Source organism: Rosa rugosa, chromosome 7 (genome assembly GCF_958449725.1).
Source record: "Rosa rugosa chromosome 7, drRosRugo1.1, whole genome shotgun sequence".
In the NCBI taxonomy this organism is placed as follows: domain Eukaryota; kingdom Viridiplantae; phylum Streptophyta; class Magnoliopsida; order Rosales; family Rosaceae; genus Rosa; species Rosa rugosa.
Window position 1 is genome coordinate 34,693,187 of NC_084826.1, and position 72,089 is coordinate 34,765,275.

Genomic DNA, 72,089 nt, shown 5'->3' on the forward strand with positions numbered 1-72,089 from the left:
TTGCCTATTTATAGGAGAGCATTGGTTGGCTTTTGTCGATCATACCCTTCATCATTGGACGGATGGGATTGCATCATAATTCCTTTAATTTTCCAACTGAAAACGTCTCCTTTATGGCCTTAACTTCTCTCATAATGGGGTCTTTTAACAGCTGAAACGTCTTTCTCCTTTATTTATTTTCCAGTTGAAACATCTTTCTCCTTTATTCCGCAAATGAAAACGTCTCTCCTTTATTCCCCAACTGAAAACGTCTTTCTCCTTTATTTCCCTTCTTCATTGCTTGGTCAAACGTCTTTAAATGCTTTATTTTCTGATTCCATCGTTGCTGTTTCCAAGAGTTCCACCAGCCAAGGTTTCCTACAACAAGCAGGAGAATATCAGAATTTTCTAGAGAAAATAAAGGGAATTAAAATGTAAAGACTGCAAAAACAGTCGACAGTGAGGAATCCTGATCCAGCTAGGATTTTTCATGAATTTATCTTTTTCCGCTTATTTCACGCCAAACACTCTACAATACTCTTAAAATGACTCGATGACTCAAAACACGAAACTTAAGGGAGAAACAAAGCTAAAATGGGGCATATACTCAATAATATCGTCGCACTTTATGCTCCTATCAAATTCCCATGTTGTCACCTTGTTTTTCTCCTTAAGTATTACACGGCAAATTTAATCCCCAAGGAAAATATATTTTCCTTTTTAAAAACTCTTCCTTGATTTCCTCTTGCTTTGGACGGCAAAACTCTTAAGTCTCCACATTTTTCTCTTGACGTCACAAAACCCTAGTTTACATGGGCTTTATCCACTTTTGCCGAAAGTCCATCTTGCTTGATAATTCTTGGGCCTTCTTGCGTCCTCTTCAAGCCTTGATGTCTCCAACGTCATGTCCATCATAATTTCGATCACACATCTCAATGGGCTTCAGAGTTTTGCTTCACACAGTTTCCTCTTTCGAACAGGATTTCCTGGTTGGACCAGGAAAGCTTCATTTCTTCATTTCTGCTCAATTGTGTGGTCCTTTGCATCTCATTTTTGCTCCCCTTGGTGTTCGCAAGCTCCTATTTCCATTTGTGAGTTCATTTCCACTTTTTAGCTCCGAGGTCCTGAAAATAGAAACTATCAATAAAAATAGAAACTTTCCTAAAATGAAAAATGGTAACTTTCCTAAATTGAAAATGGGAAACTTTCTAAAAATGAAAAATAGAAACTACCGAAAATGGAAACTTTCTACAAATAGGAACTTTCCCAATCGAAGAATGGAAACTTTCCTAAACAGAGTTTTATTAAGGGAATAACGCAAGAAATGTAAGGAAATGCAGTTAAAACGTCGCATTAAAATGCTCCTATCACACCCAAGAACTCTCACCGTTATTCTAGCCTGCAAACTTATTAACCTAACTTTGAAAATTACCTAAACACGTAAAAGGGCACAATATTTTGAAACATGCATCATAAAAGAATTCTCGAAATCAACTCAATAATAAACTGAAAATCTCAAAAATATTAATAAAAATATTCTGAAAATTTCATGTCTCCAATTACACAACTCACAAATCCAAACACACAAAACCGAAACAAAAATTATAAGTAGAGTCATAGTGACACTTTGAAGCTTTCCTCAGCGGCTTAGCAACAAGGTGATAAACTAGTCTCTGCTATGGTGGTGGAGCGTCCTTGACTCAGCTCCTAAGAGCTTTGTAGATTGATGGAAGGATGGTGGTCTCGGTCTTGTAGGTGATGGAGGTTTGAGGAGTGAATTGGGCAGAATCTCAAAATAGTTTTTGGCTAGGAAGTGATAGGCAAGGAAGTGATCATAATTCTGGTCTGGACGTTGCCTATTTATAGGGGAGCATTGGTTGGCTTTTGTCGATCATACCCTTCATCATTTGGACGGATGGGATTGCATCATAATTCATTTAATTTCCCAACTGAAACGTCTCCTTTATGGCCTTAATTCCTCTCATAATGGGTCTTTTAACAAGCTGAAACATCTGTCTCTTATTTATTTTCCAGTTGAAACATCTTTCTCCTTTATTCCCCAACTGAAAACGTCTTTCTCCTTTATTTCCCTTCATTGCTTGGTCAAACGTCTTAAATGCTTTATTTTCTGATTCCATCATTGCTGTTTTCAAGAGTTCCACCAAGCAACGTATCCTACAAAATGATAATGTTTTAGAGAAAATAAAGGGAATTAAAATGTAAAGACCGCAAGAATGTTGACAGTGAGTAATCATGATCCAGCTAGGATTTTTCATGAATTTTGCATTTTCTGCCTATTTCACGCCAAACACTCAACAATACTCTCAAAATGATTTAATGACTCAAAACACGAAACTAAGGGAGAAACAAGGCTAAAATAGGGCACATACTCAATAATATCGTCGCACTTTGTGCTCCTATCATTGAGACTTTTATCAATACATGTCCCTGATTCTGGAAAGGATAAAGGCACCCTAGGAATTATCACCATTGCCAAATAAGCATGTGTCCCAAATTGTGTGCACAAGATGTACAACCCCCTAGATAAACCCCTTTGAGCGTACAATTGTAAGCCTTTTCTTTCATCACCCTAAATATCCTTAACCCCAAACCCTTAGTATAGTTACAATCCTACCATTTGTTCTAACAACTTAGTGGAGCTATCTTTTGAGACTTACTACATGGATTTGGCGTTAGAGATGAACATTTAGAAGAGGTGAAAGTTCGAGTGTGGGGGTAGACTTGTCTATGAAAAAAAAAATTATGTGAAAGCTGTGAAAAAGAAAATGAAAAAGAAAAGAAAAGAAAAAAATGTGTACGGCTAGAAAAGAAAAAGAAAGAAAAAAAATTTATGGATTTTAGTCCCCCATACTTTGTGGATTTGGAGTTTGTTTTGAATTGAAGGCCCACTATCGAAAAAATTTGGTTTTTGTCCAGTTCACGAGATTTCAAGGGAAGTTTAGAATGAAGATTAGGCCCAACATAAAGACACTAGGCCTTTTATTTTACCTCTATGGGTGTGGCGTTTTGCTTTGGTGGATTTATAGAAGTCTCTACATCTACATGAGCTCTGCTAGGTTTTTAGGACACTTTGTTAAATTCCTTACCCTTGATAGGAGCATTTTAATGCGACGTTTTAACTGCATTTCCCTACATTTTCTGCGTTATTTCCTTAATAAAACTCTGTTTAGGAAAGTTTCCATTCTTTGATTGGGAAAGTTCCTATTTGTAGAAAGTTTCTATTTTTGTAGTTTCTATTTATCATTTTTAGTAAGTTTCCATTTTCGGTAGTTTCTATTTTTCATTTTTAGAAAGTTTCCCATTTTCAGTTTAGGAAAGTTGCCATTTTTCATTTTAGGAAAGTTTCTATTTTTCTTACTAGTTTCTATTTTCAGGACCTCCGAGCTAAAAAGTGGAAATGAACTCATAAATGGAAAGAGGAGCTTGCGAACGTCAAGGGGAGCAAAAATGAGGAACAATGGACCACAGAAATGAGCAGAAATTTTCCTGCTTCAACCAGGAAACCCTGCGAAAGGGAGGAAAGCTTACCAATGAAGTTTCCAACGTTACCATGAAAAAGAAATGGAAGAATGAAGTGTTATGGCGTTGGAATGTATAAAGGCTTGAAGTTGAAGCAACAAGGCCCAAAAACTCTCAAGACTTATTGGATTTTCGGCAAAATGGATCAAGGCCCATCAAGGCCCAAGCAATTAGGGTTTGTGACGCATGGAAGAAACCCTAGAAAGGTTTGCCGTCCAAAGCAAGAGAGAAAGAAGGAGTCTTGCCTTGAAAATCAGAAAATAATAAGAAGATTTCGTGGAGATTTTATTGGGAGACTTTTAAGGGAAGAGAATATGTGTTGAACACAAAGAGCTCTCAAAGGAAGTCTAGATACATTCCTATATTCTCTAAAGGAGTTGTTGCCGAATTTCAAGAGATAAAATCAGAATATTATCATGGTATTTCGGCAAGAAAATCAAGGGAAATATTCTAGAAAATTATGTGATTGGTTGATACATGTCATAGGGCTTACTTGGCAAGATTCTATTGGAGGAAATTATGTGGAGTTAGACATTGTTGCCGTGAGTTTCTCTAGGGTTTTGCACGGCCTTGGAGACCAAGTTGCCGTTCCCTATATAGTCTCCCCTCTTCTCAACGTCAAGGGTTCCCCTCTCCATACAATTTACAACTCAGAAAAATCAGAAAATCCCTCTAGCATAGCCGTGAGTTTCTCCATCCTCTAGGGCAACCACGAAGTTCAAGCAAGGCCAAGGAAGAAGAGGACAAGCCGTGCACATCATCCATCACCATCCTTGAAGATTGCTTTCGAAATTCAAGAGACCATTCATCCCATCTCCATCTCTTGGTGTAATCCGATTCTCCTTGTAACCTTTGCTTTGTAATTTTCGTTGGTTATGCCCTAGTTGACACATGTGTTTGAACAAGTTTCGAATTCTGAAATTCTATGATTAATTGTTAATTTTCAGATTCATGTTTTGCGATTTATGGTTGCTTATGTGTGAGTGTTTGATTAAATTTGCATGATAGATAACTTTTGTATTTTAATCTTATGTGGTTGCAAACACCTAGGGTTTTTATATAATTGGTGCTACGAATTTAAGAACATGAATCAACTTTTTGGTTTTGTGTTCTTGAATCAATAAGTAGTAAAGGTTTTGTACAAAAACCGAATTTAATCAAAGAAGATTGCAATTAGGTGGACTTTTTCATACTAAGTTGCACATTTGAATTGATAGCCTTTCTAGATGCTTAATGCGTTAGACATGTATGATTGACTAGCTTTCTAGGGCTTGAATGCATGTTTGATAGGATTAGTCTATGTGCTTTCACTTAGATTAATTAGCGTTGAAAGTAAAATATGGGAAATTGTTTGCTTTGAACGTTTCACATGATCAATTCCTCTTGCATGACTATGATGAACAATGATGAACTTGAATCAACTTTAATCATATGTTTCGATTTTGATCTTTGTTCTTGCATTCCATTTATAATTTTATGTTTTTGCATTTTAATTGTTTTATTAACTTAGTTTTATTTTCAGAAAAACCAAAATCAAAAACCCCCTTTTAATTCGTAAATAATGTGCATATGTGTGAATATTATACTTTGTTTTGATTTTAATTGTTTAATTGTTTAACAATGACAGGTGTACCCTCAATCCCCGGAATAGAACGATCCCTATTTGCTTATACTACTAACGATATTTCAGGGTTAAATTATGCGCTTGCTTTGAGCGCATCAACCCTTTGTTTCTTAAAACTGATACGCGCAAAAGCATCGCCAATTTAAACCCTGAAAATGTCGAGCGTTAGTATAGAGTAAGCAGGGATCGTTCTAAACCGGGGATTGAGGGTGCTAACATGTGAGAACAAAATCAAAGAAAAGAATATACAATTTACGAAAATTAAAGAACAAACATACAAGTTTACGAAAAACACTTTACAAATTTACAAGAAAGAACAACAAGAGTTAGAGAGAACACATACATATATCACACGAAATTAGATAGAAAAGAATTATGAGAGAAACAAATATACAAGTCTACATATATATAGGATCCGAAAATTAGAGAGAAAACTAAGTTAGAAAAGGTTTTGGAAATCCTACTCCTAGTTAAATACATTTTACAAATCCATATCACATAGGGAATCCATATACAACAAGGATACATATTATTATTTAATTAGAATTACTTAATCTACAAGAAAACAAATTATTGACCAAGTCAAACAAGAAATCCTAAGTCAAAACTAACTCTAACTACTTTTCCTAAAAAACACCAAAGAATCCCTAAAATATAGGAACACCTAAAAAACACAAAACAAAATCCTAAAAACCACCAAATTAATTCCTAGAAAACACTAACACATATTTACTATTCACGAATTTATAAAACATTTTTTTTATTTTTTTATTTACATGAACATGCTACCTAAAAACTCTAAGTTAATTTTATTTATTTACAAATATACAAAAACACATAACATAAAAGATAGGGGGGTTTTTGAAGATTGAAAAACAGAAATTTTCTAAAACATTAAAAGATTAAAAACGTTTTATTTACATAGGTGGGAAAAGAAGGATTTTTGGAAAACAATTTATCAAGAACCTTTCAAGAACAACATATTCATGCATCCCTTAATCTTGTTAATTACCATGGAAAGATATCGACCAAGAAACAAAGTTACAAGCGCCCAATGTCCCTTATATGACTTCCCTTTACACAATTGACTAGAACAAGCGCCTAACCAATATACTTCAAATGCAGGTATGACACAATCAAAGCGACTCATAATCTCATGCATTCAAATCATTAAGAGCAAGTGAAAGTTTAGTCAATAAACATGCAAATTCAAGTACTCAAAGCAAGTCTTTTCATTACATGCATAATCTGATCTCGACCTTTGTACAAAGCCTTTACTACCGTATTGAATTAGGATCAACAAGCGTTCACCTAATTACTAGCTCCAATTACATGCAATCATCCTAAGCGTGCACTCAAAGAACAAGAACATGCAAAAGTTATCTATAAAACAAAACCAGATTATCATTCCATATTTCGGCAATCAACAAGCATCAAGAACACACAAACACATCAAACATAGAAAAGCATATCAAAATCGCATCCAAAAATCAGAAAGTTAACTCATGGTTTCGGTTTTACACAAAGAAAAACAAAAACAGCAATTATATCTAACAAGTTACAAAACCGAGAGGAAAACATGATGAAGATGGTATGAACAACCCTTGACTACGTCCCAAGGTCCAAAGCAGATCCAAGGCAGCAACACAAGGTGAAGATCACGGCAAAGGATGGAGGATGGCACGGCTAGGAACTTGTAGAAGCAAAAACCTGAAACTCAAGAGCAAACCGGTGAGAAACGAAATTGTGGAGACGTCAAATACACTAGGTATATATATGAGAACGTATCAAGGCACTCCCAATTCGTTTCTACTTGGTTTCTCCAAAGTTGTGTTGATCTAGGACTTGTTTGGCACAAAGCAGATTTCCGGCAGACTTGACCTCAGTGCACTAAAACGGCCATAACTTCTTCTAGAAAATATATATCGCTGAGCTGTAAAACTTTCTGGAAACTAGACATCTGTAGCTTTCCAACCATATAAAGATCATAATTTTCTGAGCTCTGAGAGATTAATGGCACTCCGTTGAAGTTGACTGATCTGCACAGGCAGTAATCCGAATCTGTAATGGATTTGACTTTTAAAGCAGAACTTAAGTCCAACTCCGTTTTCCTTCACATCACATGCCTCTCACATGTCTTCCACGCCTTATTGAAGAATGAAACGTCAAGAACTCCCTAGAACCTTCAAGAATCTCACGACAATTCCAATCCTTTTCCACTTCGAATTCCAACTCCATATTTCTCTCAAAACCGAATCCAAAGTGGATTGCTCTTCCATGTGCACGGCATATGATCTTCTTGAGACTTCTAGATACTTCATGAACGTTCCAAGGCTCTCCTAGTATAAGTAGAACTCCATATGCAAGTAGGTTTCCTAGTTGAATACTGCTTTCTTTTCCGAGATGCTTCTACACTCTTCCGGAACCTTCTTGAGTAATCCTTATCCAACAGGGACTCCTTGTCACACTAGTATTCCTTATCTGAGTAGAATTGGGTTTCCTTGTCCAAGCAGAACTCCTAGTCCAAGTCAGCTTCAGACTCCTACTTCAACTGGGATTCCTTTTCCTAGTCAAACTGGGAAAACTTCCATTTCTTCATTTTTCTTCATTTCTGCGCCACTTGTGCCTTCCTTAGCCATTTTTGGACTTTGAGACTCCATTTACACCTGTAAAACACTAACTAAGTTAAATTGATCAAGATAAAGGAAATAACTTAGCAAAATATAGGGTTTAAACATTATAAACGTCGCATTTTATGCTCCTATCAAATTCCCCCACACTTAGCTTTTGCTAGTCCCTTAGCAAAATCAACATAACAAACCAAAAAGACTAAGAAACAAAACAAAGAACTAACGAAAATACTAAGTATGGAAAACGAAAACCAAAGACTCAAGACTCAAAAACGTAAAACACAAAGAAGACTCCAACGAAAATCAAAACTAAAAACAAAGACACAAACGTTGACATACACAATGACTTCTAAGCCCTTTAACATATTGTCTCAGCAATCTCATACTTTCAAGTCACCAAGATTAGCACTTAACCAAGCATCACATCTTCAAGATATTCGAGAGCTAATTACAAAACATAATCCACATATAAGCATGTAAGACTTGGGAGTAAACAATGGTGATGGGTGAGCTCAACATATTTCGAACAAGTCATGATTCAAACCTCACATAGGTATATCACTCTTTCTTCTCTCAGATTCAAGGCTCATGCTTAAAAGCTCATCACTCAAGTATATGTGAAAGAATAACAAGTGTATCACATATGTATAAGAAACGAAAGCACATATATATTTTTCTTTCTTTAAAAGATCTCATGAAAGATATCAACTACATGCACGAATGAACCCAAGCCATAAGTTCAACAGTTATAACTCATCTCCACAGATCAAAGGCTGTCCCATCTTAAGGATCAAAGAGGTCTTACAATTAAAGGTTGTAATGGGGCCAAGGCTTAAGGTTTAAAGAAACGAAGGGATAGGAAATCATAAAGTATCCTGAAAACCTAGCAGAGCACTTGCTGATGTAGAGAGACTACTTTTTCGAAATCCACCATATGCATAGCAAAACGTCATGTGTCCTCAAAGGCTTTATAAAAGGGCCAAGTGTCATCATGTTGGGCCCAATCTTCATTCTAACCTTCTTTTGAACAAGTGTGAATCGGACAAAGACCAAATTCTTCAACAATGGGCCTTCAATTTAAAGCAAACTCCAAATCCACAAAGTATAGGGGACTAAAATCCATAGAACTTAACCAATAACACATTTTTTCTCTTTAATTGCCGAAAACATTCTTTTTCTTTTCTTTTTTTTTTTTCGATTTCAATTTTTTTTTTTCTTTCTTTCTTTCGGCAATTACATACAATTTTTCTTATGGACAAGTATACCCCCACACTTGAACTTCTTCATGTCTTCAAAATTCATCCTTGACGACAAAACTCCAAGCAAAGTCTCAAAGTATGCTCCACTAAGTCTTTAGAACAAAGGGTAAGGATTTAACTATACTAGGGTTAAAGGTTAAGGAATTTTGAGGGTGATGAAAGAAAAGGTTCAATGTAGGCTCAAAATGGTTAACTAGGGGGGTCCCACGACGGGCACAAATAGGGACACAGGCTTTATTTGGCAATGGTGGTGAAAATCCTAAGTAAGTACCTTTATCCTTTCCAGAATCAGGGCCATGTATTGATATTAAACGTCTCAACAAGCATAACAGTGAATTCTAGCATTCTCTAGTCCATTAAACTTAATCTATGGCATGTAATCAATCAAGATAAAAGAATAATGAGATCAACAAAATCATCGCCAAGAAAATAAGAGTATAATTCATTTTTTTCATTAATCATTCACAAAGAAAGGGCACATGGCTCAAATTCTCACTTAGGGTTATTATGAATCATAACTTATCTTCCACATGTTCATATTCTGTACCAAAGTTACGCATGCACCATATCTACTACACATTCATATGCTTTTCATAAGTCATAATTAACCAAAGAATATCATCAAACATTATCTCAATCTTGTGATCCTCTTTTAGCCTTAATTTCAGAGATATAAGCACATCCTAGACAGTTAAAAGGGCATCCTAAGACTCGATCACAAAACAAAACAACAACAACACATAAATGACGCAACAAACATGACAAAAACGTTTTGGACTTAGGGATTCTTCTCTTCTCCTTTTGGTAACTCCTTTGGAACATGACCAGGTGAAGAGAGGAACGATTTTGGCGGAGCTCAGCTCACTTGATTGACAGGGGACGAGACCCTTTGTCAGCACTTCTCATATCCAAACTAGACCTTAGACATCACATGCCATTGGATGCGCCTACGATGAAGAAGATATTTACCCAAAATTCATTTTGACTCTAACAATAATAACTAAACAAACAAACAAACAAAGAACATAAAGTTAACGCAAATTTTTTTTTTTTTTTTTTTTTTCTGTATTTTCCGATTTTTTATTTTGTTTTCTTTGTATAACCACAAAAACTAGCTAAGTGAAACGTTAAACCCTTCCCCCACACTTAAATCATGCATTGTCCTCAATGTAGAAACAAGTATAAAGCATACAAAGCATCAAGCAAGCATAGAAGAAAAGTTAACGCAACAAATCCTAAAATAAAAACAAAGTTGACGAAAATAAAAGAGAAGGGAAGAGTTCAAGAGAGCAAATCTGCATTGATGGCTCCTCCACAGCTACGGATGAAATGGGTTGCCTCCCATGCAGCGCTTAATGTTTAAAGTCTTTCAGCCTAGACTTGCACCTTCATTTATTCCTCAGTTGGTGGCGTCTCTTGGAGGGGTACATCCTCCACATTATGCTCCACAAACGACTCATAGTAAGGCTTAAGACGATGGCCATTCACCTTGAACTCAGCTCCAGTAGTGTTACTTCTTATCTGTATAGCACCATGAGGAAAAACATTAGTAACAATAAAAGGACCAACCCATCTAGAGCGCAACTTACCAGGAAAAAGTCTTAATCTAGAATGAAATAAAAGAACTTTTTGACCAACTACAAAGGTCTTTCCACGAATCATCTTGTCATGAAAAGCCTTTGTCTTTTCCTTGTAAATCCGTGCACTATCATAGGCATCATTTCGAATTTCCTCAAGCTCATTGAGTTGCAACTTCCTATGAAGTCCAGCTTCGTCCACGTCCATGTTGAATCTCCTCACGGCCCACCAAGCCTTGTGCTCCAACTCCACAGGTAAGTGGCACGCCTTCCCATACACCAACCGAAATGGTGACATCCCTATTGGCGTTTTGAAGGCTGTCCTATACGCCCACAATGCATCCTCCAAACGCTGACTCCAATCCTTCCTTGAAGGGCCCACGGTTTTCTCAAGGATCCTCTTGATCTCCCTATTTGAAACTTCTGCTTGGCCACTCGTTTGAGGATGATAAGGTGTTGAAACCTTATGTGTCACGTGATATTTCCTAAGCAAAGCTTCAATGGTCTTGTTGCAAAAGTGAGAGCCTCCATCACTAATGATTGCTCTAGGCATGCCAAACCTACTAAAAATGTTAGACTTTATAAACTCTGCAACAACTTTAGAATCATTAGTCCTGGTGGCTTTCGCTTCCACCCACTTAGAAACATAATCAACCGCTAAGAGAATATAAAGAAAACCATGAGATGAAGGAAAAGGTCCCATAAAATCAATACCCCAAACATCAAAAATTTCGACAACTATTATAGGAGTTAAAGGCATTTGATCTTTAGGTCCTAAATTCCCAGTTCTTTGGCATCTATCACATGTCATACAAAACTCATATGCATCTTTAAATATAGTAGGCCAATAAAAACCACATTCCAACACCTTCCTAGCAGTTCTATCAGAGCCAAAGTGACCACCACATTGCTTAGCATGATTAAACTCAAGTATAGCTTTTTGTTCATTATTATGCACACATCTCCTTACCAATTTATTTGAACAATATTTCCACAAGTAAGGATCATCCCAAACATATTGTCTAGCTAAAAACTTAAGCCTATCACGTTGAGTACGTGTCATGTTATTAGGGAACGTTTTAGATACCAAATAATTAACAATATCTGCATACCAAGGCTCACTTACCTGGATTCCGAAGAGTTGTTCATCCGGAAACATCTCCACTATAGGTATGGCGTCCTCCTCACTCACAAGTCTGCTTAAGTGGTCAGCTACAACGTTGTCAGAGCCCTTCTTATCCTTGATCTCCACATCAAACTCTTGAAGCAAGAGTATCCAACGAATTAGCCTAGGTTTGGCCTCCTTCTTTGACATAATTAGGTACCTTAAAGCTGCATGATCAGAATAAATAATAACTTTAGTACCCAACAAATAAGATCGAAATTTTTCTACGGCAAAAACAACAGCTAAAAGTTCTTTTTCAGTTGTAGAGTAATTGAGTTGAGCATCATTGAGTGTCCTCGACGCATAGTAGATGGCATAGGGCTTCTTGTCCTTCCTTTGGCCTAGCACGGCCCCAATGGCATAGTCAGAGGCGTCACACATGATCTCAAAGGGAAGAGACCAATCTGGGGGAAGCATAATTGGTGCAGACGTTAGAAGCTCCTTCAAAGTGTTGAACGCCTTCTTGCAATCCTCATCAAACTCAAATGGCACTTCCTTTTGAAGGAGACGACATAAGGGCCTAGAAATCCTGGAAAAGTCCTTGATAAAGCGCCTGTAGAAACCTGCATGTCCAAGAAAAGAACGGACCTCCCTCACACTTGTGGGGTTTGGTAAGTATCTAACAAGATCTACTTTAGCTTTATCTACTTCAATTCCACGTTTAGAAACAATATGCCCTAAAACTATTCATTGTTTAACCATAAAATGACATTTTTCCCAATTTAAAACAAGGTTAGTTTCTTCACAACGTTCAAGTATCAATTCTAAGTTACTTAAGCAATTTTCGAAGTCTTTGCCAAAAACAGAAAAGTCATCCATAAAAACTTCAATAATTTTCTCAATAAAATCAGAAAAGATACTTACCATGCACCTTTGAAACGTACCTGGGGCGTTGCATAGTCCGAATGGCATTCTTCTGTAGGCAAACGTTCCAAAAGGACAAGTGAAGGTCGTTTTCTCTTGGTCCTCATTAGCAATGGCGATTTGGTTGTAACCAAAATACCCATCCAAGAAGCAATAGAACTCATGGCCAGCTAACCTCTCAAGCATCTGATCAATAAATGGCAAAGGGAAGTGATCCTTCCTAGTAGTGGCGTTGAGCTTCCTATAGTCTACGCAAACTCGATGTCCAGTTACAGTTCGTTGAGGCACTAACTCATTCTCTGCATTCTTCACAACAGTTATCCCAGACTTCTTAGGCACTACTTGAACTGGTGAAACCCACTTAGAATCCGAGATAGGGTAGATGACGCCACAATCAAGGAGTTTGATGACCTCCTTCTTTACAACTTCCATCATAGGTGGATTGAGACGTCTCTGAGCTTCCCTAGTTTGCTTGGCTCCTTCCTCAAGCAAAATCCGATGCACACAAGTGGTAGGGCTAATTCCCTTAATATCCGCTAAAGTCCAACCAATTGCAGTCTTGTGCTTCTTAAGCACCTCCACTAGTTCATCCTCTTGAGTAGATGTCAATGATGAAGATATGATCACAGGTAACGTTTCTTTATCTCCCAAGTAAAAATACTTCAAATGATTTGGCAATGGCTTCAATTCTAAGGAAGGTGCCTGAATCACTGAAGGTAGAGGCTTATTAGCAGAGATGGGAAGTGAAAAAGAAGGACTTGACTTACCTACATAGGACGTTGCCTCTAGAGAAGCAACGTTTTCTATGTGGATGGATTCATAAGATTCCGTGTGATAGGAGCATTTTTATGCGACGTTTTAATAATTATTTCCTCATATTTTTCATAGTTATTTCCTTTACTTCATCATTTTTAATCTATTTTCTATTTTCTAGGTACATCGAATAAATGGAGAAGAAATAAGCTTAAAGGCAGAAGGGATGCAGAAATGAAGAAATGGAGTTTTCCTGGTCCAACTAGGAATCCTAGTCAACGCAAGAATCCTGATGAGGCTAGGAAACCTGAAGGCATTAGGAGACTACATGGCTTGAAGATATTATGGGAGATTAAATCTGATTTTTGCATGTTAAATGATGGAGATAATGTGGAAATCAAGGAGATTACGTTGAGAAAATCAAGGGAGAGTTTCAAGGGATTGTGCAACAAGAAAAGGCTCAAAACAAGTCCAGATTCGTTCCTTAATTCCCTCAAGATATGTTGGCTGAAATTAGAGAATAAAATCTGCAATTTTAATGTGGAAATCAAGAGAAAATCAAGGGGAGGACATTAAGGATAAAGCCATGGAGAGATTTAAGAGAGAAAAGGTCCAAGACAAGTCTAGATTCATTCCTAATTTCACTCAAGAGTATTTTGGCCGAAAATTAAGAGAAAAATCAGAAATAATCTTGGGAAAATCAGCAACAATATATTAGGGATTGATTTTGGAGCTTTTTGATTGGTTGGATGACAAAGCAGAGCTGACGTGGCATTATTTGATTGGCTGAAGCTGTGTGGATCAATCTTGAAGACTAAGTTGCCATCCTCCTATAAATAGGAGCATTCTCTACACAATTCAAGACACCATCAAACAACAACAACACCACAACACACTTTTCATTCAGAAAATCCTCCATAACGTCATAAGCTCTCTCTCTCTCTCCATTCTCTAGTTGCAAAGTTCTGCGTTTTCAAGCAAGGAGAGGAAGAAGAAGAAGGAGCCGTGAAGATCATATCCTCCATCATCCACCTTGAAGGCTTGCTTCCCAGATTCAAGATCCAACCATCTAGCTCTCCATCTCCATCTCCACTCACGGTGTAATTCGTTCCTTTTCCTTGTAACCTTTTTGGTTTCCTTGTTTGATTTCGTATGAACTTGTTTCTAGTTAACCTAACGTTTAGGGCAAAGTTTAAGCCCAATTTCTATGTTTAAATAAAGTTTTCAGATTCTATAATTGTGATTCGAGAGTTGCTTATGTGAGTTTGTTTAATTAAATTTGCTTTATAGATAACTTTTGTATTTTAATCTTATGTGGTTGCAAACACTTAGGGTTTCGATATAATTGGTGCTAGGTTTAAGAACATGAAATCGACTTTTCGTTTTGTGTAAACTTGAATCAAAGTAGTAAAGGTTTTGAGCAAAGATCGAATTTAATTAAAGAGGATTGCAATTAGGTGGACTTTTCCATACTAAGTTGTACACTTGAGTTGATAGCCTTTCTTTATGTGTAATGCATTAAACATGACATGATTGACTAGCTTTCTAGGGTTTGATTGCATGTTTGATAGGATTAATCTAGGTGCTTTCGCTTAGATTAATTAGCATTGAAAAGTAAAAAATGGGAATTCATTTGCTTTCGAATGTTTCACATGATCAACTCCTTTCTCATGACTTAGATGAACAATTATAGGGTTTGAATCGAATTTGATTACATGGAATTGGTTTTGATCTTTGTTCCTTGCGTTCCACCCTTGTATATATGTTTTTACGTTTTCTTTATTTGATTTAACTTTTGATTTTATAATTCTTAAACTCCCCTTTTATTTCGTTATTTGTATATATTCTTTTTGTAAATAATACTTTTTACTTTTACTAATTAATTAATTGTTTTTGCAATTACAGGTGTACCCTCAATCCCCAGTTAGAACGATCCCTACTTATTCTATACTAACAACTACATGCAGGGCTAAATTGCGCGCTTACTTTTAGCGTATCACCGTGAGCTCTTCCCTAGGTATGGTGGCGCCATTCTCAAGAATACCAAATCCACTTGCAATGGTTGAACCCATGGCATCATCCTCCATAATGTCCATGAATTTCTGCGCAAGTTCATCAAGGATATCAATAGAAAAACATGATTGAAAATCACTTAAAGGATACGTCATTGCTTCAAAAATGTTGAAGCCAACAACTTCTCCATCAAATTCCATTGTCAAGGTGCCAGAGTACACATCAATTTTGGTCCTAGCTGTCCTCATAAAGGGACGACCTAGCAAAAGTGGCGTTGACTTGGGAGATGACTCCTCCATCTCTAGGACATAGAAATCAGCTGGAACGATTAGCTCACCAACCTGCACAAGTACATCCTCAACTAACCCCTTAGGGTATGCATTAGATCGATCTGCCAATTGAATGATAACATTATCATGTTTGAGTTCACCTAGACCTAGAGATGCATAAACAGAATATGGCATAACATTTATAGAAGCACCTAAGTCTAGCATGGCATTTTCGAATCTAGTAGTTCCAATGACACAAGGGACAGAAAAACTTCCTGGATCCTTACACTTTTCAGGCATTCTGCGTTGAAGCACAGCTGAGACATTCTCACTTACCTTAACCACTTCTTTCTCACGGTTTTGTCTCCTTGTGGTGCAAAGTTCCTTCAAAAATTTGGCATACTTAGGAATTTGCTTGATGGCCTCAAGGAGAGGGATATTGATTTGCACCTTCTTAAAAGTTTCCAAGATGGCCTTTTCGGCCTCATCTTTCTTGGACTTAGCATATCTGCTTGGGAAAGGCAAAGGAGAAGGAGATGGATTAGCAATAACCGAATTGAAAGAGTTAGAAATATGTCCTTGAGTATTCGGTTTTGCATTGGAAGGTGGAGATGTCACTTGAGCCTTTGACGTTGCAGGGTCCTCCTCCTCCTCTAATATTGACGTTGAGATGTTCTTGGGAGGCTTTGGAGGATCTACAAGGGTCTTACCACTCCTTGTAGTGAAGACTTTGGCTTGCTCAAAGTGGGGATTTGGGATGGTACCACTTGGTAGCTTTCCTTGCTCATGAAACTTACCCATAAACTCCACAACTTGACTCATTTGCTTCTTCATCTCATTCACATCCGTGGATATGGCATTGATCTGATTCCCATGATGAGTTTGACCTGCAATAAAAGCTTGAGTAGATTTAGTTAGAGTTCGGATCAATTCATCATTAGAAGAAGAAGAAGCATTTGAATTAAAATTCAAACTAAAAGGAGTAGGGTTAGGAGGTTGAGGCTTTTGATAAAAGCCTTGAGGACGTGGTTGGAACCCTTGTGGTGCATTTTGAACATTCTCATTGTCCTTCCAACGAAAATTGGGGTGGTCCCTCCATCCAGGATTGTAAGTATTCGAGTATGGATCATTCCTAGGACGTTGGAACCCTTGTTGGAAGCCTATGGCGTTGACACCTTCTTGTCCTCCACACACCATGACTTGTCCATGTGATCCCTGAGACACAAGAGAAGTAAGTTTGTTAACTTTCTCTTCCAATTGAGCTAAAGTACTTACCTCATGGACCTTTTCACGATTTGTGGTGGCTTTAGGCCTAGAGCTTCCATATTGTTGTTGATTCAAGGCCCTATTCTCAATAAGTATCATTCCAGCCGCAGGTTCCTTGTCAACAAACGATCCACCAGAAGCTGCATCTAGCATGTCTCGTTCCAAGCTTGTGAGCCCATCATAAAAACAAGTGAGCAAGGTCTCAGTCTTCAAGCCATGTTGAGGGCATTGAGTGGTGAGAGACTTGAACCTCTCATAGTAATCTGCGTAGGACTCATCTTGCCCTTGTTGGATGCCACTTATCTTCTTCCTTAACATGATGATGCGAGATGTAGGAAAGTACTTCTCAAGAAACGCCTTCATCATGTCTCCCCATGATGTAATTCGTCCACTAGGCAACTCATAAAGCCATTGCTTTGCCTTGTCAGCCAACAAAAATGGGAAGGCCTTCAACTTCAAAATATGCTCATCAGCTCCTTGAGGCTTCATGCTAGTGCAGATGAATTGAAATTCCATCAAGTGGTTGTTGGGATCTTCCATAGAGAGTCCATGGAATGTAGGAAGACGATGAAGCAACCCAGACTTCAACTCGAAATCAGCTGTTAATCCCTCAGCTCCAGCAGGGTAGGTTATGCAAGTTGGCACTCCCCCAGGTGGGATGACGGATGTAGAGAGTTGCCTTATGGTGAGAGCCATTGGTGGTGGTGGTGGTAAAATCAAAGGGAGAGGGGCGTTGGGTGGTTCAAGGTGTGGTGAAAGTGGGGTATGTGGTGGTGATTGATCAGATGAAGTGTTTGAAGCTGCTGATCCTCCTTCTACTCGATTCCCTTCAATATCTATTTCAAGCTCACGAATTTGAAGTGGAGTGGAAACTTGAACGTCGAAGATATCCGAGTTCTGCTTCAACCTCTCAATTCGTGCTTGGATGACGTGAAGGGGCGTTTTGGTGTACTTGGGTGGTTCAGACGATCCAGACATTCATTGATCTGTAGTAAAACAAAAGAAAATAGTTAGTAAGTTATAAACAAGACGTGGACCAAGGCACACACATAAAAGAAAAAACGTCACATATATGCAAGTATACACAAGGCCAACGAAAATTTTAGTGGTTAGGTACAATCTTTTACAACTTTCGAATTAATCAACTTTAATAAGAGAATTGTAAGTCAAGGTGTAGACGTGCGGCCCAGAGATTCTAATGTTAAGACAAGTCTCCCCCCCTTCATCCTTTGGTAACTCTTTTCGCACAGAGCCAGGTAGTAGAGAGTAAGAAAGCTACTCCCACATTGTGGTTTACGCCTTCTTAATCAATCAACCTAGACACCCTGTGTTACTAAGGTGCGCCGCAGAGACAAAGGAAGTTGCTTGACAAGTATTAATAAGAGAACTCTCACCTATTCCGTTATGACTTACATTCTACTTACTAAAACCAACTCTTTCGAAAATTGTCTAAGTATATTGATTCAATGAGACGTCATGAACATTGCTTTGGACGTGCGGCCCAAGTCCTTGCCTCCACACTTATTCCTTTTCAAATCCTTTGGGCAACCTTACTAGAATGGCCAGGTGGGGGAGGACGAACACGAGAGGTAAGAACCATTTTGGCACAAGCTACTCCCACATAGTGGTTTACGCTCGTTTGTATGCCTTTCTGGATTCAAAACCCATCATGAACGTTGTCCCCTTTCTAGACACCATCCCACATAGGCTATACTTACTTAGATAAGAAAAGTCCTAATTGCAAGACATTGTTCGATTGTTAATAAAAGCCGCCCTCAACCTTAAGAGACCTGAAGCAGGTACTAGTAAGGGGTTTAGGCTAAAATTAACAAAGGGACTTCACCTATTCCATCAAAGTTCACGGCCCCTTACCAAATCAATACCTTAGTGGCGTTTTCATCACATGAAGACTTTTCAATCCCCGGCAACGGCGCCAAAAATTGATACGCGCAAAAGCATCGCCAATTTAAACCCTGAAAATGTCGAGCGTTAGTATAGAGTAAGCAGGGATCGTTCTAAACCGGGGATTGAGGGTGCTAACATGTGAGAACAAAATCTGATAGGAGCATTTTAATGCGACGTTTTAACTGCATTTCCTTACATTTCTTGCGTCATTTCCTTAGTAAAACTCTGTTTAGGAAAGTTTCTGATAGGAGCATTTTAATGTGGTATTTTAATAGTTAATTCCTCACATTTTGCTTAGTTAATTCCTTAACGAATCGATTTTTAACTCAATTTCTATTTTCTTAGGTACATTGGAGTAAATGATGGTGAAATGAGCATTAGGTCCACACTTACCTATAAATGGTGGAGAAAAATGGAAATGTACTAAAATGTCAATTTTACACATTTTCCTACTCCGGCTAGGAGAAACCAAGCCAAGCAAGGAAGAAGGAGCGGCCGCCTGACCAAATGAACTCCAAATGAGCTGAAACTTTCCAGATCCATTCTAGACATCCTAAGGATCGTTTCTTATGAAGAGTGCCAGAGCTAGAATTGAGTGGAAGGCCTTCAAACAATCAGCCCAATTTCCTGCAGAAGCAAAACTGGAAAACTGGACCCGTAAGGAGTCCAGCAGCATTTTCGGCCCAACCACATGGAATAAAAATCTGAAATTTTACCAGGGTGATCTACACTCATAATGGAACATTTTTTATGAAGAGGTCATAGTGAAATTGGGAATGCTTGTTGGAGAAATAATTGAAGGAATAAAGGGGCAGAAACTGATCTAAAAACAGCTCAACACCACATGTTCAAGTTTCCTACCCACATGAAGAAAGCTAGATGCTTTTCTCTTTTTCCTTGGATATATTTTTCTGCTCCAATAGATCATCATCACTTCCATACTTCTACACCTTCATGCCTTGCTTTCATTTCATCATTACTCCATCTTTTCCATATTTTACAAACCACTTTCATTATTTTTCTTCCATTTATCATTTCACTCTTCTTTTTCTTCCCTATATAAACACCTTCTCCTCTCACTCTAAGAACATTCCTTCATCCATTTCATCTTCTTTGTCTCTCCATTTCCATTCCATTTTTCTCTCCATTCTCTAGTTGCAAAATTCTGCGTTTTCAAGTAAGAAGAAGAAGAAGAAGAAGGAGCCGGGAATATCATATCCTCCATCGTCCACCTTGAAGGCTTGCTTCCAAGATTCAAGATTTCAACGTTTCAAGCACTCCATCTCCATCTCCAACTCACGGTGTAATTCATTCTTTTTCCTTATTTAATTTCGTAGGAATTTGTTTCTAGTTAACAATAACATTAAGGGCAAAGTTTAAGCCCAATTTCTATGTTTGAATAAAAATTGTGATTTCTTTATGTTGATTTTTATGTTGCTTATGTGAGATTGCTTAATTGATTTTGGATTATGGAAAACTTTTATATGTATGTGTTCTTTGATGGCCAACTTAGGATATATGCATGTAATTGGTGCTAGATTTAAGTAGTAAAGGTTTTGGACAAAAGTCGAAATCAATTAAGGAGGATTGCAAATAGATGGACTTTTTCATACTAGGTTGTGCACTTTGGTTGACATCCTTTCTTTGTTCTTCATGCATTGAATGTGTTCTTGATTAGCTAGTTTTCTAGACTATGATTGCATGTTCAATAAGTTTAATTTAGGTGCTTTCACTTAGATTAAATATTCAAGGAAAGTAAAATATGGGAAATCATTTGCTTCGAATGTTTCACATGGTCAACTTATTTCTCATGACATAGATAATCAACTATAAGAATTGTAATTGGATTTCATTCATATGATTGTAGTTTTGATCTTTGTTTCTTGTGTTCCACCCTTGTATATGTGTTTTTACACTTTCTTTATTTCATTTAATTTTAATTCCAATTCTATAATCTCAAAACCCCCCTTTTTATATTAACTTGTATATATTTTTATTCTTTATTTTATTTTTGTACATAATACTTTTTACTTTATTATTTTAATTCTTTATTTGTTTTTTTTTGACAATGACAGGTGTACCCTCAATCCCCGGAATAGAACGATCCCTATTTGCTTATACTACTAACGATGTTTTCAGGGTTAAATTATGCGCTTGCTTTGAGCGTATCAGTTTCCATTCTTTGATTGGGAAAGTTCCTATTTGTAGAAAGTTTCCATTTTTCTTAGTTTCTAGTTTCCATTTTTAGAAAGTTTCTATTCTTGTAGTTTTCATTTCTCATTTCTGGCAAGTTTCTATTTTTCATTTTTAGTAACTTTCTATTTTTCATTTTTGGTAAGTTTCTATTTTTCAAATTAGGTAAGTTTCTATTTTCTCATACTAGTTTCTATTTTCAGGACCTCCGAGCTAAATAGTGGAAATGAACGCACGAATGGGAAGAGGAGCCTGCGAACATCAAGACAAACAAATATGAGAGAAAACGGTCCACACATTTGAGCAGAAATGAAGAAACAAGCTTTCCTAGTGCAACCAGGAAACCCTGCGAAATGGAGGAGAGCTTACCAATGAAGTTTCCAACGCAACTATGAAAAGAAATGAAGAAAATAAAGTGTTGTGACGTTGGAAGATGACATGGCATAAAAGTGACGCATGGAGGCCCAAAAACTCTCAAGACTTGTTGGATTTTCGGCTAATTGGATAAAAGCCCACCAAAGCCCATGGAACTAGGGTTTGTGACGCAAACCCTAGCCCTAAAGATGTTTTTCCGTGAATTTGCAAGAGAGAAACAAGGAAGAGGCGTCCAAAAATCAGAAATTAAAAAGAGATTTTCTAGGGAGATTATCTAGGGCTATTTTTATGGAAAGAAAATACTTGGAGATAAACCCTAGATGTTTTGCCGTGAAAAAGGAAGAGATAAACAAGGGAGAACGTGAAATTCCTAGGGTTTTGGACGGCAAAGATATTCCCTAGAGAGTTTTAAGGAAAGAGAAAAAGGTGGAGACCAAGAAAAGCTCAAATGAAGACTAGATACATTCCTACATTCCCTAAAGAGTTTTGGCCGAATTTAAAGACAGAAAATCAGAAATTATCTCAAGAATTTCGGCAAGAAAATCAAGGGAAATATTCTAGGAAATTATGTGATTGGTTGAGACACCTCATAGGGCTTATGTGGCAAGAAGTCATTGGAGGAAATTATGTGGAAGTGCAAGCAATTGCCGTGAGCTTTTCTAGGGTTTTGGACGGCATGGAGACCTAGGGGCCGTCCCCTATATATTCCTCTCTTCTCTCAACGTCAGGGGTTCCCTTCCTTTGTGTTTTACAACTTTAGAAAAATTCAGAAAAGCTCTCTAGCCTAGCCGTGCTCTTCTCCATCCTCTAAGGCAACCACGAAGTGCAAGCAAGGCCGAGGAAGAAGAAGACAAGCCGTGAACACCATCCATCCTCCACCTTGAAGATTGCTTTCGAAATTCAAGAGACCACATCACCTTTTCGTTCATCACCATCTCCATCTCTTGGTGTAATTCGATTCTTCCTTGTAACTTTGTTTGTATTTTCGTTGGTTATGCCTTAGTTGACACATATGTTTGAACAAGTATTGTTTTCTGAAATTTTATGATTAATAGTTAATTTTCAGATTCATACTTTGCGAATTATGGTTGCTTATGTGTGAGTGTTTGATTAAATTTGCATGATAGAAATCTTTTGTATGTTAATCTTAAAGGGTTCGAAACTTTTAGGGTTTTTATATAATTGGTGCTACGAATTTAAGAACATGAATCAAATTTTTGGTTTTGTGTTCTTGAATCAATAAGTAGTAAAGGTTTTGTACAAAAACCGAATTTAATCAAAGAAGATTGCAATTAGGTGGACTTTTTCATACTAAGTTGCACATTTGAATTGATAGCCTTTCTAGATGCTTAATGCGTTAAACATGTATGATTGACTAGCTTTCTAGGGCTTGAATGCATGTTTGATAGGATTAGTCTATGTGCTTTCACTTAGATTAATTAGCGTTGAAAGTAAAATATGGGAAATTGCTTGCTTTGAGCGTTTCACATGATCAACTCCTCTTGCATGACTATGATGAACAATGATGAACTAGAATTAATTTTAATCATATGTTTCGATTTTGATCTTTGTTCTTGCATTCCATTTATATTTTTATGTTTTAGCATTTTAATTATTTTGTTAACTTAGTTTAATTTTCAGAAAAACCAAAATCAAAAACCCCCTTTTTAATTCGTAAATAATGTGCATATGTGTAAATATATTACTTTGTTTTAATTTTAATTGTTTAATTGTTTGACAATGACAGGTGTACCCTCAATCCCCGGAATAGAACGATCCCTATTTATTCTATGCTACTAATGACATTTCAGGGTTAAATTATGCGCTTGCTAAAAGCGTATCAAAATCAAAGAAAAGAATATACAATTTACGAAAATTAAAGAACAAACATACAAGTTTACGAAAAACACTTTACAAATTTACAAGAAAGAACAACAAGAGTTAGAGAGAACACATACATATATCACACGAAATTAGAGAGAAAAGAATTATGAGAGAAACAAATATACAAGTCTACATATATATAGGATCCGAAAATTAGAGAGAAAACTAAGTTAGAAAAGGTTTTGGAAATCCTACACCTATTTAAATACATTTTACAAATCCATATCACATAGGGAATCCATATACAACAAGGATACATATTATTATTTAATTAGAATTACTTAATCTACAAGAAAACAAATTATTGACCAAGTCAAACAAGAAATCCTAAGTCAAAACTAACTCTAACTACTTTTCCTAAAAAACACCAAAGAATCCCTAAAATATAGGAACACCTAAAAAACACAAAACAAAATCCTAAAAACCACCAAATTAATTCCTAGAAAACACTAACACATATTTACTATTCACGGATTTATAAAACATTTTTTTTATTTTTTTATTTACATGAACATGCTACCTAAAAACTCTAAGTTAATTTTATTTATTTACAAATATACAAAAACACATAACATAAAAGATAGGGGGGTTTTTGAAGATTGAAAAACAGAAATTTTCTAAAACATTAAAAGATTAAAAACGTTTTATTTACATAGGTGGGAAAAGAAGGATTTTTGGAAAACAATTTATCAAGAACCTTTCAAGAACAACATATTCATGCATCCCTTAATCTTGTTAATTACCATGGAAAGATATCGACCAAGAAACAAAGTTACAAGCGCCCAATGTCCCTTATATGACTTCCCTTTACACAATTGACTAGGTTTTTAGGACACTTTGATAAATCCTTACCTTTCATTTCTTTAAACCTTGAGCCTGAGCCCCATTACAACCTTTGAGAGGACCTTCTTGATCCTTAAGATGGGACAGCCTTTGATGTGGAGATGAGTTACAAGAGTTGAACCTATGGCAGTCCATTCGTGCAAGTAGTTGGTATCCTTCATGAGATCTTTTGAAAGAAAATTATATTCACAAAGTGCTTTTCGTTTCTTATATATGTGAGCTATTTGAATGCCTTAAAATATGTTCTCTCACATATACTTGAGTGATTATAAGCTTTTAAGCATTGCCATGATCTGAGAGAAGAAAGAGGGATATACTTTGTTAGATTTGAATCATACTTGTCTGAAGCATGCTGAGCTTAACCCCATCACCATTGTTACAACCAAGTCCTACTTATGTATGTGCGGATTATATGTTTTAGTTAACTCTCGAATGCTTAAATATTGATTCTTGGTTGAGTGCTAATCTTGAGGTTGTGAAAGTAAGAGATTTCTGAGACAAAATGTTGAAGGGCAATAGAGTCATTGTTTGTGTAATGTCTTTGTCTTTTCTTTCTTTAAGTTTTCGTTGAGTCTGAGTCTTTGTTTTTAATTTCTTTGTTTTTATTTTACTAAGGGACTAGCAAAAGGTAAGTGTGGGGGAATTTGATAGGAGCATTTTAATGCGACGTTTTAACTGTTATTTCCTCATATTTACTTAGTTATTTCCTTAAATAAATCCGTATTGATTAGGAAAGTTTCCATCTTTAGAAAGTTTCTATTTTTAGTAATTTTAATAAAAGTTTCTATTTTCTAGGTACATTGGAATAAATGATAAGGAAATAAAGCTGAAATGAAGAAATGGAGTTTTCCTGGTCCGACTAGGAATCCCAGTCAACGCAGGAATCCTGATGAGGCTAGGAAACCTGAAGGTATTAGGAGACCACATGGCTTGAAGATGACGTGGGAGATATTATGGGAGATTAAATCTGATTTTTGCATGGGAAATCAAGGAGATTATGTTGAGAAAATCAAGGGAGAGTTTCAAGGGATTGTGCAACAAGAAAAAGACTCAAAACAAGTCCAGATTCGTTCCTTAATTCCCTCAAGATATGTTGGCTGAAATTAGAGAATAAAATCTGCAATTTTAATGTGAAAATCAGGAGAAAATCAAGGGGAGGATGTTAAGGATAAAGCCATGGAGAGATTTAAGGGAGAAAAGGTCCAAAATGAGTCCGGATACATTGTCTAGGTTCATGCCTAGATATTTGGCCGAAAATTAAGAGAAAAATCAGAAATAATCTTGGGAAAATCAGCAACAATATATTAGGGATTGATTTTGGAGGTTTTTGATTGGTTGGATGACACACAGAGCTGACGTGACGCTACGTGATTGGTCGAAGCTGTGTGGCAAAGCTTGGCTGTTCCCCTATATAAACCCCCCTATGCTAGACGTTTAAGACACACCTTTCATTCAGAAAATCCTCCATAACGTCATAAGCTCTCTCTCTCTCTCCATTCTCTAGTTGCAAAGTTCTGCGTTTTCAAGCAAGGAGAGGAAGAAGAAGAAGGAGCCGTGAAGATCATATCCTCCATCATCCACCTTGAAGGCTTGCTTCCAAGATTCAAGATCCAACCATCTAGCTCTCCATCTCCATCTCCACTCACGGTGTAATTCGTTCCTTTTCCTTGTAACCTTTTTGGTTTCCTTGTTTGATTTCGTATGAACTTGTTTCTAGTTAACCTAACGTTTAGGGCAAAGTTTAAGCCCAATTTCTATGTTTAAATAAAGTTTTCAGATTCTATAATTGTGATTCGAGAGTTGCTTATGTGAGTTTGTTTAATTAAATTTGCTTTATAGATAACTTTTGTATTTTAATCTTATGTGGTTGCAAACACTTAGGGTTTCGATATAATTGGTGCTAGGTTTAAGGACATGAAATCGACTTTTCGTTTTGTGTAAACTTGAATCAAAGTAGTAAAGGTTCTGGACAAGAATCGAATTTAATTAACGAGGATTGCAATTAAGTGGACTTTTCCATACTAAGTTGTACACTTGAGTTGATAGCCTTTCTTTATGTGTAATGCATTAAACATGACATGATTGACTAGCTTTCTAGGGTTTGATTGCATGTTTGATAGGATTAATCTAGGTGCTTTCGCTTAGATTAATTAGCATTGAAAAGTAAAAAATGGGAATTCATTTGCTTTCGAATGTTTCACATGATCAACTCCTTTCTCATGACTTAGATGAACAATTATAGGGTTTGAATCGAATTTGATTACATGGAATTGGTTTTGATCTTTGTTCCTTGCGTTCCACCCTTGTATATATGTTTTTACGTTTTCTTTATTTGATTTAACTTTTGATTTTATAATTCTTAAACCCCCCTTTTATTTTGTTATTTGTATATATTCTTTTTGTAAATAATACTTTTTACTTTTACTAATTAATTAATTGTTTTTTGCAATTACAGGTGTACCCTCAATCCCCGGTTAGAACGATCCCTACTTATTCTATACTAACAAAAGCATCGCCAATTTAAACCCTGAAAATGTCGAGCGTTAGTATAGAGTAAGCAGGGATCGTTCTAAATCGGGGATTGAGGGTGCTAACATGTGAGAACAAAATCAAAGAAAAGAATATACAATTTACGAAAATTAAAGAACAAACATACAAGTTTACGAAAAACACTTTACAAATTTACAAGAAAGAACAACAAGAGTTAGAGAGAACACATACATATATCACACGAAATTAGATAGAAAAGAATTATGAGAGAAACAAATATACAAGTCTACATATATATAGGATCCGAAAATTAGAGAGAAAACTAAGTTAGAAAAGGTTTTGGAAATCCTACTCCTAGTTAAATACATTTTACAAATCCATATCACATAGGGAATCCATATACAACAAGGATACATATTATTATTTAATTAGAATTACTTAATCTACAAGAAAACAAATTATTGACCAAGTCAAACAAGAAATCCTAAGTCAAAACTAACTCTAACTACTTTTCCTAAAAAACACCAAAGAATCCCTAAAATATAGGAACACCTAAAAAACACAAAACAAAATCCTAAAAACCACCAAATTAATTCCTAGAAAACACTAACACATATTTACTATTCACGAATTTATAAAACATTTTTTTTATTTTTTTATTTACATGAACATGCTACCTAAAAACTCTAAGTTAATTTTATTTATTTACAAATATACAAAAACACATAACATAAAAGATAGGGGGGTTTTTGAAGATTGAAAAACAGAAATTTTCTAAAACATTAAAAGATTAAAAACGTTTTATTTACATAGGTGGGAAAAGAAGGATTTTTGGAAAACAATTTATCAAGAACCTTTCAAGAACAACATATTCATGCATCCCTTAATCTTGTTAATTACCATGGAAAGATATCGACCAAGAAACAAAGTTACAAGCGCCCAATGTCCCTTATATGACTTCCCTTTACACAATTGACTAGAACAAGCGCCTAACCAATATACTTCAAATGCAGGTATCACACAATCAAAGCGACTCATAATCTCATGCATTCAAATCATTAAGAGCAAGTGAAAGTTTAGTCAATAAACATGCAAATTCAAGTACTCAAAGCAAGTCTTTTCATTACATGCATAATCTGATCTCGACCTTTGTACAAAGCCTTTACTACCGTATTGAATTAGGATCAACAAGCGTTCACCTAATTACTAGCTCCGATTACATGCAATCATCCTAAGCGTGCACTCAAAGAACAAGAACATGCAAAAGTTATCTATAAAACAAAACCAGATTATCATTCCATATTTCGGCAATCAACAAGCATCAAGAACACAAAAACACATCAAACATAGAAAAGCATATCAAAATCGCATCCAAAAATCAGAAAGTTAACTCATGGTTTCGGTTTTACACAAAGAAAAACAAAAACAGCAATTATATCTAACAAGTTACAAAACCGAGAGGAAAACATGATGAAGATGGTATGAACAACCCTTGACTACGTCCCAAGGTCCAAAGCAGATCCAAGGCAGCAACACAAGGTGAAGATCACGGCAAAGGATGGAGGATGGCACGGCTAGGAACTTGTAGAAGCAAAAACCTGAAACTCAAGAGCAAACCGGTGAGAAACGAAATTGTGGAGACGTCAAATACACTAGGTATATATATGAGAACGTATCAAGGCACTCCCAATTCGTTTCTACTTGGTTTCTCCAAAGTTGTGTTGATCTAGGACTTGTTTGGCACAAAGCAGATTTCCGGCAGACTTGACCTCAGTGCACTAAAACGGCCATAACTTCTTCTAGAAAATATATATCGCTGAGCTGTAAAACTTTCTGGAAACTAGACATCTGTAGCTTTCCAACCATATAAAGATCATAATTTTCTGAGCTCTGAGAGATTAATGGCACTCCGTTGAAGTTGACTGATCTGCACAGGCAGTAATCCGAATCTGTAATGGATTTGACTTTTAAAGCAGAACTTAAGTCCAACTCCGTTTTCCTTCACATCACATGCCTCTCACATGTCTTCCACGCCTTATTGAAGAATGAAACGTCAAGAACTCCCTAGAACCTTCAAGAATCTCACGACAATTCCAATCCTTTTCCACTTCGAATTCCAACTCCATATTTCTCTCAAAACCGAATCCAAAGTGGATTGCTCTTCCATGTGCACGACATATGATCTTCTTGAGACTTCTAGATACTTCATGAACGTTCCAAGGCTCTCCTAGTATAAGTAGAACTCCATATGCAAGTAGGTTTCCTAGTTGAATACTGCTTTCTTTTCCGAGATGCTTCTACACTCTTCCGGAACCTTCTTGAGTAATCCTTATCCAACAGGGACTCCTTGTCACACTAGTATTCCTTATCTGAGTAGAATTGGGTTTCCTTGTCCAAGCAGAACTCCTAGTCCAAGTCAGCTTCAGACTCCTACTTCAACTGGGATTCCTTTTCCTAGTCAAACTGGGAAAACTTCCATTTCTTCATTTTTCTTCATTTTTCTTCATTTCTGCGCCACTTGTGCCTTCCTTAGCCATTTTTGGACTTTGAGACTCCATTTACACCTGTAAAACACTAACTAAGTTAAATTGATCAAGATAAAGGAAATAACTTAGCAAAATATAGGGTTTAAACATTATAAACGTCGCATTTTATGCTCCTATCAAATTCCCCCACACTTAGCTTTTGCTAGTCCCTTAGCAAAATCAACATAACAAACCAAAAAGACTAAGAAACAAAACAAAGAACTAACGAAAATACTAAGTATGGAAAACGAAAACCAAAGACTCAAGACTCAAAAACGTAAAACACAAAGAAGACTCCAACGAAAATCAAAACTAAAAACAAAGACACAAACGTTGACATACACAATGACTTCTAAGCCCTTTAACATATTGTCTCAGCAATCTCATACTTTCAAGTCACCAAGATTAGCACTTAACCAAGCATCACATCTTCAAGATATTCGAGAGCTAATTACAAAACATAATCCACATATAAGCATGTAAGACTTGGGAGTAAACAATGGTGATGGGTGAGCTCAACATATTTCGAACAAGTCATGATTCAAACCTCACATAGGTATATCACTCTTTCTTCTCTCAGATTCAAGGCTCATGCTTAAAAGCTCATCACTCAAGTATATGTGAAAGAATAACAAGTGTATCACATATGTATAAGAAACGAAAGCACATATATATTTTTCTTTCTTTAAAAGATCTCATGAAAGATATCAACTACATGCACGAATGAACCCAAGCCATAAGTTCAACAGTTATAACTCATCTCCACAGATCAAAGGCTGTCCCATCTTAAGGATCAAAGAGGTCTTACAATTAAAGGTTGTAATGGGGCCAAGGCTTAAGGTTTAAAGAAACGAAGGGATAGGAAATCATAAAGTATCCTGAAAACCTAGCAGAGCACTTGCTGATGTAGAGAGACTACTTTTTCGAAATCCACCATATGCATAGCAAAACGTCATGTGTCCTCAAAGGCTTTATAAAAAGGCCAAGTGTCATCATGTTGGGCCCAATCTTCATTCTAACCTTCTTTTGAACAAGTGTGAATCGGACAAAGACCAAATTCTTCAACAATGGGCCTTCAATTTAAAGCAAACTCCAAATCCACAAAGTATAGGGGACTAAAATCCATAGAACTTAACCAATAACACATTTTTTCTCTTTAATTGCCGAAAACATTCTTTTTCTTTTCTTTTTTTTTTTTCGATTTCAATTTTTTTTTTTCTTTCTTTCTTTCGGCAATTACATACAATTTTTCTTATGGACAAGTATACCCCCACACTTGAACTTCTTCATGTCTTCAAAATTCATCCTTGACGCCAAAACTCCAAGCAAAGTCTCAAAGTATGCTCCACTAAGTCTTTAGAACAAAGGGTAAGGATTTAACTATACTAGGGTTAAAGGTTAAGGAATTTTGAGGGTGATGAAAGAAAAGGTTCAATGTAGGCTCAAAATGGTTAACTAGGGGGGTCCCACGACGGGCACAAATAGGGACACAGGCTTTATTTGGCAATGGTGGTGAAAATCCTAAGTAAGTACCTTTATCCTTTCCAGAATCAGGGCCATGTATTGATATTAAACGTCTCAACAAGCATAACAGTGAATTCTAGCATTCTCTAGTCCATTAAACTTAATCTATGGCATGTAATCAATCAAGATAAAAGAATAATGAGATCAACAAAATCATCGCCAAGAAAATAAGAGTATAATTCATTTTTTTCATTAATCATTCACAAAGAAAGGGCACATGGCTCAAATTCTCACTTAGGGTTATTATGAATCATAACTTATCTTCCACATGTTCATATTCTGTACCAAAGTTACGCATGCACCATATCTACTACACATTCATATGCTTTTCATAAGTCATAATAAACCAAAGAATATCATCAAACATTATCTCAATCTTGTGATCCTCTTTTAGCCTTAATTTCAGAGATATAAGCACATCCTAGACAGTTAAAAGGGCATCCTAAGACTCGATCACAAAACAAAACAACAACAACACATAAATGACGCAACAAACATGACAAAAACGTTTTGGACTTAGGGATTCTTCTCTTCTCCTTTTGGTAACTCCTTTGGAACATGACCAGGTGAAGAGAGGAACGATTTTGGCGGAGCTCAGCTCACTTGATTGACAGGGGACGAGACCCTTTGTCAGCACTTCTCATATCCAAACTAGACCTTAGACATCACATGCCATTGGATGCGCCTACGATGAAGAAGATATTTACCCAAAATTCATTTTGACTCTAACAATAATAACTAAACAAACAAACAAACAAAGAACATAAAGTTAACGCAAATTTTTTTTTTTTTTTTTTTTCTGTATTTTCCGATTTTTTATTTTGTTTTCTTTGTATAACCACAAAAACTAGCTAAGTGAAACGTTAAACCCTTCCCCCACACTTAAATCATGCATTGTCCTCAATGTAGAAACAAGTATAAGGCATACAAAGCATCAAGCAAGCATAGAAGAAAAGTTAACGCAACAAATCCTAAAATAAAAACAAAGTTGACGAAAATAAAAGAGAAGGGAAGAGTTCAAGAGAGCAAATCTGCATTGATGGCTCCTCCACAGCTACGGATGAAATGGGTTGCCTCCCATGCAGCGCTTAATGTTTAAAGTCTTTCAGCCTAGACTTGCACCTTCATTTATTCCTCAGTTGGTGGTGTCTCTTGGAGGGGTACATCCTCCACATTGTGCTCCACAAACGACTCATAGTAAGGCTTAAGACGATGGCCATTCACCTTGAACTCAGCTCCAGTAGTGTTACTTCTTATCTGTATAGCACCATGAGGAAAAACATTAGTAACAATAAAAGGACCAACCCATCTAGAGCGCAACTTACCAGGAAAAAGTCTTAATCTAGAATGAAATAAAAGAACTTTTTGACCAACTACAAAGGTCTTTCCACGAATCATCTTGTCATGAAAAGCCTTTGTCTTTTCCTTGTAAATCCGTGCACTATCATAGGCATCATTTCGAATTTCCTCAAGCTCATTGAGTTGCAACTTCCTATGAAGTCCAGCTTCGTCCACGTCCATGTTGAATCTCCTCACGGCCCACCAAGCCTTGTGCTCCAACTCCACAGGTAAGTGGCACGCCTTCCCATACACCAACCGAAATGGTGACATCCCTATTGGCGTTTTGAAGGCTGTCCTATACGCCTGATGCGGCTAAAATAGCCTCACAATTTAACCCTGCAAAATGTAGTTGTCAGTATAGGATAAGCAGGGATCGTTCAGTCCGGGGATTGTAGGGTACACCTACACAAAAAGGTCAATTGACAAATAAAAGAATAAAATGGGGGTTTTGGAATTTGGTTCCTAATCTACTTAAAATAAAAACAAAACAAATAAAACTATATACATTGATCGACTTCCCTAACCTAGACCAATACCACTCAGAAATTACTAAGTGTAAAAACAGAAAATTCATTTCAACATGCTACAAAAATGTGCCCATCTTAAACGCTTAGATAAGAGCCCAAATGAAAAGCCTCAGCGGATCAATCCATTTATCTGATTCGTTCTAATGTAGGTTTGGATCGGAAAAGTCCTTACCAAGCCTAATACTACTAATTTTCGAAAACACTCAGCGTAATTCTCTTAACTAGTAGTATTATCTAACCCTCGAATCAACTCACACGTGCAAATTAACCATTACTCATAGAATTTAACACGTAATTTCCAGAATCGTTTAATCATTAAAGCATGATTTTTACCACTTTTTAGAACTAATTGCTACTTGTTTAACTCAGCGCCTTAACAAATAACAATTACCCTTGGCAAATTAAGCAAACACACAAGAATACTCAGCGTGATTCTAGCATGCAAACTTATGAACCTAACTCTGAAAATTACCTAAACACATAAAAGGGCACAAGATTGTAACATGCATCATAAAAGAATTCTCGAAATTAACTCAATAATAAATTGAAAATCTCAAAAATATTAATAAAAATATTCTGAAAATTTCATGTCTCCAATTACACAACTCGCAAATCCGAACACACAAAACCGAAACAAAAATTGTGAGTAGAGTCATAGTTACACTTTGAAGCTTTCCTCAGCGGCTTGGCAACAAGGTGATGAACTCGTCTCTGCTATGGTGGTGGAGCGTCCTTGACTCAGCGCCTAAGAACTTCGTAGATTGATGGATGGATGGTGGTCACGGTCTTGTAGGTGATGGAAGTTTAAGGAGTGAATTGGGCAGAGTCTTGGAATAGTTTTTGGCCAGGAAGTGAGAGACAAGGAACTGATCTTGGTCAGGAAGTGATACTAATTCTGGTCTGGACGTTGCCTATTTATAGGAGAGCATTGGTTGGCTTTTGTCGATCATACCCTTCATCATTGGACGGATGGGATTGCATCATAATTCCTTTAATTTTCCAACTGAAAACGTCTCCTTTATGGCCTTAACTTCTCTCATAATGGGGTCTTTTAACAGCTGAAACGTCTTTCTCCTTTATTTATTTTCCAGTTGAAACATCTTTCTCCTTTATTCCGCAACTGAAAACGTCTCTCCTTTATTCCCCAACTGAAAACGTCTTTCTCCTTTATTTCCCTTCTTCATTGCTTGGTCAAACGTCTTTAAATGCTTTATTTTCTGATTCCATCGTTGCTGTTTCCAAGAGTTCCACCAGCCAAGGTTTCCTACAACAAGCAGGAGAATATCAGAATTTTTTTAAGAGAAAATAAAGGGAATTAATGTAAAGACCGCAAAAACGTCGACGGTAAGGAATCCTGATCCTGTTAGGATTTTTTTTCATAAATTTCGCATTTTGCGCCTATTTTACGCCAAACACTGTACAAGACTCTTAAACTGACTCGATAACTCAAAACACGAAACTTAAGGGAGAAACAAGCCTAAAATGGGGCATATACTCAATAATATCGTCGCACTTTATGCTCCTATCAAATACCCCACACTTAGCTTTTGCTAGTCCCTTAGCAAAACAGAAATACAAAACAAAACAAAGACTCGACAAAAAGCAAGTAAATGACTCTACTACCCATAACTGTTGTCTCAGAGACTCCAAACTCATGGCTTTCACGTTAAACACTTAATCAAAATCGCATAGATAATTCCATGGTTAATAAACATGTAACGCTCATATGACTAAGTAAGATGTGGAGAACTTAAGTTATACAGTGAATGATAGCATGTTTCGAACGAGTCCAATCCAAACTCACAAGGCATACTCTCGATTTTTCTCTCAGAAATGGCTATGCTTAAAAGCTTCACACTCAAGTATATGCAAGAGAACAAATTGTAAGGCAACAAACAGCTTGCATATTTCATCAATAAACGCATTTTGTGAAGAATTATTAAAGACCTCATGAAATGACTAAGTGCACAAATGGACCTAAACCATAAGCTCGACTGCGTACCTGACTCCACTAACCAAAGACTGCCCATCTCAAGGATCAAGTCAGCACTTAAAATAGGTTGTAATGGGGCTAAGCTAGGGTTTTCGAAATGAAGATTAAGGATACAAAAATCCTAAGGACCTAGCAGAGCATATATGGACCACCTTATGTCATCATTTTTGTAGACCAAATATCATTGTTTTGGGCCAAACCTTCACTCTAACCAACATGGGAATGGACAAAGGCATAATTTTCAACTTTGAGCCTTCTACAAATTTGAAAGTCCAAAACCACACTTCAACAATTTCCCAAGAGTTTTCTTTTCAATTTTTCTTCTCTTTTGCCACTTTTCTTTCTTTCTTTCTTTTTCATTTTCATTTTCTTTCAATTTTTTTTTATGGAAAATTTTTTTTTTCTCTTCTTTTTTTTTTCTTGGATTTTCCCCACCCCACACTTGTCTTTCATCGTCACCCCTACACATTATGTCATGCTCTACTAAGTCCCTAGGACAAGGGTAGAGATATCCTGTACTAAGCTCAAGGTAGGGTAGTGAGGGTGATGAAACAAAGGTTTTAAACGTAGGCTCAAAGGGGTTCACTCTAAGGAGTCCCACGACGGGCACAATTGGGGACACATGCTTGTTTGGCTATGGTGGTTACCCTAATGCCTTCTATCCTATCCAGGATCAGTGCATATTATGGCATACAAGTTTTGACAGTCACAACAGCCGAGTTCTAGTACTCTCTAGTCCATTAAAATCTATGGCACAAGATCATTGGATTTTCAAAGAATGATGAGGTTTTGCAAATACAGCCACGAAATTCTAGAATTATCAATTAAGCACTCGAAAAGAAAGTAGTTTAGCTCAACAGCTCACTTAGGGTCAAATGAATTAGACTTAATCCTAGCATGCTTAATGAACCAAGTTACAATCCTATCTCAAATCTTCATACAAGTATCACAATGTCGATTAACCACAGAATTCAATTAAGTCCTATTTCGATTGTGAAAACCTTCAGCCATGAATTCAGAGACATGTTCATCCTAGACGTTAGGAGCATCCTAAGACTCAAACAAACAAAAAGACTATAAAACCAACAAAATAATTATTATTATTATTATTTTTTTTTAAACTGAAAAAATTCTGAAAATAAAGGTGTAAACCCACCCCATACTTAGAATCTACATTGTCCTCAATGGGAAGGGTAAAATAAACAAACAAACAAACAAAGACACAAGTACAATTCAACCTAAGCAAGTGAAGGGATAGAAATGTCAAACTCTCGTTGATGGCTCCTCCACAGCTTCTGTTGAAATGGGTTGCCTCCCTGATGCGGCTAAAATAGCCTCACAATTTAACCCTGCAAAATGTAGTTGTCAGTATAGGATAAGCAGGGATCGTTCAGTCCGGGGATTGTAGGGTACACCTACACAAAAAGGTCAATTAACAAATAAAAGAATAAAATGGGGGTTTGGAATTTGGTTCCTAATCTACTTAAAATAAAAACAAAACAAATAAAACTATATACAATGATCGACTTCCCTAACCTAGACCAATACCACTCAGAAATTCATTTCAACATGCTACAAAAATGTGCCCATCTTAAACGCTTAGATAAGAGCCCAAATGAAAAGCCTCAGCGGATCAATCCATTTATCTGATTCGTTCTAATGTAGGCTTGGATCGGAAAAGTCCTTACCAAGCCTAATACTACTAATTTTTGAAAACACTCAGCGTAGTCCTCTTAAGTAGTAGTATTATCTAACCCTCGAATCAACTCACACGTGCAAATTAACCATTACACATAGAATTTAACACGTAATTTCCAGAATCGTTTAATCATTAAAGCATGATTTTTACCACTTTTTAGAACTAATTACTACTTGTTTAACTCAGCGTCTTAACAAATAACAATTACTCTTGGCAAATTAAGCAAACACACAAGAACTCTCACCGTTATTCTAGCATGCAAACTTATGAACCTAACTCTGAAAATTACCTAAACACATAAAAGGGCACAAGATTGTAACATGCATCATAAAAGAATTCTCGAAATTAACTCAATAATAAACTGAAAATCTAAAAAATATTAATAAAAATATTCTGAAAATCTCATGTCTCCAATTACACAACTCGCAAATCCAAACACACAAAACCGAAACAACAATTGTAAGTAGAGTCATAGTTACACTTTGAAGCTTTCCTCAGCGGCTTAGCAACAAGGTGATGAACTCGTCTCTGCTATGGTGGTGGAGCGTCCTTGACTCAGCGCCTAAGAACTTCGTAGATTGATGGATGGATGGTGGTCACGGTCTTGTAGTTGTTGGAAGTTTAAGGAGTGAATTGGGCAGTCTTGGAATAGTATTTGGCCAGGAAGTGATAGACAAGGAACTGATCTTGGTCAGGAAGTGATAGACAAGGAACTGATCTTGGTCAGGAAGTGATGGAAATTCTGTTCTGGAAGTTGCCTATTTATAGGGGAGCATTGGTTGGCTTTTGTCGATCATACCCTTCATCATTGGACGGATGGGATTGCATCATAATTCCTTTAATTTTCCAACTGAAAACGTCTCCTTTATGGCCTTAACTCCTCTCATAATGGGGTCTTTTAACAGCTGAAACGTCTTTCTCCTTTATTTATTTTCCAGTTGAAACATCTTTCTCCTTTATTCCGCAACTGAAAACGTCTCTCCTTTATTCCCCAACTGAAAACGTCTTTCTCCTTTATTTCCCTTCTTCATTGCTTGGTCAAACGTCTTTAAATGCTTTATTTTCTGATTCCATCGTTGCTGTTTCCAAGAGTTCCACCAGCCAAGGTTTCCTACAACAAGCAGGAGAATATCAGAATTTTCTAGAGAAAATAAAGGGAATTAAAATGTAAAGACTGCAAAAACAGTCGACAGTGAGGAATCCTGATCCAGCTAGGATTTTTCATGAATTTATCTTTTTCCGCTTATTTCACGCCAAACACTCTACAATACTCTTAAAATGACTCGATGACTCAAAACACGAAACTTAAGGGAGAAACAAAGCTAAAATGGGGCATATACTCAATAATATCGTCGCACTTTATGCTCCTATCAAATACCCCACACTTAGCTTTTGCTAGTCCCTTAGCAAAACAGAAATACAAAACAAAACAAAGACTCGACAAAAAGCAAGTAAATGACTCTACTACCCATAACTGTTGTCTCAGAGACTCCAAACTCATGGCTTTCACGTTAAACACTTAATCAAAATCGCATAGATAATTCCATGGTTAATAAACATGTAACGCTCATATGACTAAGTAAGATGTGGAGAACTTAAGTTATACAGTGAATGATAGCATGTTTCGAACGAGTCCAATCCAAACTCACAAGGCATACTCTCGATTTTTCTCTCAGAAATGGCTATGCTTAAAAGCTTCACACTCAAGTATATGCAAGAGAACAAATTGTAAGGCAACAAACAGCTTGCATATTTCATCAATAAACGCATTTTGTGAATAATTATTAAAGACCTCAAGAAATGACTAAGTGCACAAATGGACCTAAACCATAAGCTCGACTGCGTACCTGACTCCACTAACCAAAGACTGCCCATCTCAAGGATCAAGTCAGCACTTAAAATAGGTTGTAATGGGGCTAAGCTAGGGTTTTCGAAATGAAGATTAAGGATACAAAAATCCTAAGGACCTAGCAGAGCATATATGGACCACTTTATGTCATCATTTTTGTAGACCAAATATCATTGTTTTGGGCCAAACCTTCACTCTAACCAACATGGGAATGGACAAAGGCATAATTTTCAACTTTGAGCCTTCTACAAATTTGAAAGTCCAAAACCACACTTCAACAATTTCCCAAGAGCTTTCTTTTCAATTTTTCTTCTCTTTTGCCACTTTTCTTTCTTTCTTTCTTTTTCATTTTCATTTTCATTTTCTTTCAATTTTTTTTTATGGCAAATTTTTTTTTCTCTTCTTTTTTTTTCTTGGATTTTCCCCACCCCACACTTGTCTTTCATCGTCACCCCTACACATTATGTCATGCTCTACTAAGTCCCTAGGACAAGGGTAGAGATATCCTGTACTAAGCTCATGGTAGGGTAGTGAGGGTGATGAAACAAAGGTTTTCAACGTAGGCTCAAAGGGGTTCATTCTAAGGAGTCCCACGACGGGCACAATTGGGGACACATGCTTGTTTGGCTATGGTGGTTACCCTAATGCCTTCTATCCTATCCAGGATCAGTGCATATTATGGCATACAAGTTTTGACAGTCACAACAGCCGAGTTCTAGTACTCTCTAGTCCATTAAAATCTATGGCACATGATCATTGGATTTTCAAAGAATGATGAGGTTTTGCAAATACAGCCACGAAATTCTAGAATTATCAATTAAGCACTCGAAAAGAAAGCATTTTAGCTCAAAAGCTCACTTAGGGTCAAATGAATCAGACTTAATCCTAGCATGCTTAATGAACCAAGTTACAATCCTATCTCAAATCTTCATACAAGTATCACAACGTCGATTAACCACAGAATTCAATTAAGTCCTATTTCGATTGTGAAAACCTTCAGCCATGAATTCAGAGACATGTTCATCCTAGACGTTAGGAGCATCCTAAGACTCAAACAAACAAAAAGACTATAAAACCAACAAAATAAATTTTTTTTTTTTTTTTTTTTTTTTTTAAACTGAAAAAAATTCTGAAAATAAAGGTGTAAACCCACCCCATACTTAGAATCTACATTGTCCTCAATGGGAAGGGTAAAATAAACAAACAAACAAACAAAGACACAAGTACAATTCAACCTAAGCAAGTGAAGGGATAGAAATGTCAAACTCTCGTTGATGGCTCCTCCACAGCTTCTGTTGAAATGGGTTGCCTCCCATGCAGCGCTTAATATTTATAGTCCTTCAGCCGGGACTCTTCTCCTTGTTCACACGTCATGGGGTGCCTCCTGGAGGGGTATCTCTTCCAATGTGTGCCCCACGAAGGACTCATAGTAGGGCTTGAGACGATGCCCATTTACCTTGAACTCCTTCCCCGTCTTCTCACTCTTGATCTCTACAGCACCATGAGCAAACACATTTGTAACTATAAATGGGCCAACCCAACGAGAACGAAGTTTACCAGGGAATAGCTTAAGTCTGGAATGGAATAACAGAACTTTCTGGCCCACTTGGAAGCTTTTTCCGCGGATCATTTTGTCATGGTAGGCCTTTGTCTTCTCCTTGTAGATCCATGAAGCATCGTAGGCCTCATTCCTTATCTCCTCAAGCTCATTTAGCTGTAGCTTCCTATGTAGGCCCGCTTCATCATAATCCATGTTGAACTTTTGGACAGCCCACCAAGCCTTGTGCTCTAGCTCCACTGGAAGGTGGCATGCCTTTCCGTAGGCCAACCTAAAGGGAGACATCCCAATAGGCGTCTTGTAGGCTGTTCTGTAGGCCCACAATGCATCATCTAATCTCTGGCTCCAATCCTTCCTTGTTGGGCCCACTGTCTTTTCGAGTATCCTCTTGATCTCCCTGTTGGACACCTCTGCTTGGCCACTGGTCTGAGGGTGGTAGGGCGTGGACACCTTATGGGTTACCCCATACTTCTTCAGCAAAGCCTCGATTGTCCGGTTGCAAAAATGAGAACCTCCATCACTGATCAGCACACGTGGCACACCAAACCTGGAAAATATGTTAGTTTTCAAGAAACCTGCAACCACTTTTGAATCGTTAGTCCTGGTGGCTTTTGCTTCCACCCACTTTGATACATAGTCCACAGCCAATAGTATATATAAACAGCCATTAGACGAAGGAAATGGGCCCATAAAGTCAATGCCCCAAACATCGAAAATTTCTACAGTTATTATTGGGCTCATGGGCATTTGATCTTTTGGGCCAAGATTACCAGTCCGTTGGCATCTATCACAAGAAATACAAAACAAGTTTGCATCCTTGAAGATAGTGGGCCAATAAAATCCACAGTCTAAGACCTTCAAGGCCGTTCTACGAGGCCCAAAGTGGCCTCCACAAGCCTCACTATGGCAAAATGACAGAATTGACCTATGCTCAGACTCTGGGACACATCTCCTAATGACTTGGTCACTACAATGTTTCCATAAATAGGGCTCATCCCAAATAAAGTGCCTAGCCATTTTCTTCAATTTATCCTTACTAGCTTTGGAAAGTGTGTCAGGAAATGTCCTAGTGACTAAATAGTTAACTATATCCGCATACCAGGGCACACTAACCTCTATCCCAAAGAGCTGCTCATCTGGGAAAGTTTCCTGTAGGGGCTGGATGTCCTCCTCATGTACTATCCTGCTCAAATGGTCCGCCACCACATTCTCGCTTCCCTTCTTGTCCTTGATCGCTAGGTCAAACTCCTGCAGCAGCAAGATCCATCTAATCAATCTGGGCTTGGCCTCCTTCTTGATCATCAGATATCTCAAGGCTGGTGCGTTGCATAAGCCGAAGGGCATGCGCCTATAAGCAAAGGTCCCAAAGGGGCACGTGAAGGTCGTCTTCTCCTGATCCTCGTGGGCTATGCAGATCTGGTTGTACCCACTATATCCGTCCATGAAGCAATAGTAGGAATGGCCCGCTAAGCGCTCCAACATCTGGTCAATAAAAGGCAAGGGCATATGATCCTTCCTCGTTGTGGCATTCAGCTTCCGGTAGTCGATACATACCCTATGACCAGTCACTAATCTCTGGGGCACTAGCTCATTATCCTCGTTCTGTACCACTGTCACCCCAGACTTCTTGGGCACCACTTGCACTGGAGAGACCCACTTACTATCAGAAATGGGGTAGATCACCCCACAATCTAGCAACTTGATCACCTCGTCTTGGACCACCTTCATCATGGGCGGATGTAGACGCCTTTGGGCTTCTCTTGTGGGCTTGGCGCCATCTTCTAACAGGATCCGGTGGACACACGTGGTTGGGCTGATCCCCTTGATATCTGCTAGAGTCCAACCAATGGCAGTCTTGTGCTTCTTCAACACGTCCACCAACTTCCTTTCTTGCTCTACCTCCAGCGTTGACGATATGATCACTGGGAGGGTCTCCTTTTCTCCTAGGTACGCGTACTTCAAATGCTCAGGGAGTACCTTCAATTCCAACTTGGGTGCCTCATGGCTTCAAGAATGTTGAAGCGTATAACATCACCATCAAACTCCATGGTGAGAGTCCCTTTGTACACGTCGATCTTCGTTCTTGCAGTCCTCATAAAGGGACGCCCTAAAAGTAATGGAGTGGTATTTAGGGGTGATTCCTCCATGTCCAATACGTAGAAATCCGCAGGGAATATCAGATGGTTTACCTGCACAAGAACATCCTCAACATACCCTTGAGGGTATTTGTTAGACCTATCAGCAAGTTGAATGACAACATTATCCCTTTTAAGAGGGCCTAGACCTAGGGACACATACAAATTATAAGGCATAACATTTATGGATGCCCCTAAGTCTAACATCACATTTTCAAACCTGGTGTCACCAATGATACAGGGAACAGAAAAACTCCCTGGGTCCTTCAACTTTGGGGGTAGTTTCCTCTGGATAACGGCTGATACCGTCTCGCTCATTTTCACCACCTCCTTCAATCTTGTCTGCCTCCTTGTGGTGCAAAGCTCCTTCAAGAACTTGGCGTATTTAGGCACTTGTTTGATGCACTCAATCAGGGGCATATTCACTTGAACCTTCTTGAAGATTTCCAAGATCTCTTGATCAGATTTATCTTTCTTCGTCTTGGCAAACCTGCTTGGGAAAGGTATAGAAACAACTGGGTTAGTCTTAATTAAACCACTAGAGTTAGGAATTGTACCTTTGGGTGCCTCAGCTTGGGGCACGTTAACTTCCACCCTTGATGTAGCTAGGTCCTTCTCAACATCCTCCTTAGACACCTCCACAACGTCTTCTTCTTCATTATGGGCCGCTTGGATCTTCTTGTGGGCTCTGGGAGGGTCAACTAGTACGCGTCCACTCCTAGTGATGATGGCTTGGGCGTGCTCATTCCTTGGGTTAGGCACTGTGTTGCTCGGTAGCTTCCCTGTTTCAGCAATTCGACCCATGAAATCCACCACTTGGCCCATTTGATTCTTGAGCTCTGCAATATCCTTTGAATGGGTCGCCTGTCCTACAACCAAAGCTTGAGTAGCCGTGTTAAGTTGTTGTTGCCCCGCAGCAAGGGACTTCAACAGTTCATCATAATTAGGGGCACTCAAAGTATTAGAAACAGGAGGTGGAGGGACAGAATTGGGAATACCAAAAGTTTGAGGTACCTGAGGCCTCAAAAACAAACCTGGTGGGCGCTGAGAATTCTGACCTGGGCCTTGAGGTGGTCTCAAGGTGTTATCATTGTTGGCCCAACGAAAGTTGGGGTGATCTCTGAGCCCAGGATTGTACGTATTGGAGTAAGGGTTGTACCTCGGGCCGCCTTGACCTCCATGATACCCTAGGGCGTTAACAGATTCCCATCCTTCTGGAGAGGCAAGCTGGGGACATTTATCAGTGGGGTGCCCTTGAGTCGAGCACATCCCACACACTTGAGCCATTGCTCCTCCTCCATTACCGTTTAAGACTTGAGACAGCAGAGTAGACATCTTGTTGACCTTGTCTTCAAGAGCAGAGTTAGTGGACACCTCATGTACCCTCCGTTGAGTGGAAAGCACCCCCTCATATTGCTGATAGTTTAGTGCACGATTAGTAAGTAGCTCCCTTGCATCAGCAGGTGTCTTATCCATAAAGGACCCTCCAGCAGCAGCATCTAACAGACCACGCTCATTAGCGGTGAGTCCTTCATAAAAATAGGTAAGGAGGGACCCCTCACTCATCCCATGGTTAGGGCATGATGCTACAAGGCTCTTAAACCTGTCCCAATAATTGCAGAAATTCTCCTCATGTCCTTGCGTGATTCCACTAATCTGCTTCCTCAAAACAGTGACCTTTGAGGCAGGAAAGTACTTCGTAAGGAACTCGCCCTTCATCCTATCCCAAGTGTTGATAGTCCCAGCAGGCAGCTCAAATAGCCAAGTCTTGGCCTTGTCCTCCAAAGTAAAGGGGAATGCCTTCATCTTCAAGATATTGATATCAGCTCCTTTAGGGCACATACTCCCACAGACAAACTCGAACTCCTTGAGATGCTTATTGGTGTCTTCACTACTCATCCCATGAAACTTGGGTAGGTGATGCAGAAACCCACTCTTTAACTCAAAATCATCATTAAGCCCCTCTCCTGGTTCTGGATAGGCAATGCATAAGGGCGCAGCACCCCCACCTGTAGGATTAGACAGTTGCCTAATAGTCTCAGCCATTGGTGCTTGTACTTGCTCAACACGGGCGTGCTCTTCCTCTTCTTCCTCTTCTGTATTCGCAACGTCCTCTTCAGTGACCTCCTCTTCCTCCTCTTCAAAGACTTGTTCTTCTCCTTCTTCAGAATGGTCAGGTTTGTTGATCTCCTCGGTTGATCTAGTTGAGGAGTTATAACCTGAATAGTTAGAGTCCTGAGAATCCCTCCTTTCTAGAAGAGGGCGGTCTGAAAAAGTGAGTTCTGCCCTTTGCTTAGCACGTTCCAATTTCTCAAAGAGCTCCTTAGTCTTATCAGAGACAGTGGACATTCATGGACCTTTAAGACCAAATCAAGTGTTAGTAACATATACAAGGTTCGAAATACAAACATTATGTCTTTCCTACTTTCTAAGTTACTTTTACATTTACATACTTAGGTACTGGAACAGAGGACCTCGTTTGTGCAATGGGACTATAGAACAGCTACCCTCGACAAGGTCATGTTTAATCCAATATACCTTAAGCATGTCACATAACATTTTTTATTTTTTTTTTATCTTTTTTTTTTTTTTTTTTTAAGTTTGTTATAAACTTAGTTAATATCTCAATTGATTCCAAGTTGTAAGTCGAGCCCAATAGAAACCACTACTATTGGTGAGATACGATATAGGGATAGTCGCCTAGACATAAGTCTCTTTCCGTGGTTTCAGAAGGCCAGATAGCCAGATTAAGAGGTAAGTGAGAGGGAGGACTCATTTTGGTGATACTACGGAGGCTACTCCCTCATTGAGGTTTACGCCCCTATTGGCTACTTCCACATTGTGGTTTACGCACAGTCTATAGTATCTCTAAGATCCAATTTGAACCCATCACCCAGGGTCTCAACCTAAGACACCATCTGTAATGCCCCTTACTCAGTTTGGAAATTAACTCATGTGTTAGACTGTTCTCCAAATGCTAATAAAGGCCGCCCTCAACCTCAAGAGACCTTAGAAAGGTACTAATGAAGGGTTTAGGCCAATATTAACAAAAGGGCCCTTGTCTACTCATACGATTTTACACACTTACAACAATTAAGTATTTAACTAAATTCATGACAACATACAATTTACAACAATTAAGTATATTAATCTAAGTGAAACACATACAATTTACAACATGCTTTAAAAAAAAAACTCATTCTACAATTTACAATATGCTTAAAAACTTCTACAAATTGTACAACAATTATAAAAGACATGCTTAATTTCGTAACACTCATAAAACTTAAACTAAATCACAATTATAGCTTGGCCAAACATAAATCGCAATTTGTCACCATTCCACAAGTGTAGTACAAAAATTTAGCATGCATTCTATATACAACAAAATTGATGACACTTTAAGGGCAAGGGATTTTAACAATCCCCGGCAACGGCGCCAAAAATTGATGCGGCTAAAATAGCCTCACAATTTAACCCTGCAAAATGTAGTTGTCAGTATAGGATAAGCAGGGATCGTTCAGTCCGGGGATTGTAGGGTACACCTACACAAAAAGGTCAATTAACAAATAAAAGAATAAAATGGGGGTTTGGAATTTGGTTCCTAATCTACTTAAAATAAAAACAAAACAAATAAAACTATATACAATGATCGACTTCCCTAACCTAGACCAATACCACTCAGAAATTCATTTCAACATGCTACAAAAATGTGCCCATCTTAAACGCTTAGATAAGAGCCCAAATGAAAAGCCTCAGCGGATCAATCCATTTATCTGATTCGTTCTAATGTAGGCTTGGATCGGAAAAGTCCTTACCAAGCCTAATACTACTAATTTTTGAAAACACTCAGCGTAGTCCTCTTAAGTAGTAGTATTATCTAACCCTCGAATCAACTCACACGTGCAAATTAACCATTACACATAGAATTTAACACGTAATTTCCAGAATCGTTTAATCATTAAAGCATGATTTTTACCACTTTTTAGAACTAATTACTACTTGTTTAACTCAGCGTCTTAACAAATAACAATTACTCTTGGCAAATTAAGCAAACACACAAGAACTCTCACCGTTATTCTAGCATGCAAACTTATGAACCTAACTCTGAAAATTACCTAAACACATAAAAGGGCACAAGATTGTAACATGCATCATAAAAGAATTCTCGAAATTAACTCAATAATAAACTGAAAATCTAAAAAATATTAATAAAAATATTCTGAAAATCTCATGTCTCCAATTACACAACTCGTAAATCCAAACACACAAAACCGAAACAACAATTGTAAGTAGAGTCATAGTTACACTTTGAAGCTTTCCTCAGCGGCTTAGCAACAAGGTGATGAACTCGTCTCTGCTATGGTGGTGGAGCGTCCTTGACTCAGCGCCTAAGAACTTCGTAGATTGATGGATGGATGGTGGTCACGGTCTTGTAGTTGTTGGAAGTTTAAGGAGTGAATTGGGCAGTCTTGGAATAGTATTTGGCCAGGAAGTGATAGACAAGGAACTGATCTTGGTCAGGAAGTGATAGACAAGGAACTGATCTTGGTCAGGAAGTGATGGAAATTCTGTTCTGGAAGTTGCCTATTTATAGGGGAGCATTGGTTGGCTTTTGTCGATCATACCCTTCATCATTGGACGGATGGGATTGCATCATAATTCCTTTAATTTTCCAACTGAAAACGTCTCCTTTATGGCCTTAACTCCTCTCATAATGGGGTCTTTTAACAGCTGAAACGTCTTTCTCCTTTATTTATTTTCCAGTTGAAACATCTTTCTCCTTTATTCCGCAACTGAAAACGTCTCTCCTTTATTCCCCAACTGAAAACGTCTTTCTCCTTTATTTCCCTTCTTCATTGCTTGGTCAAACGTCTTTAAATGCTTTATTTTCTGATTCCATCGTTGCTGTTTCCAAGAGTTCCACCAGCCAAGGTTTCCTACAACAAGCAGGAGAATATCAGAATTTTCTAGAGAAAATAAAGGGAATTAAAATGTAAAGACTGCAAAAACAGTCGACAGTGAGGAATCCTGATCCAGCTAGGATTTTTCATGAATTTATCTTTTTCCGCTTATTTCACGCCAAACACTCTACAATACTCTTAAAATGACTCGATGACTCAAAACACGAAACTTAAGGGAGAAACAAAGCTAAAATGGGGCATATACTCAATAATATCGTCGCACTTTATGCTCCTATCACTCCCATGCAGCGCTTAATATTTATAGTCCTTCAGCCGGGACTCTTCTCCTTGTTCACACGTCATGGGGTGCCTCCTGGAGGGGTATCTCTTCCAATGTGTGCCCCACGAAGGACTCATAGTAGGGCTTGAGACGATGCCCATTTACCTTGAACTCCTTCCCCGTCTTCTCACTCTTGATCTCTACAGCACCATGAGCAAACACATTTGTAACTATAAATGGGCCAACCCAACGAGAACGAAGTTTACCAGGGAATAGCTTAAGTCTGGAATGGAATAACAGAACTTTCTGGCCCACTTGGAAGCTTTTTCCGCGGATCATTTTGTCATGGTAGGCCTTTGTCTTCTCCTTGTAGATCCATGAAGCATCGTAGGCCTCATTCCTTATCTCCTCAAGCTCATTTAGCTGTAGCTTCCTATGTAGGCCCGCTTCATCATAATCCATGTTGAACTTTTGGACAGCCCACCAAGCCTTGTGCTCTAGCTCCACTGGAAGGTGGCAGGCCTTTCCGTAGGCCAACCTAAAGGGAGACATCCCAATAGGCGTCTTGTAGGCTGTTCTGTAGGCCCACAATGCATCATCTAATCTCTGGCTCCAATCCTTCCTTGTTGGGCCCACTGTCTTTTCGAGTATCCTCTTGATCTCCCTGTTGGACACCTCTGCTTGGCCACTGGTCTGAGGGTGGTAGGGCGTGGACACCTTATGGGTTACCCCATACTTCTTCAGCAAAGCCTCGATTGTCCGGTTGCAAAAATGAGAACCTCCATCACTGATCAGCACACGTGGCACACCAAACCTGGAAAATATGTTAGTTTTCAAGAAACCTGCAACCACTTTTGAATCGTTAGTCCTGGTGGCTTTTGCTTCCACCCACTTTGATACATAGTCCACAGCCAATAGTATATATAAACAGCCATTAGACGAAGGAAATGGGCCCATAAAGTCAATGCCCCAAACATCGAAAATTTCTACAGTTATTATTGGGCTCATGGGCATTTGATCTTTTGGGCCAAGATTACCAGTCTGTTGGCATCTATCACAAGAAATACAAAACAAGTTTGCATCCTTGAAGATAGTGGGCCAATAAAATCCACAGTCTAAGACCTTCAAGGCCGTTCTACGAGGCCCAAAGTGGCCTCCACAAGCCTCACTATGGCAAAATGACAGAATTGACCTATGCTCAGACTTTGGGACACATCTCCTAATGACTTGGTCACTACAATGTTTCCATAAATAGGGCTCATCCCAAATAAAGTGCCTAGCCATTTTCTTCAATTTATCCTTACTAGCTTTGGAAAGTGTGTCAGGAAATGTCCTAGTGACTAAATAGTTAACTATATCCGCATACCAGGGCACACTAACCTCTATCCCAAAGAGCTGCTCATCTGGGAAAGTTTCCTGTAGGGGCTGGATGTCCTCCTCATGTACTATCCTGCTCAAATGGTCCGCCACCACATTCTCGCTTCCCTTCTTGTCCTTGATCGCTAGGTCAAACTCCTGCAGCAGCAAGATCCATCTAATCAATCTGGGCTTGGCCTCCTTCTTGATCATCAGATATCTCAAGGCTGCATGGTCAGAGTAAACAATTACTTTAGAGTGCAATAAATAAGAACGAAACTTATCTAAAGCAAAGACTACAGCCAAGAGTTCTTTTTCAGTGGTGGAGTAGTTGAGCTGGGCGTCGTTGAGGGTCCGAGAAGCATAGTAAATAGCATAGGGCTTCTTATCCTTCCTCTGGCCCAACACAGCTCCAACAGCATAGTCTGATGCATCACACATAAGCTCGAAGGGTAGACTCCAATCCGGTGGGCACATGATGGGGGCCGTGGTCAACAACTCCTTGAGCTTTTCAAACGCCTTCTTGCAATCCTCATTGAACACAAAGGGCACGTCCTTTTGCAATAGGGCACACATAGGTCTCGCCACCTTGGAGAAGTCTTTGATGAACCGCCTGTAAAATCCTGCATGGCCAAGAAAAGAGCGTACCTCCCTCACAGTTGTGGGGGAGGGTAAGTGACGTACAAGATCAACCTTAGCCTTATCTACCTCAATGCCCCTAGCAGATATTATGTGTCCTAACACTATCCCTTGTGTCACCATGAAGTGACACTTCTCCCAATTCAGCACAAGGTTAGTTTCTACACACCTCTCAAGTATCAATCCTAGATTCTCTAAACAAGTATCAAAATCTTTACCGAAGACACTAAAGTCGTCCATAAAGACTTCAATAATATTTTCAATGTATTCTGAGAAAATGGAAAGCATACATCTTTGGAAAGTACCTGGTGCGTTGCATAAGCCGAAGGGCATGCGCCTATAAGCAAAGGTCCCAAAGGGGCACGTGAAGGTCGTCTTCTCCTGATCCTCGTGGGCTATGCAGATCTGGTTGTACCCACTATATCCGTCCAAGAAGCAATAGTAGGAATGGCCCGCTAAGCGCTCCAACATCTGGTCAATAAAAGGCAAGGGCATATGATCCTTCCTCGTTGTGGCATTCAGCTTCCGGTAGTCGATACATACCCTATGACCAGTCACTAATCTCTGGGGCACTAGCTCATTATCCTCGTTCTGTACCACTGTCACCCCAGACTTCTTGGGCACCACTTGCACTGGAGAGACCCACTTACTATCAGAAATGGGGTAGATCACCCCACAATCTAGCAACTTGATCACCTCGTCTTGGACCACCTTCATCATGGGCGGATGTAGACGCCTTTGGGCTTCTCTTGTGGGCTTGGCGCCATCTTCTAACAGGATCCGGTGGACACACGTGGTTGGGCTGATCCCCTTGATATCTGCTAGAGTCCAACCAATGGCAGTCTTGTGCTTCTTCAACACGTCCACCAACTTCCTTTCTTGCTCTACCTCCAGCGTTGACGATATGATCACTGGGAGGGTCTCCTTTTCTCCTAGGTACGCGTACTTCAAATGCTCAGGGAGTACCTTCAATTCCAACTTGGGTGCCTGAACAATAGAGCGTAGCATTTTATTAGTAGAAACCGGAATTGACAAATAGGAAATTGACCTCTTTATAGGCTGAGCCTCCAGTGAGGCCACAGTCTTGATCACTCTAGGCTCCTCAACGTCCCACTCAACCTTGGGGATAGGTTCCCCATTTGCATCATATCCGACAACCTCCTCTAGGGTCAGAGCCAATTCATCCTCAACCATTACTTCAGAGAAAACCTGCGCGAGTGAATCAACTACATCAATAGCAAAGCAAGGTTTCAAGTCAGAAACAGGGTACCTCATGGCTTCAAGAATGTTGAAGCGTATAACATCACCATCAAACTCCATGGTGAGAGTCCCTTTGTACACGTCGATCTTCGTTCTTGCAGTCCTCATAAAGGGACGCCCTAAAAGTAATGGAGTGGTATTTAGGGGTGATTCCTCCATGTCCAATACGTAGAAATCCGCAGGGAATATCAGATGGTTTACCTGCACAAGAACATCCTCAACATACCCTTGAGGGTATTTGTTAGACCTATCAGCAAGTTGAATGACAACATTATCCCTTTTAAGAGGGCCTAGACCTAGGGACACATACAAATTATAAGGCATAACATTTATGGATGCCCCTAAGTCTAACATCACATTTTCAAACCTGGTGTCACCAATGATACAGGGAACAGAAAAACTCCCTGGGTCCTTCAACTTTGGGGGTAGTTTCCTCTGGATAACGGCTGATACCGTCTCGCTCATTTTCACCACCTCCTTCAATCTTGTCTGCCTCCTTGTGGTGCAAAGCTCCTTCAAGAACTTGGCGTATTTAGGCACTTGTTTGATGCACTCAATCAGGGGCATATTCACTTGAACCTTCTTGAAGATTTCCAAGATCTCTTGATCAGATTTATCTTTCTTCGTCTTGGCAAACCTGCTTGGGAAAGGTATAGAAACAACTGGGTTAGTCTTAATTAAACCACTAGAGTTAGGAATTGTACCTTTGGGTGCCTCAGCTTGGGGCACGTTAACTTCCACCCTTGATGTAGCTAGGTCCTTCTCAACATCCTCCTTAGACACCTCCACAACGTCTTCTTCTTCATTATGGGCCGCTTGGATCTTCTTGTGGGCTCTGGGAGGGTCAACTAGTACGCGTCCACTCCTAGTGATGATGGCTTGGGCGTGCTCATTCCTTGGGTTAGGCACTGTGTTGCTCGGTAGCTTCCCTGTTTCAGCAATTCGACCCATGAAATCCACCACTTGGCCCATTTGATTCTTGAGCTCTGCAATATCCTTTGAATGGGTCGCCTGTCCTACAACCAAAGCTTGAGTAGCCGTGTTAAGTTGTTGTTGCCCCGCAGCAAGGGACTTCAACAGTTCATCATAATTAGGGGCACTCAAAGTATTAGAAACAGGAGGTGGAGGGACAGAATTGGGAATACCAAAAGTTTGAGGTACCTGAGGCCTCAAAAACAAACCTGGTGGGCGCTGAGAATTCTGACCTGGGCCTTGAGGTGGTCTCAAGGTGTTATCATTGTTGGCCCAACGAAAGTTGGGGTGATCTCTGAGCCCAGGATTGTACGTATTGGAGTAAGGGTTGTACCTCGGGCCGCCTTGACCTCCATGATACCCTAGGGCGTTAACAGATTCCCATCCTTCTGGAGAGGCAAGCTGGGGACATTTATCAGTGGGGTGCCCTTGAGTCGAGCACATCCCACACACTTGAGCCATTGCTCCTCCTCCATTACCGTTTAAGACTTGAGACAGCAGAGTAGACATCTTGTTGACCTTGTCTTCAAGAGCAGAGTTAGTGGACACCTCATGTACCCTCCGTTGAGTGGAAAGCACCCCCTCATATTGCTGATAGTTTAGTGCACGATTAGTAAGTAGCTCCCTTGCATCAGCAGGTGTCTTATCCATAAAGGACCCTCCAGCAGCAGCATCTAACAGACCACGCTCATTAGCGGTGAGTCCTTCATAAAAATAGGTAAGGAGGGACCCCTCACTCATCCCATGGTTAGGGCATGATGCTACAAGGCTCTTAAACCTGTCCCAATAATTGCAGAAATTCTCCTCATGTCCTTGCGTGATTCCACTAATCTGCTTCCTCAAAACAGTGACCTTTGAGGCAGGAAAGTACTTCGTAAGGAACTCGCCCTTCATCCTATCCCAAGTGTTGATAGTCCCAGCAGGCAGCTCAAATAGCCAAGTCTTGGCCTTGTCCTCCAAAGTAAAGGGGAATGCCTTCATCTTCAAGATATTGATATCAGCTCCTTTAGGGCACATACTCCCACAGACAAACTCGAACTCCTTGAGATGCTTATTGGTGTCTTCACTACTCATCCCATGAAACTTGGGTAGGTGATGCAGAAACCCACTCTTTAACTCAAAATCATCATTAAGCCCCTCTCCTGGTTCTGGATAGGCAATGCATAAGGGCGCAGCACCCCCACCTGTAGGATTAGACAGTTGCCTAATAGTCTCAGCCATTGGTGCTTGTACTTGCTCAACACGGGCGTGCTCTTCCTCTTCTTCCTCTTCTGTATTCGCAACGTCCTCTTCAGTGACCTCCTCTTCCTCCTCTTCAAAGACTTGTTCTTCTCCTTCTTCAGAATGGTCAGGTTTGTTGATCTCCTCGGTTGATCTAGTTGAGGAGTTATAACCTGAATAGTTAGAGTCCTGAGAATCCCTCCTTTCTAGAAGAGGGCGGTCTGAAAAAGTGAGTTCTGCCCTTTGCTTAGCAAGTTCCAATTTCTCAAAGAGCTCCTTAGTCTTATCAGAGACAGTGGACATTCATGGACCTTTAAGACCAAATCAAGTGTTAGTAACATATACAAGGTTCGAAATACAAACATTATGTCTTTCCTACTTTCTAAGTTACTTTTACATTTACATACTTAGGTACTGGAACAGAGGACCTCGTTTGTGCAATGGGACTATAGAACAGCTACCCTCGACAAGGTCATGTTTAATCCAATATACCTTAAGCATGTCACATAACATTTTTTATTTTTTTTTTATCTTTTTTTTTTTTTTTTTTTAAGTTTGTTATAAACTTAGTTAATATCTCAATTGATTCCAAGTTGTAAGTCGAGCCCAATAGAAACCACTACTATTGGTGAGATACGATATAGGGATAGTCGCCTAGACATAAGTCTCTTTCCGTGGTTTCAGAAGGCCAGATAGCCAGATTAAGAGGTAAGTGAGAGGGAGGACTCATTTTGGTGATACTACGGAGGCTACGCCCTCATTGAGGTTTACGCCCCTATTGGCTACTTCCACATTGTGGTTTACGCACAGTCTATAGTATCTCTGAGATCCAATTTGAACCCATCACCCAGGGTCTCAACCTAAGACACCATCTGTAATGCCCCTTACTCAGTTTGGAAATTAACTCATGTGTTAGACTGTTCTCCAAATGCTAATAAAGGCCGCCCTCAACCTCAAGAGACCTTAGAAAGGTACTAATGAAGGGTTTAGGCCAATATTAACAAAAGGGCCCTTGTCTACTCATACGATTTTACACACTTACAACAATTAAGTATTTAACTAAATTCATGACAACATACAATTTACAACAATTAAGTATATTAATCTAAGTGAAACACATACAATTTACAACATGCTTTAAAAAAAACTCATTCTACAATTTACAATATGCTTAAAAACTTCTACAAATTGTACAACAATTATAAAAGACATGCTTAATTTCGTAACACTCATAAAACTTAAACTAAATCACAATTATAGCTTGGCCAAACATAAATCGCAATTTGTCACCATTCCACAAGTGTAGTACAAAAATTTAGCATGCATTCTATATACAACAAAATCGATGACACTTTATATGTTAGGGATTTTAACAATCCCCGGCAACGGCGCCAAAAATTGATGCGGCTAAAATAGCCTCACAATTTAACCCTGCAAAATGTAGTTGTCAGTATAGGATAAGCAGGGATCGTTCAGTCCGGGGATTGTAGGGTACACCTACACAAAAAGGTCAATTGACAAATAAAAGAATAAAATGGGGGTTTTGGAATTTGGTTCCTAATCTACTTAAAATAAAAACAAAACAAATAAAACTATATACATTGATCGACTTCCCTAACCTAGACCAATACCACTCAGAAATTACTAAGTGTAAAAACAGAAAATTCATTTCAACATGCTACAAAAATGTGCCCATCTTAAACGCTTAGATAAGAGCCCAAATGAAAAGCCTCAGCGGATCAATCCATTTATCTGATTCGTTCTAATGTAGGTTTGGATCGGAAAAGTCCTTACCAAGCCTAATACTACTAATTTTCGAAAACACTCAGCGTAATTCTCTTAACTAGTAGTATTATCTAACCCTCGAATCAACTCACACGTGCAAATTAACCATTACTCATAGAATTTAACACGTAATTTCCAGAATCGTTTAATCATTAAAGCATGATTTTTACCACTTTTTAGAACTAATTGCTACTTGTTTAACTCAGCGCCTTAACAAATAACAATTACCCTTGGCAAATTAAGCAAACACACAAGAATACTCAGCGTGATTCTAGCATGCAAACTTATGAACCTAACTCTGAAAATTACCTAAACACATAAAAGGGCACAAGATTGTAACATGCATCATAAAAGAATTCTCGAAATTAACTCAATAATAAATTGAAAATCTCAAAAATATTAATAAAAATATTCTGAAAATTTCATGTCTCCAATTACACAACTCGCAAATCCGAACACACAAAACCGAAACAAAAATTGTGAGTAGAGTCATAGTTACACTTTGAAGCTTTCCTCAGCGGCTTGGCAACAAGGTGATGAACTCGTCTCTGCTATGGTGGTGGAGCGTCCTTGACTCAGCGCCTAAGAACTTCGTAGATTGATGGATGGATGGTGGTCACGGTCTTGTAGGTGATGGAAGTTTAAGGAGTGAATTGGGCAGAGTCTTGGAATAGTTTTTGGCCAGGAAGTGATAGACAAGGAACTGATCTTGGTCAGGAAGTGATACTAATTCTGGTCTGGACGTTGCCTATTTATAGGAGAGCATTGGTTGGCTTTTGTCGATCATACCCTTCATCATTGGACGGATGGGATTGCATCATAATTCCTTTAATTTTCCAACTGAAAACGTCTCCTTTATGGCCTTAACTTCTCTCATAATGGGGTCTTTTAACAGCTGAAACGTCTTTCTCCTTTATTTATTTTCCAGTTGAAACATCTTTCTCCTTTATTCCGCAACTGAAAACGTCTCTCCTTTATTCCCCAACTGAAAACGTCTTTCTCCTTTATTTCCCTTCTTCATTGCTTGGTCAAACGTCTTTAAATGCTTTATTTTCTGATTCCATCGTTGCTGTTTCCAAGAGTTCCACCAGCCAAGGTTTCCTACAACAAGCAGGAGAATATCAGAATTTTTTTAAGAGAAAATAAAGGGAATTAATGTAAAGACCGCAAAAACGTCGACGGTAAGGAATCCTGATCCTGTTAGGATTTTTTTTCATAAATTTCGCATTTTGCGCCTATTTTACGCCAAACACTGTACAAGACTCTTAAACTGACTCGATAACTCAAAACACGAAACTTAAGGGAGAAACAAGTCTAAAATGGGGCATATACTCAATAATATCGTCGCACTTTATGCTCCTATCAACGCCCACAATGCATCCTCCAAACGCTGACTCCAATCCTTCCTTGAAGGGCCCACGGTTTTCTCAAGGATCCTCTTGATCTCCCTATTTGAAACTTCTGCTTGGCCACTCGTTTGAGGATGATAAGGTGTTGAAACCTTATGTGTCACGTGATATTTCCTAAGCAAAGCTTCAATGGTCTTGTTGCAAAAGTGAGAGCCTCCATCACTAATGATTGCTCTAGGCATGCCAAACCTACTAAAAATGTTAGACTTTATAAACTCTGCAACAACTTTAGAATCATTAGTCCTGGTGGCTTTCACTTCCACCCACTTAGAAACATAATCAACCGCTAAGAGAATATAAAGAAAACCATGAGATGAAGGAAAAGGTCCCATAAAATCAATACCCCAAACATCAAAAATTTCGACAACTATTATAGGAGTTAAAGGCATTTGATCTTTAGGTCCTAAATTCCCAGTTCTTTGGCATCTATCACATGTCATACAAAACTCATATGCATCTTTAAATATAGTAGGCCAATAAAAACCACATTCCAACACCTTCCTAGCAGTTCTATCAGAGCCAAAGTGACCACCACATTGCTTAGCATGATTAAACTCAAGTATAGCTTTTTGTTCATTATTATGCACACATCTCCTTACCAATTTATTTGAACAATATTTCCACAAGTAAGGATCATCCCAAACATATTGTCTAGCTAAAAACTTAAGCCTATCACGTTGAGTACGTGTCATGTTATTAGGGAACGTTTTAGATACCAAATAATTAACAATATCTGCATACCAAGGCTCACTTACCTGGATTCCGAAGAGTTGTTCATCCGGAAACATCTCCACTATAGGTATGGCGTCCTCCTCACTCACAAGTCTGCTTAAGTGGTCAGCTACAACGTTGTCAGAGCCCTTCTTATCCTTGATCTCCACATCAAACTCTTGAAGCAAGAGTATCCAACGAATTAGCCTAGGTTTGGCCTCCTTCTTTGACATAATTAGGTACCTTAAAGCTGCATGATCAGAATAAATAATAACTTTAGTACCCAACAAATAAGATCGAAATTTTTCTACGGCAAAAACAACAGCTAAAAGTTCTTTTTCAGTTGTAGAGTAATTGAGTTGAGCATCATTGAGTGTCCTCGACGCATAGTAGATGGCATAGGGCTTCTTGTCCTTCCTTTGGCCTAGCACGGCCCCAATGGCATAGTCAGAGGCGTCACACATGATCTCAAAGGGAAGAGACCAATCTGGGGGAAGCATAATTGGTGCAGACGTTAGAAGCTCCTTCAAAGTGTTGAACGCCTTCTTGCAATCCTCATCAAACTCAAATGGCACTTCCTTTTGAAGGAGACGACATAAGGGCCTAGAAATCCTGGAAAAGTCCTTGATAAAGCGCCTGTAGAAACCTGCATGTCCAAGAAAAGAACGGACCTCCCTCACACTTGTGGGGTTTGGTAAGTATCTAACAAGATCTACTTTAGCTTTATCTACTTCAATTCCACGTTTAGAAACAATATGCCCTAAAACTATTCCTTGTTTAACCATAAAATGACATTTTTCCCAATTTAAAACAAGGTTAGTTTCTTCACAACGTTCAAGTATCAATTCTAAGTTACTTAAGCAATTTTCGAAGTCTTTGCCAAAAACAGAAAAGTCATCCATAAAAACTTCAATAATTTTCTCAATAAAATCAGAAAAGATACTTACCATGCACCTTTGAAACGTACCTGGGGCGTTGCATAGTCCGAATGGCATTCTTCTGTAGGCAAACGTTCCAAAAGGACAAGTGAAGGTCGTTTTCTCTTGGTCCTCATTAGCAATGGCGATTTGGTTGTAACCAAAATACCCATCCAAGAAGCAATAGAACTCATGGCCAGCTAACCTCTCAAGCATCTGATCAATAAATGGCAAAGGGAAGTGATCCTTCCTAGTAGTGGCGTTGAGCTTCCTATAGTCTACGCAAACTCGATGTCCAGTTACAGTTCGTTGAGGCACTAACTCATTCTCTGCATTCTTCACAACAGTTATCCCAGACTTCTTAGGCACTACTTGAACTGGTGAAACCCACTTAGAATCCGAGATAGGGTAGATGACGCCACAATCAAGGAGTTTGATGACCTCCTTCTTTACAACTTCCATCATAGGTGGATTGAGACGTCTCTGAGCTTCCCTAGTTTGCTTGGCTCCTTCCTCAAGCAAAATCCGATGCACACAAGTGGTAGGGCTAATTCCCTTAATATCCGCTAAAGTCCAACCAATTGCAGTCTTGTGCTTCTTAAGCACCTCCACTAGTTCATCCTTTTGAGTAGATGTCAATGATGAAGATATGATCACAGGTAACGTTTCTTTATCTCCCAAGTAAAAATACTTCAAATGATTTGGCAATGGCTTCAATTCTAAGGTAGGTGCCTGAATCACTGAAGGTAGAGGCTTATTAGCAGAGATGGGAAGTGAAAAAGAAGGACTTGACTTACCTACATAGGACGTTGCCTCCAGAGAAGCAACGTTTTCTATGTGGATGTATTCATAAGATTCCGTGAGCTCTTCCCTAGGTATGGTGGCGCCATTCTCAATAATACCAAATCCACTTGCAATGGTTGAAGCCATGGCATCATCCTCCATAATGTCCATGAATTTCTGCGCAAGTTCATCAAGGATATCAATAGAAAAACATGATTGAAAATCACTTAAAGGATACGTCATTGCTTCAAAAATGTTGAAGCCAACAACTTCTCCATCAAATTCCATTGTCAAGGTGCCAGAGTACACATCAATTTTGGTCCTAGCTGTCCTCATAAAGGGACGACCTAGCAAAAGTGGCGTTGACTTGGGAGATGGCTCCTCCATCTCTAGGACATAGAAATCAGCTGGAAAGATTAGCTCACCAACCTGCACAAGTACATCCTCAACTAACCCCTTAGGGTATGCATTAGATCGATCTGCCAATTGAATGATAACATTATCATGTTTGAGTTCACCTAGACCTAGAGATGCATAAACAGAATATGGCATAACATTTATAGAAGCACCTAAGTCTAGCATGGCATTTTCGAATCTAGTAGTTCCAATGACACAAGGGACAGAAAAACTTCCTGGATCCTTACACTTTTCAGGCATTCTGCGTTGAAGCACAGCTGAGACATTCTCACTTACCTTAACCACTTCTTTCTCACGGTTTTGTCTCCTTGTGGTGCAAAGTTCCTTCAAAAATTTGGCATACTTAGGAATTTGCTTGATGGCCTCGAGGAGAGGGATATTGATTTGCACCTTCTTAAAAGTTTCCAAGATGGCCTTTTCGGCCTCATCTTTCTTGGACTTAGCATATCTGCTTGGGAAAGGCAAAGGAGAAGGAGATGGATTAGCAATAACCGAATTGAAAGAGTTAGAAATATGTCCTTGAGTATTCGGTTTTGCATTGGAAGGTGGAGATGTCACTTGAGCCTTTGACGTTGCAGGGTCCTCCTCCTCCTCTAATATTGACGTTGAGATGTTCTTGGGAGGCTTTGGAGGATCTACAAGGGTCTTACCACTCCTTGTAGTGACGACTTTGGCTTGCTCAAAGTGGGGATTTGGGATGGTACCACTTGGTAGCTTTCCTTGCTCATGAAACTTACCCATAAACTCCACAACTTGACTCATTTGCTTCTTCATCTCATTCACATCCGTGGATATGGCATTGATCTGATTCCCATGATGAGTTTGACCTGCAATTAAAGCTTGAGTAGATTTAGTTAGAGTTCGGATCAATTCATCATTAGAAGAAGAAGAAGCATTTGAATTAAAATTCGAATTAAAAGGAGTAGGGTTAGGAGGTTGAGGCTTTTGATAAAAGCCTTGAGGACGTGGTTGGAACCCTTGTGGTGCATTTTGAACATTCTCATTGTCCTTCCAACGAAAATTGGGGTGGTCCCTCCATCCAGGATTGTAAGTATTCGAGTATGGATCATTCCTAGGACGTTGGAACCCTTGTTGGAAGCCTATGGCGTTGACACCTTCTTGTCCTCCACTTTCCATGAGTTGAGGGCATTGGTCAGACACATGCCCTTGCATAGAACATACTCCACACACCATGACTTGTCCATGTGATCCCTGAGACACAAGAGAAGTAAGTTTGTTAACTTTCTCTTCCAATTGAGCTAAAGTACTTACCTCATGGACCTTTTCACGATTTGTGGTGGCTTTAGGCCTAGAGCTTCCATATTGTTGTTGATTCAAGGCCCTATTCTCAATAAGTATCATTCCAGCCGCAGGTTCCTTGTCAACAAACGATCCACCAGAAGCTGCATCTAGCATGTCTCGTTCCAAGCTTGTGAGCCCATTATAAAAACAAGTGAGCAAGGTCTCAGTCTTCAAGCCATGTTGAGGGCATTGAGTGGTGAGAGACTTGAACCTCTCATAGTAATCTGCGTAGGACTCATCTTGCCCTTGTTGGATGCCACTTATCTTCTTCCTTAACATGATGATGCGAGATGTAGGAAAGTACTTCTCAAGAAACGCCTTCATCATGTCTCCCCATGATGTAATTCGTCCACTAGGCAACTCATAAAGCCATTGCTTTGCCTTGTCAGCCAACGAAAATGGGAAGGCCTTCAACTTCAAAATATGCTCATCAGCTCCTTGAGGCTTCATGCTAGTGCAGATGAACTGAAATTCCATCAAGTGGTTGTTGGGATCTTCCATAGAGAGTCCATGGAATGTAGGAAGACGATGAAGCAACCCAGACTTCAACTCGAAATCAGTTGTTAATCCCTCAGCTCCAGCAGGGTAGGTTATGCAATGATAGGAGCATAAAGTGCGACGATATTATTGAGTATATGCCCCGTTTTAGACTTGTTTCTCCCTTAAGTTTCGTGTTTTGAGTCATCGAGTCAGTTTAAGAGTCTTGTACAGTGTTTGGCGTAAAATAGGCGCAAAATGGAAAATTTATGAAAAAAAATCCTAACGGGATCAGGATTCCTTACCGTCGACGTTTTTGAGGTCTTTACATTAATTTCCTTTATTTTCTCTTAAAAAAAATCTGATATTCTCCACCTTTTTGTAGGAAATTTAAGACGTTTGACCAAGCAATGAAGAAGGGAAATAAAGGAGAAAGACGTTTCAGCTGGAAAATAAATAAAGGAGAAAGACGTTTCAGCTGTTAAAAGACCCCATTATGAGAGGAGTTAAGGCCATAAAGGAGACGTTTTCAGTTGGAAAATTAAAGGAATTATGATGCAATCCCATCCGTCCAATGATGAAGGGTATGATCGACAAAAGCCAACCAATGCTCCCCTATAAATAGGCAACGTCCAGAACAGAATTTCCATCACTTCCTAGCCAAGATCACTTCCTGACCAAGATCAGTTCCTTGTCTATCACTTCCTGGCCAAAAACTATTCCAAGACTCTGCCCAATTCACTCCTTAAACTTCCATCACCTACAAGACCGTGACCACCATCCATCCATCAATCTACGAAGTTCTTAGGCGCTGAGTCAAGGACGCTCCACCATCATAGCAGAGACGAGTTCATCACCTTGTTGCCAAGCCGCTGAGGAAAGCTTCAAAGTGTAACTATGACTCTACTCACAATTTTTGTTTCGGTTTTGTGTGTTTGGATTTGCGAGTTGTGTAATTGGAGACATGAAATTTTCAGAATATTTTTATTAATATTTTTGAGATTTTCAGTTTATTATTGAGTTAATTTCGAGAATTCTTTTATGATGCATGTTACAATCTTGTGCCCTTTTATGTGTTTAGGTAATTTTCAGAGTTAGGTTCATAAGTTTGCATGCTAGAATAACGGTGAGAGTTCTTGTGTGTTTGCTTAATTTGCCAAGAGTAATTGTTATTTGTTAAGACGCTGAGTTAAACAAGTAGTAATTAGTTCTAAAAAGTGGTAAAAATCATGCTTTAATGATTAAACGATTCTGGAAATTACGTGTTAAATTCTATGTGTAATGGTTAATTTGCACGTGTGAGTTGATTCGAGGGTTAGATAATACTACTAGTTAAGAGAACTACGCTGAGTGTTTTCGAAAATTAGTAGTATTAGGCTTGGTAAGGACTTTTCCGATCCAAGCCTACATTAGAACGAATTAGATAAATGGATTGATCCGCTGAGGCTTTTCATTTGAGCTCTTATCTAAGCGTTTAAGATGGGCACATTCTTGTAGCATGTTGAAATGAATTTTCTGTTTTTACACTTAGTAATTTCTGAGTGGTATTGGTCTAGGTTAGGGAAGTCGATCAATGTATATAGTTTTATTTGTTTTGTTTTTATTTTAAGTAGATTAGGAACCAAATGCCAAAACCCCCATTTTATTCTTTTATTTGTCAATTGACCTTTTTGTGTAGGTGTACCCTACAATCCCCGGACTGAACGATCCCTGCTTATCCTATACTGACAACTACATTTTGCAGGGTTAAATTGTGAGGCTATTTTAGCCGCATCATGCAAGTTGGCACTCCCCCAGGTGGGATGACGGATGTAGAGAGTTGCCTTATGGTGAGAGCCATTGGTGGTGGTGGTGGTAAAATCAAAGGGAGAGGGGCGTTGGGTGGTTCAAGGTGTGGTGAAAGTTGGGTATGTGGTGGTGATTGATCAGATGAAGTGTTTGAAGCTGCTGATCCTCCTTCTACTCGATTCCCTTCAATATCTATTTCAAGCTCACGAATTTGAAGTGGAGTGGAAACTTGAACGTCGAAGATATCCGAGTTCTGCTTCAACCTCTCAATTCGTGCTTGGATGACGTGAAGGGGCGTTTTGGTGTACTTGGGTGGTTCAGACGATCCAGACATTCATTGATCTGTAGTAAAACAAAAGAAAATAGTTAGTAAGGTATAAACAAGACGTGGACCAAGGCACACACATAAAAAAAAAAACGTCACATATATGCAAGTATACACAAGGCCAACGAAAATTTTAGTGGTTAGGTACAATCTTTTACAACTTTCGAATTAATCAACTTTAATAAGAGAATTGTAAGTCAAGGTGTAGACGTGCGGCCCAGAGATTCTAATGTTAAGACAAGTCTCCCCCCCCTTCATCCTTTGGTAACTCTTTTCGCACAGAGCCAGGTAGTAGAGAGTAAGAAAGCTACTCCCACATTGTGGTTTACGCCTTCTTAATCAATCAACCTAGACACCCTGTGTTACTAAGGTGCGCCGCAGAGACAAAGGAAGTTGCTTGACAAGTATTAATAAGAGAACTCTCACCTATTCCGTTATGACTTACATTCTACTTACTAAAACCAACTCTTTCGAAAATTGTCTAAGTATATTGATTCAATGAGACGTCATGAACATTGCTTTGGACGTGCGGCCCAAGTCCTTGCCTCCACACTTATTCCTTTTCAAATCCTTTGGGCAACCTTACTAGAATGGCCAGGTGGGGGAGGACGAACACGAGAGGTAAGAACCATTTTGGCACAAGCTACTCCCACATAGTGGTTTACGCTCGTTTGTATGCCTTTCTGGATTCAAAACCAATCATGAACGTTGTCCCCTTTCTAGACACCATCCCACATAGGCTATACTTAGATAAGAAAAGTCCTAATTGCAAGACATTGTTCGATTGTTAATAAAAGCCGCCCTCAACCTTAAGAGACCTGAAGCAGGTACTAGTAAGGGGTTTAGGCTAAAATTAACAAAGGGACTTCACCTATTCCATCAAAGTTCACGGCCCCTTACCAAATCAATACCTTAGTGGCGTTTTCATCACATGAAGACTTTTCAATCCCCGGCAACGGCGCCAAAAATTGATACGCGCAAAAGCATCGCCAATTTAAACCCTGAAAATGTCGAGCGTTAGTATAGAGTAAGCAGGGATCGTTCTAAACCGGGGATTGAGGGTGCTAACATGTGAGAACAAAATCAAAGAAAAGAATATACAATTTACGAAAATTAAAGAACAAACATACAAGTTTACGAAAAACACTTTACAAATTTACAAGAAAGAACAACAAGAGTTAGAGAGAACACATACATATATCACACGAAATTAGAGAAAAAAGAATTATGAGAGAAACAAATATACAAGTCTACATATATATAGGATCCGAAAATTAGAGAGAAAACTAAGTTAGAAAAGGTTTTGGAAATCCTACTCCTATTTAAATACATTTTACAAATCCATATCACATAGGGAATCCATATACAACAAGGATACATATTATTATTTAATTAGAATTACTTAATCTACAAGAAAACAAATTATTGACCAAGTCAAACAAGAAATCCTAAGTCAAAACTAACTCTAACTACTTTTCCTAAAAAACACCAAAGAATCCCTAAAATATAGGAACACCTAAAAAACACAAAACAAAATCCTAAAAACCACCAAATTAATTCCTAGAAAACACTAACACATATTTACTATTCACGGAGACACTATTCACGAATTTATAAAACATTTTTTTATTTTTATTTATTTTATTATTTACATGAACATGCTACTTAAAAACTCTAAGTTAATTTTATTTATTTACAAATATACAAAAACACATAACATAAAAGATAGGGGGGTTTTTGAAGATTGAAAAACAGAAATTTTCTAAAACATTAAAAGATTAAAAACGTTTTATTTACATAGGTGGGAAAAGAAGGATTTTTGGAAAACAATTTATCAAGAACCTTTCAAGAACAACATATTCATGCATCCCTTAATCTTGTTAATTACCATGGAAAGATATCGACCAAGAAACAAAGTTACAAGCGCCCAATGTCCCTTATATGACTTCCCTTTACACAATTGACTAGAACAAGCGCCTAACCAATATACTTCAAATGCAGGTATCACACAATCAAAGCGACTCATAATCTCATGCATTCAAATCATTAAGAGCAAGTGAAAGTTTAGTCAATAAACATGCAAATTCAAGTACTCAAAGCAAGTCTTTTCATTACATGCATAATCTGATCTCGACCTTTGTACAAAGCCTTTACTACCGTATTGAATTAGGATCAACAAGCGTTCACCTAATTACTAGCTCCGATTACATGCAATCATCCTAAGCGTGCACTCAAAGAACAAGAACATGCAAAAGTTATCTATAAAACAAAACCAGATTATCATTCCATATTTCGGCAATCAACAAGCATCAAGAACACAAAAACACATCAAACATAGAAAAGCATATCAAAATCGCATCCAAAAATCAGAAAGTTAACTCATGGTTTCGGTTTTACACAAAGAAAAACAAAAACAGCAATTATATCTAACAAGTTACAAAACCGAGAGGAAAACATGATGAAGATGGTATGAACAACCCTTGACTACGTCCCAAGGTCCAAAGCAGATCCAAGGCAGCAACACAAGGTGAAGATCACGGCAAAGGATGGAGGATGGCACGGCTAGGAACTTGTAGAAGCAAAAACCTGAAACTCAAGAGCAAACCGGTGAGAAACGAAATTGTGGAGAATATTGTCACACCTGAGACGTCAAATACACTAGGTATATATAGGAGAACGTCTCAAGGCACTCCCAATTCGTTTCTACTTGGTTTCTCCAAAGTTGTGTTGATCTAGGACTTGTTTGGCACAAAGCAGATTTCCGGCAGACTTGACCTCAGTGCACTAAAACGGCCATAACTTCTTCTAGAAAATAGATATCGCTGAGCTGTAAAAATTTCTGGAAACTAGACATCTGTAGCTTTCCAACCATATAAAGATCATAATTTTCTGAGCTCTGAGGGATTAATGGCACTCCGTTGAAGTTGACTGATCTGCACAGGCAGTAATCCGAATCTGTAATGGATTTGACTTTTAAAGCACAACTTAAGTCCAACTCCGTTTTCCTTCACATCACATGCCTCTCACATGTCTTCCACGCCTTATTGAAGAATGAAACGTCAAGAACTCCCTAGAACCTTCAAGAATCTCACGACAATTCCAATCCTTTTCCACTTCGGATTCCAACTCCATATTTCTCTCAAAACCGAATCCAAAGTGGATTGCTCTTCCATGTGTACGGCATATGATCTTCTTGAGACTTCTAGATACTTCATGAACGTTCCAAGGCTCTCCTAGTATAAGTAGAACTCCATATGCAAGTAGGTTTCCTAGTTGAATACTGCTTTCTTTTCCGAGATGCTTCTACACTCTTCCGGAACCTTCTTGAGTAATCCTTATCCAACAGGGACTCCTTGTCACACTAGTATTCCTTATCTGAGTAGAATTGGGTTTCCTTGTCCAAGCAGAACTCCTAGTCCAAGTCAGCTTCAGACTCCTACTTCAACTGGGATTCCTTTTCCTAGTCAAACTGGGAAAACTTCCATTTCTTCATTTTTCTTCATTTCTGCGCCACTTGTGCCTTCCTTAGCCATTTTTGGACTTTGAGACTCCATTTACACCTGTAAAACACTAACTAAGTTAAATTGATCAAGATAAAGGAAATAACTTAGCAAAATATAGGGTTTAAACATTATAAACGTCGCATTTTATGCTCCTATGAAAAACCTTGAGCCTTGGCCCCATTACAAACCTTAATAAGACCTTCTTGATCCTTAAGATGAGACAACCTTTGATCTGTGGAGATGAGTTATAAGAGTTGAACCTATGGTTTGGGTCCATTCGTGTAAGTAGTTGATATTTTTCATGAGATCTTTTGAAAAAAAATTATATTCACAAAGTGCTTTTCGTTTCTTATATATGTGAGCTATTTGATTGCCTTAAAATATGTTCTCTCACTGGCTGCGGCTGAAATAGCCTCACAATTTAACCCTGCAAAATGTAGTTGTCAGTATAGGATAAGCAGGGATCGTTCAGTCTGGGGATTGTAGGGTACACCTACACAAAAAGGTCTAACAACTAAAAGAATAAAATGGGGGGTTTTGAAATTTGGTTTCTAATCTATTTCAAATAAAAATAAAACAAATAAAACTATCTACAATGATCGACTTCTTCACACTCAAATCAGAATTTTCAAACCATATCAACATGCAATGAATTGTCTCAATCTATACAACCTAAAATCGTGCCAACACTAAATATCATAAATGAATTCGAAGTACAAGTCTGAAGAGATCGAGTACCACTTTAATTCTTCTTTTTAATCTCCTAAGTTAGGAAAAGTCCATAACTTAAAATATTTCATATAAAACATCACGTTAATACTGAAGAGCATCCGTCAACATTAAATATGAATCATTAAGTGCAATTAGAATTCTGAATCCAAACATGTATGCATCCATAAGAAGTTACAAACGCACAAACATGTAGCATATAATCTCGACCATTGTACATAGCCTTTACCACTTCAATTTATGCCCTAAAACGATTAGGTGAATCAGAACACAAATTTGGCTTTATTAACCTGCAGATTAACATCATTGTTCAACCAAAATCATATGCTTAAAGATATAACAGGATGGCACAAAATCAGATTATAGAGATATCATAAACAACTCAAGAACATAAAGAAATGAATCTGAAAATTACTAACATTGTAAGACCTCGGATGTTACGTCCCGAACCCAAATTCACCCGTTTACTGGTCATTTGGACGGTAAACGACAACTACTTTCACTTTGACTGTCGTTTCAGCACGTTTAGTGGCCCTAAAAGTTGACTTTTTGTTCGGGTCAGAATTTGAGAAAAATTTCTTCACGAAAGTTGTAGAGGATGTTAAACCGAGCGCGTGCATATGTGGTTCGTAAAATTCGGAGCTCATATGCGAAAGTTATAGGCGAAAAAGGAAAGTTACTGTTCATGGTAATTAATATATATATGGAAGTTACTGTTGGTAGATTTCCATTTTCGGAAAATCTACCTAGCCCCCGGTAACTCTTTCTTCTTCTCCCCCCCCCCGACCCTTTCCTTCCCTTCGGCCCGTTTTTCTTCCTTCAATTTCTTCCCCCTCCGGCCGACCCACGACGAAGTCCGGGCATCCCCAAGCTCGTCTCCTTCCCCTTGTTGCATATGTGGTGGTGTTTTGCAGAAATTTGGCCGGAGGAGCTCGATTTTGAGCTGGGAAGGTTACTGTAGCAACTTGTGGTTTTTGCCGATTTCGGGCGATTCCGGCCACCTCCGGTCACCATCTTGCCGTCGAAGCTTGGGTTTTCCACGAAGATCATTTCCCCTAAGGCCTTGCATTCCAATTTGCTGTGTGGAGGCCGAATCGACGAAGAACATCTTTGGGTCCGAAGCAATTTTCTGGGCAAACTTCATCAGCTTAATCCGAGCTCTTAAAGGTAAAATTGTGAGATGTTGTAGTTGAATGAATGGTTAGTTTTGTTGAGTAGAAGCTACTGTCCAAATTTGGTGGCCATCGGAGGTGGTGGCCGCCGGCGCGTGGGCCCCACTCGCCGCCACTGTGGGTGGCGCGTGGTGGCGCGTAGGGCTGACATTTAATTCCAATTTTTAGCCCATTAAATCCTATAATTTGAGTAGAGCTTGTTTATGAAGTTTGGTAATTTTTGGAGGAGTTTGGAATTGTTTGTGAATTTTGAAAGTGTGGAGTTTCGGTTGTTGATTTGTGGGAATCCGGCCTTCGGATTTCCCTTATTCCGTCATGGAATACCTTAATCGATGGATTGATATAAATGGTGAAGTTTGGCTTGAAGTCGAAAGGAGTTGGAGTTGCTAGTTTACGTGGGGTTTTCGGGATTCATTATAGAATCGTATTGTTTTATCGAATTGTTGTTTACGGAATACAATTGTGTACAGGACGAGATACTGACTCATCGCTCGACGAGGATCCTTACGCTTGGATACCACGCTATGATGCGGCTAAAATAGCCTCACAATTTAACCCTGCAAAATGTAGTTGTCAGTATAGGATAAGCAGGGATCGTTCAATCCGGGGATTGTAGGGTACACCTACACAAAAAGGTCAATTAACAAATAAAAGAATAAAATGGGGGTTTTGAAAGTTGGTTCCTAATCTACTTAAAATAAAAACAAAACAAATAAAACTATATTCAATGATCGACTTCCCTAACCTAGACCAATACCACTCGGAAATTACTAAGTGTAAAAACAGAAAATCCATTTCAACATGCTACAAAACTGTGCCCATCTTGAATGCATAGATAAGAGCTCAAATGAAAAGCCTCAGCGGATCAATCCATTTATCTGATTCGTTCTAATGTAGGCTTGGATCGGAAAAGTCCTTACCAAGCCTAATACTACTAATTTTCGAAAACACTCAGCGTAATTCTCTTAACTAGTAGTATTATCTAACCCTCGAATCAACTCACACGTGCAAATTAACCATTACACATAGAATTTAACACGTAATTTCCAGAATCGTTTAATCATTAAAGCATGATTTTTACCACTTTTTAGAACTAATTGCTACTTGTTTAACTCAGCGCCTTAACAAATAACAATTACCCTTGGCAAATTAAGCATACACACAAGAATACTCAGCGTGATTCTAGCATGCAAACTTATTAACCTAACTCTGAAAATTACCTAAACACATAAAAGGGCACAAGATTGTAACATGCATCATAAAAGAATTCTCGAAATTAACTCAATAATAAACTGAAAATCTCAAAAATATTAATACAAATATTCTGAAAATTTCATGTCTCCAATTACACAACTCGCAAATCCAAACACACAAAACCGAAACAAAAATTGTAAGTAGAGTCATAGTTACACTTTGAAGCTTTCCTCAGCGGCTTAGCAACAAGGTGATGAACTCGTCTCTGCTATGGTGGTGGAGCGTCCTTGACTCAGCGCCTAAGAACTTCGTAGATTGATGGATGGATGGTGGTCACGGTCTTGTAGGTGATGGAAGTTTAAGGAGTGAATTGGGCAGAGTCTTGGAATAGTTTTTGGCCAGGAAGTGATAGACAAGGAACTGATCTTGGTCAGGAAGTGATAGGCCGGGAAGTGATGGAAATTCTGTTCTGGACGTTGCCTATTTATAGGGGAGCATTGGTTGGCTTTTGTCGATCATACCCTTCATCATTGGACGGATGGGATTGCATCATAATTCCTTTAATTTTCCAACTGAAAACGTCTCCTTTATGGCCTTAACTCCTCTCATAATGAGGTCTTTTAACAGCTGAAACGTCTTTCTCCTTTATTCCCGAACTAAAAACGTCTTTCTCCTTTATTTATTTTCCAGCTGAAACGTCTTTCTCCTTTATTTCCCTTCTTCATTGCTTGGTCAAACGTCTTAAATTTCCTACAAAAAGGTGGAGAATATCAGATTTTTTTAAGAGAAAATAAAGGGAATTAATGTAAAGACCGCAAAAACGTCGACGGTAAGGAATCCTGATCCCGTTAGGATTTTTTTTTCATAAATTTCGCATTTTGCGCCTATTTTACGCCAAACACTGTACAAGACTCTTAAACTGACTCGATAACTCAAAACACGAAACTTAAGGGAGAAACAAGTCTAAAATGGGGCATATACTCAATAATATCGTCGCACTTTATGCTCCTATCACGCTAGCCATATACTGTGAGTGGACGTTTGTTTTTGAATATTGATGCATGCATTTATTTCTCTAAAGAAATGCTTTATTTAATTATCATCTTTTATATTTTGAGCATATGATGATTTGCTATTCTTACTGATTTTGGTTTTCGGATTCTGAAGTGATTTCAGATTTGTTTGGGTTTTGAGATTTATGAAATATTATAAAGTGATTTCGGAAATGAATTGGTTTCGGATCTTAATTTGGATTTACGAATTATGATGATTGTCGACGAATCATTTTTCCGAGGTGACTTCCGGATTTAAATATTATATTTCTATTCGTCGATTTGAGATTTTTAAAGGATTTTCGAAATGGGATTTCGATGGAGTGATATTTCTTCTTTATTTACCGACTTTCGATTTTGGCATTGGGAATGCCTTATTAATAATCTAGCTATTCTTTTAGCGTGTGGGACACGCTGTTGCTTTATACGACTTTTACGAGAATTTCCGGGTACGATTCCCGTTTTCTTTATTCGTGGGACATGGGGAAGCCTTATAGATTTACTGGATTTTAATGGTTTTTACCCGCCATACCTGGGTCGTCATATTTATTGCTAGCTAGCCTATTAGTACTCCTCCCTGCTTACTATGTGTTTGTGGGTGAGTAAGAGCAGAGCATGGGATGCTCCAGAGTGTGGGACACTCCGACCCGAGCCTGGGAGGCTCCCTTCTCGTATGGTGATAACTTCTTCCCCATACTTTTTCGTGACTTGACTAGCGGGGCTAGTCCATTATTTTCGTAACCAGCGGGGCTGGTGTGTTTTCACGAGAATTTTGGATTTCGATGTTATCGTAACCAGCGGGGCTGGTGTGTTTTTACGAGAATCTTGGATTTGTTGATAAATGTGTTTTTCTTAAAAGTTGCATGCATCGGGTTTTTAAAAGGGATAAATGTGGAAAAGCACAAAACCCACTTTTCTTTACAATTATTTATTTATTTATTTTGTCCACTCACGCTAACGTTTTATGTGCTTTTCCCCTGGGCCCTTCGGTTTCAAATGCCCAGTTTGCAGAGTAGCTGGTTCGGCATAGTAGGATTCGGGGCATTGCATCTGCTGCCGTTGTTTTCATATTGTAGGTTAATCGTTGAACCTACTTGTATTATGAATTCTTAATCTTCTTTAGATTGCTCTGATAACCTGTGGGACAATTGTTGTAAAGTTTGGGTGTTGCCCCTGTGTATGTTGAAATGTTCGGTTTTTAGTTGTAAATTGTGGAGTTGTTGGATTTTGGGGAGCAGGGTGGCTCCAGGAGATTATGGATGATTTGTTAGAAGTGTGATTGTAATTCTACAGGTTGGGTAGTCCATTTTTAGGGGTGACTCTGCTGAATTTTCGGTAGAGTTATTCCTAAGGTGGGCCCCACAGGGCCACCTCGGATTTCAGGGTGAAATTCGGGGCGGGTCCTGTCATCGGAAATTTGTTATTAATTCCTAAATGTTTCCTGGGATTAATAAGGTGTTCGTTTGTACGATTTCGTGGTTCGAGGGTGGAGTGGAATTATTTTTGAACGAATAATTATTCGAAGTGCACGTTTTGGGGGGGGTTACGAAGTTTGACTTTTTATACGTTTAGATTCTGTGAGAACTTCCTTCACGAAAGTCGTAGAGCGCGTCGATACGAGTTCGTGGACATGTGACACACGGAAATCGGAGTTCGTATGAAGAAGTTATGGCCGTCGGAAAAACTTTCCATTTTAGTATATATGGGATTTTTCCGGAAAAATATCAGAAAAATCTGACTTTTCATTTTGGGAAAGTTTTCTCTCTCCTCTCTCCCGACCCGGTTTCGCCCCTCCCACTTCGCCGGCCGATATCTTCACCGTCCGGTCACCAATCGGCGCGATTCCAAAGGGAATCATGCTCTCCTCAGTCCCCTCTACACGTCTGTGGTGGTTATTCGTCGTGGGAAGCACCGTACACGGCGGTACAAGGCCGAGAAGTGGAGCTGCCGACGTTGAAATCGCCTCCGTGGGTTCTTCCTCCTCCGGCCACTATAGCTCTAGTTCTTTGAGGGCTTTTCTAGCCCATTGGACGTTGATGCTTCCCTCCAAGCGGCTTGCAACGATTCAAAGTGTGGAGGTCGAATTTGGAAGATTGGGAATCTAGGGTTCATT

General features: G+C 38.7%; 1 protein-coding gene across 1 annotated transcript; it reads right to left on the reverse strand.

Moving 5' to 3' along the window:
* Nucleotides 1–31,806: 31,806 nt before the first annotated feature.
* On the reverse strand, nucleotides 31,807–32,289 carry LOC133723215 (uncharacterized). The gene is made up of 2 exons (XM_062150031.1): nucleotides 32,041–32,289; nucleotides 31,807–31,935 (listed from the first exon to the last, which is right to left on the reverse strand). Exons 1-2 carry the CDS (start codon nucleotides 32,287–32,289, stop codon nucleotides 31,807–31,809), a joined length of 378 nt encoding a protein of 125 aa, XP_062006015.1.
* Between the last annotated feature and the right edge of the window lie 39,800 nt (nucleotides 32,290–72,089).

Excerpts from the sequence above, each read along its gene's own strand:
- LOC133723215 (XM_062150031.1), bottom strand. The coding sequence starts at position 32,289 with ATGTCACCATTTCGGTTGGTGTATGGGAAGGCGTGCCACTTACCTGTG. Across the intron at positions 31,936-32,040 it reads CCTTTGTAGTTGGTCAAAAA|ATAAGAAGTAACACTACTGG; the intron begins GTTCTTTTATTT and ends GGTGCTATACAG.